This window comes from Bufo gargarizans, chromosome 1 (assembly GCF_014858855.1).
Source record: "Bufo gargarizans isolate SCDJY-AF-19 chromosome 1, ASM1485885v1, whole genome shotgun sequence".
Taxonomy (NCBI): Eukaryota; Metazoa; Chordata; class Amphibia; order Anura; family Bufonidae; genus Bufo; species Bufo gargarizans.
Genome location: NC_058080.1, coordinates 169,485,805 through 169,557,893, shown reverse-complemented (window position 1 = coordinate 169,557,893; position 72,089 = coordinate 169,485,805). Strand labels below are relative to the sequence as shown.

At 43.3% G+C, this 72,089-nt stretch overlaps 1 protein-coding gene and 1 long non-coding RNA gene across 3 annotated transcripts; one reads left to right on the top strand and one right to left on the bottom strand.

The window, feature by feature from the left end:
- The first annotated feature begins 34,463 nt into the window (after positions 1-34,463).
- LOC122941280 lies at positions 34,464-39,582 on the top strand. The gene is made up of 4 exons (XR_006390436.1): positions 34,464-34,522; positions 35,086-35,156; positions 37,786-37,830; positions 39,404-39,582. It is a non-coding gene; the product is annotated as an uncharacterized LOC122941280 (long non-coding RNA).
- Positions 34,719-39,379, bottom strand: LOC122941152. Of its 2 annotated transcripts, none has more exons than XM_044298304.1 (2): positions 38,903-39,379; positions 34,719-35,453 (listed from the first exon to the last, which is right to left on the bottom strand). In XM_044298304.1, exons 1-2 carry the CDS (start codon positions 39,321-39,323, stop codon positions 34,888-34,890), a joined length of 987 nt encoding a protein of 328 aa, XP_044154239.1. In that variant the 5' UTR covers positions 39,324-39,379; the 3' UTR covers positions 34,719-34,887. The 2 variants fall into 2 exon arrangements, with proteins under 2 accessions (XP_044154239.1, XP_044154158.1); XM_044298223.1 differs by lacking the exon at positions 38,903-39,379 and adding an exon at positions 36,940-38,195.
- Positions 39,583-72,089: the final 32,507 nt, after the last annotated feature.

Here is a 72,089-nt window from a genome sequence, read left to right as displayed (position 1 = left end):
CCATTCGGCAGAGGGATGATTTCTGGCTTTCCACCTTGTTGGACCCACGCTACTGGTCCAAAATGGACTTTTTTGTACACCCGCTGAGAGGGAGGACAAACTAAACGACTATAGAGACATCATATGTAGTCAGTTGGCCGCTGCCTATCTGCGCCATCATCCATCCTCTCGCAGGTCTGACCGCGGGGGCCCTCTGCGCTCACTTTCCAATGCCATGGCTGCTGTGAAGGGGTGGGGTTGCAGGAGCAGTACCAGCTCCATAAGCAGCAGCCTGAGTCTAGACTCGCTGATAAGCAGCTTTATTCACCCGCCTAGTGAAGAAACTACTCACCAGCAGCTAGATATACAGAAGAACCTGAACCAGCAGGAGGTGGCATATTTGGAGTGCACCCTGCCAGCCGTCATTTAAGATCCGCTGGACTACCGGACCGCCAAACTGGATTTGTGGCCGCAACTGGCCGAGTTTGCCCTGGAAAAGCTGTCCTGCCCAGCAAGTAGTGTAGCATCAGAGCGGGTGTTTAGTGTGGTGGGGGCCATAGTTACCCCAAGGAGAACTCACCTGTCCACTCTAAATGTGGAGAGACTGAACTTTGCCAAGATGAATCAGGTGTGGATCAGCCAGGATTTCAACCCACCAATTCCTGATGCATCAGACTAGATCATCTATGGTGCCACACAACAACCCTTTGACAAAAGAGACCGGTTTCTTCTGGCTACCTACCTCAGCTACTATGCTGATGCTGCCACACATCTGATGCCAAGTGCTCTTTCTTACACCCACCATCGTCAGCGGTTACTGTTGTTGACACCCACCTCCACACTCTGTCACTGGGTTACTCTGTGGTCTCCTGATGCTGCTGCTACCTCCACAAAATGTCACTTTGCCACTCTCTGGTCTCCTATTGCTGCTGTTACCTCCACAATATGTCACCTTGCCACTCTGTGGTGTCCTGATGCTGCTGCTACCTCAACACTGTCACCTTCCCACTCTGTGGCCTCGTCATGCTGATGCTGCCACCTCCACACTGTCACCTAGCCACTCTGTAGCCTCCTGATGCTGCCACCACCCCCACACTATGTCACCTTGCCACTCTGTGGTCTCCAGATGCTGCCACCATCTCCAAACTATGTCACCTTGTTATGTTATGTTATGTTATGTTACTAAGTCCTTATATAGCACTCTAGAGGAACTCAATCCGATCGAAGCGCTTGTCGACAGCTATATTGGTGGGCCCCTCGTCATCCTACACAAAAAGCCAGGTCTTAACCAACCTCCTGAATTCCAGGTAATCTGATGTTGTTCTTGCCACTCTGTGGCCTCCTGATGCTGCTGTCACCTTACCACTATGTCATAGGGCCACTCTGTGGACTTCTCATGCTGTTCCTACCCTCCCACTTCCTCCCACGCATGACTGGGCCACTATTTAGCCTTTTTGGCTTGGCTGACATCCTCATTTATTTGACCCTTCTTTTGATCTGTCAGAAGGAAGGAAAAATTAGACGCACAGCAGATCCTCTCTTTGTAGCAGCTGTAAGGCCTGTATGGTCCCATCAGAATTGGCTTATGATTTGGTAGCCAAATGCAGGAGTGGGTACAAAACACAGAAGACATGCAAATATTCAGTTCACGTGTCATCTGGGGAGTTTCTCATATAGTAAGGGGTAGGCAACTTTCCTATTGGTTGCTAGGGATGTTGCTAAGCTCAATCAAAGATATTGCAGCCTTCTCATTGGCCCACAAGCAAGAAGCAGTAAGGCATTGTGGGGGGTTAGCTCTTCTCCGGGTGTCATTCATACAAGTATATTCGCCAGACACCAAGTTTAAGGTCAAAACATCGCTTTATTTGGCACCTCAGCAAAACAAAAATAAATCATACGAAATAAACACCTGTCTGGCTGGGCTCTAACTAAACATAACATACCCTGACTCACCTAAAGCACTGTTCATATATGATCATAACATGCGGCTTTCCCAGCCCAATGTCCATCAGCCTCCTGGCTGTACAGAGCACCGTTAACACACGGTCTCAAGTCCAGTACCTTTATGGGGGAGTGTGGCCCAGTAGTCCTCCAGACTCCAGCCTTGTGACAATTCACATGTTTTCCACCCGGGGATGCTATTCCCCTGACCCACATCCTGCAATGGAAAATACATGTCATCATCATATATTTCACCTGTCATCACCTTTTCATTATGCCTTTCCGCAAACTTGGCACAATCGCTTTGCACCTTATCAGCACCATTGTTTTCAATAGGCAGTATTTTTTCCCCAAGGCGGTCAATGTGCAGCTTCCTTAGACCTTCATTTAAACGGGCAAGTATAGGTTCTGCAGGAGTTTCGTCACTATCTGCAGAAGTGTCTACCTTACCCCACAACAACGAAACAATATCACAGCCCAACATCACATCATATATTAACATATTTGTAACATCAGATCTACAAGACCCAGTTTTCACTGGAGACTCCCCCTCAGTGAGAACCACCTGCACTTGCTCAGGCTCTCTTTCAGGTGCCTGGTTCACATTATCGGTCACACCACTTTCATCTATCTTGCACCCAAGCTCACTAACCATAGAACCCTGTGGAGACTGCTTATCTGTACCTAGTACATGTGGTACCCCTTCTAGCATTGCCTCTTTTCCTGTATGTTTATCACAGGGGGTTCCTTCAGCTGTGTACCTTCACCATCAATCAACATCCCTACTACATATACAATTAAACCAGCAGGGGTATTTTTTTTCCTGATCACGGCCTTCAAAGGAAAAGGGGTGTCATCCTTATCACCTAGGTTACATAACTTCACATTTTCAATGCAGATAACTTGGCACCATTGGTTCTAGTCGTCACCATAGTCTCACGTCCAGTGGGAACTATCTGACAGTCCTTTTTAATCACATGTCTGTCCAGCATATTTATCATTATACCAATCTTAGTATTCAGCATCGTGCTACCTGGACTAGCATCGGGTCTCTAACTTTCACAACCCCTAGCCTAGCCTTGGTCACGGGCATTTTGGGCAACACAATACCCTTCTCCCGCGAGGGAGCAACCGAGACAGGCTTACCCACCTGTTCCAACACTGCGGTTTCCACATACACATCCCCTTGCCACAGTTCCTTGCCTCTAGGACTTACCACCTACAGGTAGCAACTGTCGTCGGCGTACTGTCCCGGGGTCTGCCAGCCCAATAAATACAGGAACGTTCTTACCGCATGATGTCGCGGATTCTGCAGTCTCTGGAGATGAAGATATTCCAAGATCACCTCTACCAAGATTTCCAGCCTTCTCTGGGTTCCTGGTACCACAACCACCGGCAGACTCCTCACTGCAACCGTTGCTACCGGAAACCACATGGCTTGGAGTCCGGACCTCTCCTGGATGGTCACTCCCGACGCACCCTTTAGGAGCTTGTACACCATCACAGGAAACACAGACACTCCTGAGAGCTGCACCACACTCCACCTCTTTATCTTCCCGACGGTTGCTCTTGGCAATGGCATATAGTTACTTTTCCTCTGGTACTCCACTCTCAGCCCAGTTCAGAGCAGCCTCTCCAAGTACCGCACTCGGCTTCCTCAACATGGAATTAGTTTCCCGCACCAGCTGCGCTATTACTTCCTTTGTGGCCTTGGTTGTACACCGGTCACCATTTTGACCCCAAAAAATTCCACAGGTCAGTCTCATTTACTCGGCTACTGCCCTTTAAATCCTGCACCGTTTGCACCACAAGAAAAAAAAGTCAAGATTATCACCAGCAGGCTCTTGTGTGCAGTCGTTGCTCTCAGCAACCACTTTGCCTCTTTTCAGCCGGGACTCTTGCCCGCATCCTACACCAATTGTGGGGGGTTAGCTCTTCTCCGGGGGTCATTCACACAAGTATCTTCGCCAGACACCAAGTTTAAGGTCCAAACATCGCTTTTATTTGGCACCTCAGCAAAACAAACATAAATCATACAAAATAAACACCTGCTCGGCTGGGCTCTAACTAAACATAACATACCCTGACTCAATTAAAGCACCATTCACACATGGTCATAATATACGGCTTTCTCAGCCCAATGTCCATCAGCCTCCTGGCTGTACAGAGCACCGTTCACACATGGTCCCAAGTCCAGTACCTTTATGGGGGAGTGTGGCCCAGTAGTCCTCCTGACTCCGGCCTTGTGACCCTTGCGCCCAGGCGTCACGGCGTCCCCCAATGTTTCGGCTAGCACTTAGCCCCGTGGTCCCTCAGCCAGCCCGACCGAGACCACTCTTCCAGAGCCTCCAGCAGGACTCTGTTGCACAAACAATCTCCTTCCCCTAGACCAGGGATGGGCAAACTGAGGCTCTCCAGCTGTTGTAAAACTACAACTCCCAGTATGCCCACTCTGCCTACAGCTATCAGCCTACAGCAGGGCATGATGGGAATTGTAGTTTTACAACAGCTTGAGAGCCGCAGTTTGCCCATTACTTCCCTAGACTGACACCCTGGGAGGTGCTTTATGCCAGCCCCAGCACCTCCAGCTGGTCTCACCTGTGGTGGAATAGGGGTGTGGACCGCACTATCCGCCCCTTCCTTACCTCTCATCTCTGTGAGATCTGTCACTATCTCACAAAATCTATGTGGAATCAGCTGACGACGGTGTAAAAGGAGTGTGCTTCTTCTTGGCGCTAACATCGACCTGTAAGGCTGAGTTCATACTTGAGTTATTTGGTCAGTTTTGGCCCTGTGACTGCCCTGATAAGTGAAGTGTGCAGTGACTCTAAGAGCGACGCCTGTCACCTGCGTGTTATACTGACTCACAGTATTATTTCACTACCACAGCAGACTCCCTATGCGTGTTCCTGCAAGACACAGTGTTCTACACCACTATAAAGGCTCTCTGCAGCCAGGAAATAGCATTTTTTTTTTTTACAAAATTCATCGCAAATATATTCGTATCAAAACAAAATTTGGTGAACCGGCGAATCGAATTTTTTAAAAATTGGCTCATCTCGAACAGCAATCACTCTAAGGTACCCAGTGGGACCACATGAAGAGGACCTGTCACCACTCCTGACCTGTTTGTTTAAGGCTAAATGCACATGATCATGATTGCGTGCAGATTTTTAACACGGAATTGCATGTAGAAGATCCGCATCGTAGATCATGGACATTGTATTCTATGAGAATTTGAAATCCTCATGTACATGATGCAGATTTTTTATGTGTGGATTTTTACCTGTGGTGCAGATATTAAAAGGCACAGCATGTTAATTTATTTTATTTTTCTTCACCGGATTTTCTCCATTGACTCGAATGGGGAGAGAAAAATCTGCATGAGAAAAATCCACAGCAAATCTGCACCAAATCCGCATGTAAATCTGCCCCAGTTGATGCGGATTCCCCGCACGAATTGCCATGCGAACAACTGCAGATTTCAGTACAGATTCTCCACACATAAATCCTGAGCGTGTGCATTTACCCTTACAGTTAATTCCGATGAGCGTGTCCAGTGTGGAAAACATGCTCCCCGTGTAAGCGAAATTTCCCTTTATGGACACTGCTCCTTTCACCTGATGGCATGGCATTATAATGATTTATAATGCTGTGTGTCTCTGCCTGACCTTGCATCCACTAATTTATAGTGACATCATTCTGTCAGTATATTTCAGTAGAGCAAGGCTAGACAGAGACACACGGCATTATAAATCATTATAATGCCATGCCATCAGGTGAAAGGAGCAATGTCCATAACAGTAAATCATGCTCCCACATAGAGCATGTTTTCCACACTGGACACGTTTGTCTGTAATTACCCTTAGTTAAAACGTGTATTCTTTGTGAAAAAGCAATACTGAAGCACTCTCCATTATGCCTTTCCTCTGTTATTCCTCCTAGACAGTTATGAATGAATTGGCAGCTTGGTGCAACCAATTGAGATTGTACCCGACACCCTCTAACACTGCTCAATCAGTGCTGAAAGTATCACACAGTGTAGGGACACACACACCTTTAAAAAATGGGAATAATCACACCCAGTTTTCAATTTATTCAAAATCTTTCAGTAGGAATAACAAAGGAACAGCACAACATAGTCATAACTGATTCCAGAATTGTTATTTTTATAGAGTGTTCAAGAGAGATAATGGGTCCTTAACACAATGATGGTTTTTGCAAACTACGTGCATTGCACATCCTTAGTGTGGTGACTTTTCTATGTCCATGAATGGGAAGCAGAGTTCACAATGCAAAGCTTAGAGAATAATAAGGCATGGCTAAAAGAACATTTAGGACACTTCTCTAACTGAAGATTTTGATGAAGTGTTACCTGACTGTTACAGGATGATCCACTGAGTTACATACTGTAACTTGATCATCTCAGAAAGGACACTTTTAAATAGGATGTTTGATATGTCCTAATACTGTCCGTCCCATATGGATGTCATAGAGGGGTCCCCTGATCTGTCAGATTTGATCCGCTGCAGGGGAAATGCCTGGCTGGCCAATGCTTTCATTGGCAAAATCATCTTTTCTCTGTGAGATATCCTCTAAATATCCCAGGGTTCATCCAGAACTAAAAACTAATCATTTTTGGCCATGTAGATAGCCAATGTCCTGAAAGTCTCTTTCCAAACCCCGCACCTTTTTTGAGATGAACAAATTGACGAATCATGTCTTACAAAAGCTTTCAAGTATCTGTAGCAATACTTTGGCTACATCTGACCAGGCTTGGCCTGCCCGGGACACACAATCAGACTATGGGACTGGACTTTGAAGCAAGGAGCTTCCTACGAGCATTCCTCCTCTTTCTTTTTGGTCCCTTTCCCTTTAATGTTGCCGTCCTCAAAGGCCTCACATCTTCTGTCCTTCACGTTCTATATTATTTCGTAGACTATCTGTTCATTTTTCATTGCAAATCTCTTTTTCATTCTTCTGTTTCTTTTCTAGTATTTAGATGGTGTGCATAACCATCCTGATAATAGAGTCAAAAGCTATGACCCAGTCACTACCTGCAATTTTCACTTTTTCAGAATCTTAATTTTGCATGATGCAATTCAGCAAAGCAGCATCTGTCTCCTGCCTTCTGGGGGAAGAAAATGACAACCCCTTTCAGGATCATAAAAATAGAGTTCAGAGAGTCTATCATTCCTTTGTAGCCACCCCCGCCACTGTGACGGGGAGGGGGGAAGGTTGAGAGTGCTTCTATGATTATGGTGGAGCACGCTGGATTATCTGCACCAGCTTAAAGGGAAAATTGCGCAGGTTGAGTTTAACCAGAGCGGGTCCAATTGCTATTATTCTACCTGATAATGTATCAAAGAATTATATGAATGGAGAATTCTAACAGATACGTGAAAACTGAGGAATATTGTGCAGATAAAAATGTCTGAATGGCTGATACGGTTAACAATGTGAAAAGATTTGGAATTTACAGTTTTAAGCATAATTAAAGGAAAGACAAGGTTATTTATTTGCTGTCAACTTTTGTGTTTCCATGGTAACAGGGGGAGAAGAATCCATTCTGCTCACAAAGTACGTCTGGTTGCTCTTTTCTCTTGTATTGCTTTGCTCTGACAGCTCTGGGAACGGGCAGGTGAAGCAGACAGATTTGTATATTATAAGGTCAGATATGTTACCTGTTTACATTTTCGAGACTACAACGAAAAGAAAGTGACAGAAACAAAGTTATTAACTAGTCCTTATATCTTCTGATCCGCAGCCACTGATCGGTTGCTCGTTTCGATAGCTGTGTTGCCATGGAAACTATGCCTGACAACTTTTGCCTCTTAAATGTCGTTGCCTATTCCTAAAAACCAGTCAAGATCTGTCAAGTGGATGTGTGCAAAAAAAAGTTTAAAGTGGACGGTTTTCCAGTTCTTTAAAATTGACGGTCTATTCTTTGGATAGGCCGTCGACATTAGACATGTTTGGGTCCGACACTCGGAAGTCCCGCTGATCAGCTGCATAAAGGGGCCGTGGTTCTCACCTACCTATTTACAGGCTCGGACTGACCCAAAGGAGAACAAGCGAATCCCCTGGTGGGCCCCTAGTGCCCCTGCACAAGTGGCACATGGCAGAGTACACTGACTGCACTACATACAAATATTCATTGTACAGCATCTCAGTCTCTCCTATGTGATAATATAGAAACAGCATAGATAATTTAACAAATTATCTACCCAGTTTATTTTAGATTCATCAGGTGGCTGAGATGACTTTAAAGCACAGTTTGGGTCATTTATCAAACTGGTGTAAAGTAGAACTGGCTTATTTTCCCATAGCAACCAATCAGATTCCACCTTTCATTTTTCACAGCTCATTTGGAAAATGATAGGTGGAATCTGATTGGTTGCTATGGGCAAGTAAGCCGGTACTGCTTTACACCAGTTTGATAAATGACGCCAAGTGTCTACAGGACAGAACGGTCTGAGGTACAATCTAGGCAAGGGACTACTACTGAAAAAAATGTGTTTGTCACAGTTTTAGGGATCTGCAAACAGGGCCAGGTAATATTTGCATGTAGCTGTACAGTGGGCCCCAAGAATTAATTTTCTTGGTAGGCCCTAGGCATCCCAGTCCGTCACAGCCTATTTAGGGATTTGTATACTCTGTACAGTATACTGCAGTTCCGTACCTTTTTCTGTGCGTAACCCATCAATAAAATGCATTATTACCCTTTAAATTTTAATTCAAATTTAATACGGCAACAAAGTAGTCTGGCAAGACCTCAAGCAAAACTCCAGATCCCTCCTGTAAATACTGTGTAATGTTTGTTTTATCACTAGTGTTCTAGCTACTTGTGGGTTAAAATCATTCTATTCTGGTACTGGAAAAATACCCCCATGTTTTGACTTCCTGGTAATATTGTACTGACATTATGCTGATAGACAATAGCCATAAAGCTGCACTATAACATACCTCACAACTTTAGAAAAGCCCAATGAGGGCTGTGGCAAGTTTTTTGTACACTAAGCCAGGCCTGATGCCTATGTATATATCCCCAATCCTGCCCAGTGGCCTTTTTGCCCTCACACTGTACTTATACCTAGGGATGAGCGAACCCGAACTGTATAGTTCGGGTTCGTACCGAATTTTGGGGTGTTTGTGACACGTCCCCGAACCCGAACATTTACGTAAAAGTCCGGGTTCGGGTTCGGTGTTCAGGGCTTTCTTGGCGCTTTTTGAAAGGCTGCAAAGCAGCCAATCAGCAAGCGTCATGCTACTTGCCCCAAGAGGCCATCACAGCCATGCCTACTATTGGCATGGCTGTGATTGGCCAGTGCAGCATGTGACCCAGCCTCTATTTAAGCTGAAGTCACGTAGCGCCGCACGTCACTCTGCTCTGATCAGTGTAGGGAGAGGATGCAGCTGCTGCTGTTAGGGCGAGATTAGGCAGGGATTTACTCATCAAAAACACTTGATGAAGTGATCGATCTACAGCTGTGAATCATTCAACTTCTGCTAGTTAATTGCTCATTGTTTTTAGGCTGTCCAGACCGTTTTTCTGTTACTCTTTTCTGGGGTGATCCGCGACCATTTTGTGTCTTGTGGTGCGCCAGCACAAGCTGCCACCAAGTCCATTTAACCATCAATAGTGTGTTTTTTTTTTTGCTATATCCTACATCAGGGGCTTGGCTGTGCTTGCTATTTTATTCAGGGGTGAAATACAATTGCCAAAATAGCAGTACCCTAAATCTGGTGTTTCAGCTGTGGCCAGCCAATTGTAATACTGTCTGCTGTCTGGCAAAGGATATATTTTGTTCTGGGTTGAAATTCAATTCCCAAATTAGCAATTCCCTAAATCAGTGGTTTCTGCAGGCGGCTCTATGCCTTGCAGTATGGTTGATCTCCTCAGCTCCCAAAAACACAGAGTTTCCACATCTCCACTATCACTCGGAGGAATATACCACACCCAGCTAAGCTGCTGGCTGGGTTTTTAAACGCAGGACAAAACCTGGCCTGGACGTGTGGAACAGCCACCCACCCTGTTCTTTTGCTGCTCCCTATAAAAAACCGGCCCGGATTGGCTTTACAGCCAAACTAAGTAAAACAGTGTCAGCGAGCACTAGCTGCCGCTGACACACAAAATTACCGGTTCCTATCTCACCGAGGCCAGGAACCTCGGTGACACGTACCTTCCGTCAATGACGGACCCGTGCGCCTTCCTACAGGGTGTACAGAACTATGAGTTCTTAGGGTAAGTGAGCATTCTCCAAGCCTTAGTGACTGAATATGGTCATGCTTCACTCTGACAATGTACATAACTAGACAGGTAACACACCCCAGCCATGCCTCAATAGGAAGAGTGCAGATCAAGCCGGGACCAGAACCCAGAGACCCCAGCAGAAAAAGGGTAAGAGATGTGGCACTGTGGTGTGATGTGACTGGCATGCATAGAGGGCAATATGGGCAAAATGTTCAAATCAATTATATTACAAAGTGGCATGTATTTACCAAAAAGGATATATGAAGCCGAGTTTTTAAATCCAGGAAAGCACCTTTAATGGAGCAAAACTAAAAATCAACTCCTGCTCAAGAAAATAAACAGCATGCAAGTATTACCAATGGAGAATTGGCTTCAATAGGGTGTGGTTGGCCTCACCTGGAATTTCACTCGGATGCTTGCTTATATAGCTTGATGTGACACAATGCAATGGTGATCAGAAAGAGGCAATTAAATATGGTTCCTGCTAATCCCCCGCACCCTTTCAGTGGCAAGTATGCCTAGTACCGAAGCCCTGAATAATATGAAACAGGCTGGTTTCTAGGAACAGGCAAGTCCATTTAAGAGATTATCAGGCATAGTTTCCATGGCACTGACTTATATTCCTCAGCTGTTCAGCTCAGAACTAGATTGGCACAAGCTGACAGTAAAGAACAGCCCTGCAACTTTGCTTTAATCAGACCATGCATTTCCCCATATACTGTGGAAGAAGCTCGATATATATATATCAGGGATCAGCAGCCTCCGACACTCCAGCTGTTGTGAAACTACAACTCCCAGCATGCTCCATTTACTTCTATGGGAGATCTGAGAACAGCCAAGCAAGTGTCAATGCTGGGAGTCATAATTTCACCACACCTGGAGTGCCGAAAGTTGCAGATCCCTGATATATATGAATACCCATTTTAGTAAACGGATTGTATTAATTCAATGTACCATGTAGTTAACAGCAAAAGCATTTTATTGCAAAAACTGCATTTTTTCTATTGTAAATTGATATTAGTGTGTTTGTAGAAGGGGAGGAACTGTTAATTGGGCCTCTGTCTTTAAATTACAGAAAAAAAAAACTTTTCTAGTAGCATTTGATAATCTGTGTACCAAACCTGTGACTTTTCATTTATAGGCCTCATAATAAAATATCTGGTAAATTGAAGAGGGTAAAACGAAACACCCATGCCTTGTCATCCGAGAGTCAGAATGTGGGTAGTTGTTTTATAACGTGAATTTAATGATTTGAGATTAAATAGGCTTATCAGGCTAAGTGATATAAATAGTGACTAAGCGTGATTAAATATAAGGTAAAACAGACAGATCACATACAGAATAAATAATAATCACATGGCCTGCAGAATACAATATGGGGGAAACTCCGTTCACCATGTGGTAGCACATGGCCGATACCCCCATGGCATTATTATTCAGGACAAAGAAGGTGAGATTGCGTACTGGATGGTTCACTACTCCTCTCAGTCACTGCAGGATGATCTGCAGGTCACCTCTAAGTCTGTAAATCACAGAAAAAATGCACCAAACGGATATGCCACTGACTATACTGGCTAGTCATACAAGCAGATATTAAAAGCTGAGACTTTTGCCAATATATTCCTGTCAGGAACATATCTGAGCCCATCATGCACCACGTCACGGTCTCTCAGTATGGCAAGGGTCCTACCACTATGCTAACTATGGTGTCAACACGGTCTGAAGGTGATGAAATCCAGCTCACAGCCAAGCTTCCACACAACCTCATAGCAGGACAGCTAATGCAATGTGAATAAAGCAAGACTGTAAGCCACACCCATATCAGACCGTGTGATGGAGGTTACCAGGTGCAAAAGTGCTTAAGTGCCAAGTACAGGCACATACACTGCATATCAAACAAAAAAAAAAAAAAAATATTGTGGCAAATATGGAGGAACTGCTCAAACCCCGAACACTGTAGCGTGTTTTACATTGGGGGAGCAGTCCCACCGCATGTGGACCGCAACAGACGACTATCCCCAGCAAAAAATGCATACAATGGAGGATGTCGGCGCGGTCCACATGCACCACTAAGGCATCCCATACACAACAAGGCATTGTGCGGACGAAAAAACAATCATATATCACAAAAACATTGCACCAAACGGATATACCACTGACTATACTGGCCAGTCATACAAGTAGATATTAAAAGCTGAGACTTTTGCCAATATATTCCTGTCAGGAAGATATCGGAGCCCTTCATGCACCACGTCACGGTCCTTAGCATGGCAAGGGGTCCTACCACTAAGCTACCTATGGTGTGAACAAGGTCTGAAGGTGATGTAATCCAGCTCACAGCCAAGCTTCCACACAACCGCATAGCAGGACAACTAATGCAATGTGAATAAAGCAAGACTGTAAGCCGCACCCATATTAGACCGTGTGATGGAGGCTACCAGGTGCAAAAGAATGTTTAAGTGCCAGGTAAAGGCACATTCAATACATATAAAACAAAATCACAGAAATATAGTGGCAAATATGGGGGGGGGATACGCTACAGTGTTTGGGGCTTGAGGAGTTCCCCCATATTTGCCACTATATTTCTGTGATTTTGTTTTATATGTATTGAATGTGCCTTTATATGTATTGAATGTGCTATGCGGTTGTGTGGAAGCTTGGCTGTGAGCTGGATTTCATTACCTTCAGACCGTGTTCACACCATAGCGTAGTGGTAGGACCCTTGCCCTGCTGAGAGACCGTGACGTGGTGCATTATGGTGCTCCGATGTGTTCCTGACAGGAATATATTGGCAAAAGTCTCAGCTTTTAATATCCGCTTGTATGACTAGCTAGTATAGTCAGTGGCATATCCGTTTGGTGCATTTTTTCTGTGATTTATATAATTATATTTTCATCCGCACAATGCTCCGTTTTGTGTAGGATGCCTTTGTGGTGCATGTGGACCGGGCCGGCATCCTCCATTGTAAGCATTTTTTGCTGGGGATGGTCGTTTGCTGCGGTCCACATGCGGTGGGACTGCTCCCCCAATGAGAAACACGCTACAGTGTTTGGGGCTTGAGCAGTTCCCCCATATTTGCCACTATATTTCTGTGATTTAGTTTCACCTCTAAGTCTGAAGTTGTAAATATCGGCACTTTGAGAATTTACGAATATTTAGAATATAGTGCTATATATTCGTATTTGCGAATAGTGTTGATCGCGAATATTCTAATCGCGAATATATTACATTGCCGATTTTCGCAATCAAGTAAATAATGCCTGGAGATCACGAATTCTCAAATTTGTGAAATTATTATGAATATTCGGCAAAAAATTTGCTAAATATCGCAAATTCGAATATTGCCTATGCTGCTCATCACTAGTGTGAATATCTTCTGTCTGGAAGTTTTTCTCCACTGTGCTGGAAAAAAATGTGTTGCCATGTGCAATATCTGCAGGATTAATATAAACCATGTGTGTTCAAACACAAATATAGGTACCATGGCTCTATTGCAGCGTGAAGCAGCATCACCAGATACTGTGGAAAAATAGAGTTGACCACAAGCTAGCGCAACAAAAGTGACCTCCTTCTCCTGGTTTCCTTTGTGGCATCCAGACCAAATCTACATGCAGTACAGTGTCTTTCTCATGCAAGATGCACACCACCATGGACAACTGGAGCAGCTGTTCCGGGCAGGGACAGTACATGTCTTTTACTGCCCACTGGGTCAATGTTATTGACGGCAGCTGTGAGGCAGCACCCTTGCAATGAGACCAGGTCATCGTTCCCACACCAGCGGCTTATCCGCCTTCACCATGTCCTCCTCCATGGACATCCTCCTATCCCTAACAAAAGAAGGTCAGAGCATAACTCCCACTCCCCTTTCCTCCTGTCATATGGGTAAAGTAACGTGCTGCCATGCGGTGTTAGAGCTGATCAGCCTGAAAGAAAATAGCCTCACAGCCTAGTGCCTACTGAACATGATTTGTAGTGCCCTGGAGCAAGGGTACTTTGGAGTCTGGACATTTTTGGACATTTTCCCCTAATGCTGCTATTCAAGGCCTTCAATTACCTACTATTGCACTTTGAAGGGTTAGTTTGCACTATGATTTACAGTGGGAAAAATAAGTATTTGATAGACAGACAGGCGATTTTACAAGTTTTCCCACCTGTAAAGAATGTAGAGATCTGCAATTTTCATTGTAGTTAGACTTCAACTGTGAGAGACAGAATTTTAAAGACAGAATTTTAAAATTCAGAAAATCGCATTGTATGATTTTCTAAATAATTAATTAGCATTTTATTGCATGAAATAAGTATTTGACACAATAAAAAATCTGAACTTAATATTTGATACAGAAACTTTTGCTTGCAATTACAGAGGTCAGATGTTTCCTGTATTTCTTAACCAAGTTTGCAAACACTGCAGCAAGGATTTCGGCCCACTCCTGCATTCAGATCTTCTCAGATCCTTCAGGTTTCAGGGTTTTCGCTGGGCTACATTGAGTTTCTGCTCCCCCCAAAGATTTTCGATTGAGTTCCATCCCGGAGACTGCCTAGGCCACTCCAGGACCTTGAAAAGTTTCTTACAGAGCCACTAATTAGTTGCCCTGGCTGTGTGTTTCGGGTCATTGTCATGCTGAAAGATCCAGCCACGACCCCTATTCAATGCTCTTACTGAGGGAACGAGGTAGTTGGACAAAATCTTGCGATACATGCCCCCATCCATCCTCCCTTCAATACGGTGCAGTCATCCTGTCCCCTTTGCAGAAAAGCACCCCCAAAGTATGATGTTTCCACTGCCATACTTCACGGTTGGGACGGTTTTCTTGGGGTTGTACTCATCCTTCTTCCTCCAAACATGGCGAGTGGAGTTTATACAAAAAAGTTCTATTTTGGTCTCGTCTGATCACATGACTTTCTCCCATGTCTCCTTTGGATCATCCAGAGGGTCATTGGCAAACTTTAAACGGGCCTGGACATGTGCTGGCGTGAGAAGACAGACCTTGCATGCCCTGCATGTTTTTAATACATCACGGCATAGTGTGTTACTAACGGTAGTCATTGAGGCTGTGGTCCCAGCTCTCTTCAGATCATTGACTAGGTCCTCCCGTGTAGTTCTTGGCTAATTCCTGACCTTTCTCAGAATCATCCTTACCCCACGAGGCGAGATCTTGCATGGAGTCTCAGACCAAGGAAGATTGACAGTCATCTTGTGTTTCTTCCATTTTATAATAATTGCGCCAACAGTTGTTGCCTTCTCACCAAGCTGCTTGCCTGTTGTCCTGTAGCCCATCCCAGCTTTGTGCAGGTCTATAGTTTTGTCCCTAGTGTCCTTAGACAGCTCTTTGGTCTTGGCCATGGTGGAGAGGTTGGAGTGTGATTTATTGAGTTTGTAGACAGGTGTCTTTTATACAGTTAACGATTTCAAACACGTACAATTAATACAGGTAATGAGTGCAGAGCAGGAGGGCTTCTTAAAGAAAAACTAACAGGTCTGTGAGAGCCAGAAGTCTTGCTGGTTGGTAATTGATCAAATATTTATTTCATGCAATAAAATGAAGATTAATTATTTAAAAATCATACAATTAAATTTTCATTTTTTTTATTTATTTTTAGATTCGGTCCCTCACAGTTGAAGTGTACCTACGATAAAAATGTAGGTACTTTGTAGGTGGGAAAACTTGCAAAATCGCCAGTGTATCAAATACTTATTTTCCCCACTGTATGCTGTGGTTTATACTTATTACATAGTTAATACAGTTGACAAAAGACATAAGTCCATCAAGTTCAACCAAGGGATAGGTGGGGACGCGAATCCCAGAAGAAAGTGAGACTCAGATATCTACACGTTTTCATTAGCATTAATGTAATTTACTTTCAAGAATTTATCTAAACCCTTTTTGAAACTGTCCACTGTTCCTGCTGTGACCACATCCTGAGGAAGTATATTCCACAGATTCACATTTCTTACAGTAAAGAAGTTTTCACACTTCTGGAGACTGATCTTTTTCTTCTCCAGTCGGAGGCAGTGCCCCCTTGTCTTTTGAGGGCATTTGACATGGACCAGTTTTTACCGTATTTTTTGTATGGCCCATTTATATATTTGTATAGGTCAATCATGTCCCCCCTTAGACGTCTCTTAAGACTAAATAAATTAAATTCTAAATTTCTTCATAACTAAGACCCTCCATGCCCCTTATCATTTTAGTCGCTCTCCTCTGTACTTTTTACTTTCTATGGACTGGTGACCAGAATTGAACTGCATATTCCAGATGAGGCCGCACCAACGCTTTGTAAAGTAGTAATGTTACATCCCTGCCCCGCGAGTTACATGCCTCGTTTAATGCATGACAATATACTGGTGGAGTTAGAAGCAGCTGATTGACATTGTATGCTGTTATATATTGTTGAACTGCATTTTATATGCTTATTTTAATATATCTTGTTCATTTGCACTGTTATAGCACTGTATTTGCACTGCACTGTGTTAATGGTTAATGCACAACTAGCTAATACTGAGAGACTTTGGGACTTTCCGGTCTGTTCACTGCAAAGCTAGTTTTGGAGGGGAAAAAAAAAATGACTGTGAACTTTTGACCATCTGGTTTGGCCCTATCAGACGGTTGTTTATGTCTGGAAACTGCTTAGGCCAAGTTTACAGTTCAGTTATTTGGTTAGTTATTTCCATCAGTTATTGTGAGCCAAAACCAGTATTGAACCTACAGAGATATAAGGAATAATGGACAGATTTGCACCTGTTCTGCGTTTTTTTACCAGCAACTGGTTTTGGCTCACAATAAATGATGGAAATAACTGACCAAATAACTTAAGTGTGAACTTGGCCTTTTCCAAGTCATTTCCATTTACTTGTATCGAGGCTAAATAAAAGTCTATGGCAGAGAAGAACTGCAACAATGTTTTTGTTAGACTGTGCGTCTCAAGATCAGCTAGAAACTGTATAAATGTCAGAGCCCCTAATTGTCTGCAGATAGGGACCAGTGTTTAGTAGTATAGACTGTGCCAGACTGCACAATTGACCACAAGAAGGCGCTGAGATGGGGATACCCTGCCCAAAGACCAGCCCTTTAGCTAGAGTATCAGCCTTCTGAGAGAGGGACAGCTATCGCAGGTCTTTTCTTAGCACAGAACATTCTTCTGCCAGGGAGGAGACTGGAGAAGCCAGCTCAGTGCATTGCCTCTATTGTTTTGCAGTTGAGTTAGGGCTCAAGCACACGACCGTATGTATTTTGCGGTCCGCAAAATGCAGATCCGCCAAAAATATGGATGACGTCCGTGTGCATTCCATATTTAGCAGAACGAAACAGCTGGCCCCTAATAGAACAGTACTATCCTTGTCCGTAATGAGGACAATAATAGGACAAGTTCTATTTTTTTGCGGAAAAGAATTACAGGCATACAGAAATGGAATGTACACGGAGTAACTTTCATTTTTTTTTTTTGCGGACCCATTGAAATGAATGTTTCCGTATACGGTCACTGAACTGAACGGACACGGAAAGAAAATACGTTCGTGTGCATGAGGCCTAACCCTGACTATCTGGATTTATTTACCATTGGGGTGCACTACACCTTACCATCTCATCCAGAGAGCAGCAACACGTGGTGACACCTCTATGGTGTCAGGTGGATCCTGCGTTATGCTAGTGTCACCTCAAACCCGGTCACTGCAGATGGAGCATTATTTTCATGTGCCGTTGTGATTTGTTGTTAAAAGCACTTGTCTTTCTATGCACTGTGTAAACCTAATAGTGATGCATGGGCTATATAGGGTTAATACTGGCAGACTGTTTAGGTTGCCAGGGTGATAGACCGGTCCGGTCCCTGGTTATTTGAGTAGTCTAGTCTGAGATGAACTACAGTAAGGACATGTGTGAGAGTTCCTGAGACCAGGCCCAAGTTTAGAGAACATCTGTCTATAAGAGTGTGGACAAAGGATTAACTCTACTATCAGAGTACCCCTGAAGGAAAGAGAACATACTTTATAGAAGGCCCAAAACTAGAGATAAGCAAATTTTTCAAAAATTCGATGCGCCGGTTCGCCTAATTTTTAGTGAAGAAATTCATGGCGAATTACATTAAAAAACGCTATTTCCTGGCTGCAGAGAGCCTCTCTAGTGATGTAGAAAACTGTGCCTTGCAGTAACACGCATAGGGAGTCTGCTTTGGTAGTGAAATAATATTGTGAGTCCATATGACATGCAGATGACAGGCGTCACACTTAGAATCACTGCATACTTCACTTATTTGGGCAGTCAAAGGGCAAAACTGACCAAATAACTGAAGTATCAACTCATCCTTACAGGGCGATGTTAGTGTAAAGAAGATGTCTACAGAACCTGTTCTATTAAACGCGTATACAAATGGAGCCCCCAGGACAGAGTGGAGAATGTGTCAGCAGTGAGTTTGTGTTGACGTCACTGATTAATTTGCCTTTCCTCTGACCCGTCAGAACAATAACCCACAAAAAGCGGATCCTGTCTGTGGAGCATACGTCTTCACTCGGTCAACATTTGCTCAATAATCCATCAGTATTGCTAATGCCAAAAAAACATCAGGAGTGGATCTAAAACAGAGATGACATGCGAATGGAATATTTGCATGTCTTCTGTGTTTTGTACCCACTCCTGCTTTTGGCTGCCAAATCATAAGCCAATTCTGATAGGATCATACAGGCCTTACAGCTGCTACACAGACAGGATCCATTTTGTGTCTCATTTTTCCTTGCTTCTGACAGATCAGAAGAAAGGTCAAATAAATAATGTCAGGCAAAATAGTGGCCCAGTCATGAAGTGGGGAGGGTGGGAGCAGCATGAGAAGTCCACAGAGTGGACCTATGACATATTGATGAGGTGGGAGCAGTATGAGGAGACCACAGAGTGGCCCAATGACAGAGTATGGAGGTGGCAGCAACAGCAGCAGCATCAGGAGGATACCCCAGAGTGGCAAGGTGATATAGTGTGGAGATGGCAGCAGCAGCAGGAGGATACAACAGAGTGGCAAGGTGACATAATGTGGAAATGGCAGCAGCAGCATCATCAGACCACAGAGTGGCAAGCTGACATAATGTGGAGATGGCAGCAGCAGGAGCATACCACAGAGTGGCAAGGTGACATAGTGTGGATATGGCAGCAGCAGCATCATCAGACCACAGAGTGGCAAGGTGACATAATGTGGAAATAGCAGCAGCAGCATCATCAGACCACAGAGTGGCAATGTGACATAATGTGGATATGGCAGCAGCAGGAGGATACCACACAGTGGCAAGGTTACATAGTGTGGAGATGGCAGCAGCAGCTGCATCAGGAGACCACAAAGTGACCCGTGACAGAGTGGGGCGGTGAGTGGCAATACCAGTACCCGCTGAGGAAGGTGGCTGAAAGAAGGAGCACTTGACATCAGATGTGTGGCAGCATCAGAGTAGTAGCTGAGGCAGGTAGTCAGTAGAAATTGGTCTCTTTTATCAGTGTTGGTGTGGCACCATGGATGATCTAGTTTGATGCATCAGGAATTGGTGGGTGGAAATCCTGGCTGATCGACGCCTGATTCATGTTGACAAAGGTCGGTCTCTCCACATTTTGGGTGGACAGGCGAGTTCTCCTTGGTGTAACTATGGCCCCCCCAGCGCACTAAACACCCGCTCTGATGCCAACTCTTAGTTGGGGCCACAAATCCAGTTCGGCTGTTGCTGATGGAGCTGGTACTGCTTCTGCCACCCCACCCATCCCCAGCAGCCATGGCAGTGAAACGTGAGTGCAGAGGGCTCCCCCAGTCAGACCTGCGAGAGGATGGATGATGGCGCAGATAGGCAGCAGCCAACTAACTACATATGATGTCTCTGTAGTAGTTCAGTTTGTCCTCCCTCTCGGGGGGTGTACAAAAGGTCCCCATTCTGGACTGGAAGTAAGGGTCCAACCAGGTGGAGAGCCAGAAGTCATCCCTCTGCCGAATGGTAACAATTCAGCTGTCACTACGCAAGCAAATGAGCATGCATCGGGCAATTTGTGCAAGTGAGTCGGAGGGACTCCCTGCCTCCATCTCCACTGCATACTGCCACGGTGTGTCCGGGTCCTCTGTCTCATCTTCCTCATCGCCCTGTAGCTCCTCTGGCTGCTCCTGCTCCTCCTGTCCTTGCAGCTGAGTAGAAAAACCGCCCATTTATCTTCACATTGCCTGTGCTCCAATGTCCTCCTCCCCCTCTTCCAGTTCAGCCCCCACAGGGCTCATGTGGCCGTAAGATCTGGGCGCCACGTCTCCTGTCCCTTGACCAGCCATTGTTACCAGTATTTGTTCCAGGACATGAAGCAGTGGAATGATGTCGTTAAGCCCATAGTCCTGGCGATTGACAAATAACGTGGCGTCCTCAAAGGGCCTGAGCAAATGATAGGTGTCACACGTGAGCTGCCACTGGCTGACATCGAAGTTACACATGGGAGTACTCCTATCCACTTGCATCGTCAATAAATCATCGATGGCCTTTCTCTGTTCATATAGTCGGTGCAACATATGGAGGGTGGAATTCCAACGGGTGGAAACGTCGCATATCAGCCTATGTTGGGGGATGCCGTTCTGCCGCTGAAGCTCAAGGAGGGTGTGCTTTGCTGTGTACTAGTGGCTGAAGTGCATGCAAAGTTTCCTGGACATTTTTAGGATGTCTTCCAGATGGGCGGAAGACTTCAGGAACCGCTTGACAACCAGATTGAACATGTGTGCCATGCAGGGAGCATGGCTCAGCCGTCCATGGCGCAGCACCGACATTATGTTCTTGCCATTGTCGGTCACCATGGTTCCGATTTTCATTTGTCGTGGAGAAAGCCAAGATTTGATTTCTTGATGAATCACTGAGCAGTTCCTCCCCTGTGTGATGTCACCGGGAGCTCAAGCCTCTCGCTGCGACTCCTGCTGTCATGCCCCCTTACTCTGCTGTGACCTCTGCTTGCGCCAGAAACATTTAGGTCTCTGCCACTCCTCTGTGCATGGCCTGGCACTTCTCTGTCTGACATTCTTGTAGTTGAACTAAACAAATTAAATGGAAATTAAAACCACCCTAAAAGTGATGAATATATTTTTATTTTTGTACTGAAATAGGCCACTAAACCCTTTGAACACAATTAACTGCAGAAGTGAACTGAGAATATAATTTTCTGGTTGGACTGAAATACGCCAGTATACGCTTTGACCAGAAAAAAATTTAAGAGTGAAGTGCGTATTTATTTTTCTTGTAGTACTGAATTACACCCCTATATGCTTTCACCAGAAATAACTGCAGTGCGTATATATTTTCCATTTTTTTTTCTGTAATACTCCCCTATACGCTTTTAACAGAAATAACTGCAGAAGTGAACTGGGAATATATTTTTCTTGTTGGACTGAAATAGTACCCTATACGCTTTCACAAGAAATAACTGCAATAGTGCAGTGTGTATACAGGTCCTTCTAAAAAAATTAGCATATTGTGATATTGTGATAAAGTTCATTTTTTTCTGTAATGTACTGATAAACATTAGACTTTCATATATTTTAGATTCATTACACACCAACTGAAGTAGTTCAAGCCTTTTATTGTTTTAATATTGATGATTTTGGCATACAGCTCATGAAAACCCAAAATTCCTATCTAAAAAAATGAGCATATCATGAAAAGGTTCTCTAAACGAGCTATTAACCTAATCATCTGAATCAACTAATTAACTCTAAACACCTGCAAAAGATTCCTGAGGCTTTTAAAAACTCCCAGCCTGGTTCATTACTCAAAACCGCAATCATGGGTAAGACTGCCGACCTGACTGCTGTCCAGAAGGCCATCATTGACACCCTCAAGCAAGAGGGTAAGACACCGAAAGAAATTTCTGAACGAATAGGCTGTTCCCAGAGTGCTGTATCAAGGCACCTCAGTGGGAAGTCTGTGGGAAGGAAAAAGTGTGGCAGAAAACGCTGCACAACGAGAAGAGGTGACCGGACCCTGAGGAAGATTGTGGAGACGGACCGATTCCAGACCTTGGGGGACCTGCAGAAGCAGTGGACTGAGTCTGGAGTAGAAACATCCAGAGCCACCGTGTACAGGCGTGTGCAGGAAATGGGCTACAGGTGCCGCATTCCCCAGGTCAAGCCACTTTTGAACCAGAAACAGCGGCAGAAGCGCCTGGGCTACAGAGAAGCAGCACTGGACTGTTGCTCAGTGGTCCAAAGTGCTTTTTTCGGATGAAAGCAAATTTTGCATGTCATTCGGAAATCAAGGTGCAAGAGTCTGGAGGAAGACTGGGGAGAGGGAAATGCCAAAATGCCTGAAGTCGAGTGTCAAGTACCCACAGTCAGTGATGGTCTGGGGTGCCATGTCAGCTGCTGGTGTTGGTCCACTGTGTTTTATCAAGGGCAGGGTCAATGCAGCTAGCTATCAGGAGATTTTGGAGCACTTCATGCTTCCATCTGCTGAAAAGCTTTATGGAGATAAAGATTTCATTTTTCAGCACGACCTGGCACCTGCTCACAGTGCCAAAACCACTGGTAAATGGTTTACTGACCATGGTATTACTGTGCTCAATTGGCCTGCCAACTCTCCTGACCTGAACCCCATAGAGAATCTGTGGGATATTGGGAAGAGAAAGTTGAGAGACGCAAGACCCAACACTCTGGATGAGCTTAAGGCCGCTATCGAAGCATCCTGGGCCTCCATAACACCTCAGCAGTGCCACAGGCTGATTGCCTCCATGCCACGCCGCATTGAAGCAGTCATTTCTGCAAAAGGATTCCCGACCAAGTATTGAGTGCATAACTGAACATAATTATTTGAAGGTTGACTTTTTTTGTATTAAAAACACTTTTCTTTTATTGGTCGGATGAAATATGCAAATTTTTTTAGATAGGAAATTTGGGTTTTTATGAGCTGTATGCCAAAATCATCAATATTAAAACAATAAAAGGCTTGAACTACTTCAGTTGGTGTGTAATGAATTTAAAATATATGAAAGTCTAATGTTTATCAGTACATTACAGAAAATAATGAACTTTATCACAATATGCAATTTTTTTTAGAAGGACCTGTACATTTATTTTTTTACTGAAATATGCTTTCACCAGAAATAACCGCAGAAGTGAAATGTGTGTATATATTTTTTTGTAGTACTAATATAAGATACTAAAGATACTAAGATATAAGCCACCAATGGCTTTTCAACATAGCACTTGCAGCCCAATAACAAAAAGCTGGAATGACAGAGCTGTCTAATGACTATTTGGATCCCCAAATAATCTTTCCCTGCACTTGTAAATTGCTTTCCTATCAATGTCATAGCGCTTTCTGACGTCTCTTCCTGCACTAAGATGCTGTGAAATGATTCTTCCTATCCTTTGCCTGCACTTTAAAATAGTTTTTTCTGTCTTTTTTTCCACAATCAGGTTTTTCCAATTGCTGTCCCTAGCGCCTTTACACGTCTGTCCCTGCACTCAGAACGCTGGAAAATGGCAGATTCTAAAATGGCTGCCGTATTTATAGGGCTGTGACATCACAGGGCTGGCTGGCTCCTGATTGCCTGCATGCAGGCGTGTCAATCTGGGTGATCCCGTCTTCTTAGAGTTCCTTGCCCCATGTCCTCAGTCCTCACACGTGTAGCTGCCATTTTAGGAAAAATGTGATTCTTTACCACGAAGCGCAAGGAAATTCGCATTCGTTGCAAATCTAATTTTTCCTGAAATTCTAAACAAATTCCACTTCGTCAGCTTTGATTCGCTCATCTCTACCCAGAACCATGAAGGTCATGCAAGATATCATCACTAAGGTACTGCTTATTTATGACAAAAGACTTTACTGCTGTGGAAAGGGTTCATTGCCTCTTGCACCTACCACACTTTGAGATGGATTGGCCATGCGAATCTTAAATCTGTATTCCTCAGCTTTGGAATTGCAGAAAGGGTTAACAAAACAGAATAGCACAGCTATGGTTACTTGGAGAGACTGAAAAGTAGAGAAAGAGACAGGGAGTACTACCACTACCATCATTGTCTCTGCCTACACACTGCTAATGGGAGAAAGGCTACACTGTGATATACTTTGGAACTGTGCCTTTTGCTGTTATATATACTACTACTCCCATCATCGATTTAGTAAAGAAAGACTTTATCCAACAGGCCTGATTATTGACTACATCATCAATCTGCCGGTCCTGCATCTGCACTCCTGCACTTCCCATCATGGGAACTCCAACTACCACCAGGGTGTTCCCCGAGGGAAGAAAGGGTGTGTTTTCCCGTCACTGCATGGCCCTAGGGACCTCCAGGGTGGAGCTAGCCACCGTAAACTGAGTACTACTTCCACCACCTTAGCTAATACCAGCCCCTTCCTGCTCGCCTCCACTCCAGGTCACTGCACATGCAGCAGTTCTGTGTACAGTCGTGGCCAAAAGTTTTGAGAATTACATAAATATTGGAAATTGGAAAAGTTGCTGCTTAAGTTTTTATAATAGCAATTTGCATATACTCCAGAATGTTATGAAGAGTGATCAGATGAATTGCATAGTCCTTCTTTGCCATGAAAATTAACTTAATCCCCCCAAAAACTTTCCACTGCATTTCATTGCTGTCATTAAAGGACCTGCTGAAATCATTTCAGTAATCGTCTTGTTAACTCAGGTGAGAATGTTCACGAGCACAAGGCTGGAGATCATTATGTCAGGCTGATTGGGTTAAAATGGCAGACTTGACCTGTTAAAAGGAGGGTGATGCTTAAAATCATTGTTCTTCCATTGTTAACCATGGTGACCTGCAAAGAAACGCGTGCAGCCATTATTGCGTTGTATAAAAATGGCTTCACAGGCAAGGATATTGTGGGTACTAAGATTGCACCTCAATCAACAATTTATAGGATCATCAAGAACTTCAAGGAAAGAGGTTCAATTCTTGTTAAGAAGGCTTCAGGGCGTCCAAGAAAGTCCAGCAAGCGCCAGGATCGTCTCCTAAAGAGGATTCAGCTGCGGGATCGGAGGGCCACCAGTGCAGAGCTTGCTCAGGAATGGCAGCAGGCAGGTGTGAGCGCAATTGCACGCACAGTGAGGCGAAAACTTTTGGAAGATGGCCTGGTGTCAAGAAGGGCAGCAAAGAAGCCACTTCTCTCCAAAAAAAACATCAGGGACAGATTGATCTTCTGCAGAAAATATGGTGGATGGACTGCTGAGGACTAGAGATGTCGCGAACATCAAATTTTCCCTTCGCGAACGGCGAACGCAAATTTTCGCGATTGTGCGAACCGGGCGAACCGCAATAGACTTTAATAGGAAGGCGAATTTGAAAACCCACAGGGACTCTTTGTGGCCACAATAGTGATGGAAAAGTTGTTTCAAGGGGACTAACACCTGGATTGTGGCATGCAGGAGGGGGACCCATGGCAAAACTCCCATGGAAAATTACGCAGTTGACGCAGAGTGTGGTAAGTTGAAATCGCAATGCGATTTATAGAACTTGAATTAATCGCTTTGTGATTTCAACTTTCTCAAATCGAACAGTACATTCTAGCATGGAGTTGTTCCCATGGTGATGGGGACGCTCCATGAGCACGGAAGTCGGCAGAAGTTCTAAGTTGAAATCGCAATGCGATTTATAGAACTTGAATTAATCGCATTGCAAATTCAACTTAGAGCTGCTGGATTCCTAATGGTTGTATTGCTAGAATATAACGAAGATTGAGAATATAGTGCTATATTCGTTATATTTGTCAATTCTAGCAATACAACCATTAGGAACTCAGATCTAAGTTGAACTCGCAATGCGATTAACATAACCTGTATTAATCGCATTGCGATTACAACTTTGAGACACTGCAGCTTCAGAATTAATCTAAGATGGATGCTGTCCTTGCTTTTTGATAGGCGGTGGGAGGGTCTGGGAGGGAGGGTATGCTGATTGGCTGGAATGTGTCTGCTGACTGTGAGGTACAGGGTCAAAGTTTGCTCAATGATGACGTATAGGAGGCGGACCGAACATCGCATATGTTCGCCCGCCAAGGCGAACGCGAACATGCGATATTCGCCAGGAACTGTTCGCCGGCGAATAGTTCGGGACATTTCTACTGAGGACTGGGGCAAAGTCATATTCTCCGATGAAGCCTCTTTCCGATTGTTTGGGACATCAGGAAAAAGGCTTGTCCGGAGAAGAAAAGGTGAGCGCTACCATCAGTCCTGTGTCATGCCAACAGTAAAGCATCCTGAGACCATTCATGTGTGGTGTTGCTTCTCATCCAAGGGAGTGGGCTCACTCACAATTTTGCCCAAAAACATAGCCATGAATAAAGAATGGTACCAAAACACCCTCTAACAGCAACTTCTTCCAACAACAGTTTGGTGAAGAACAATGCATTTTCCAGCACGATGGAGCACCGTGCCATAAGGCAAAAGTGATAACTAAGTGGCTCGGGGACCAAAACGTTGACATTTTGGGTCCATGGCCTGGAAACTCCCCAGATCTTAATCCTATTGAGAACTTGTGGTCAATCCTCAAGAGGCGGGTGGACAAACAAAAACCCACTAATTCTGACAAACTCCAAGAAGTGATTGTGAAAGAATGGGTTGCTATCAGTCAGGAATTGGCATGCCCAGTCGAATTGCAGAGGTCCTGAAAAAGAAGGGCCAACACTGCAAATACTGACTCTTTGCATAAATGTCATGTAATTGTCGATAAAAGCCTTTGAAACGTATGAAGTGCGTGTAATTATATTTCACTACATCACAGAAACAACTGAAACAAAGATCTAAATGCAGTTTAGCAGCAAACTTTGTGAAAACTAATATTTGTGTCAATCTCAAAACTTTTGGCCACGACTGTATATTTAATATGGTCTTGCAGCGTCGTGTGTGTATAATGTGCATGCTGCAGAACTGTGTATGTGTATGATGTGCATACTGCATAGATGTGTGTGTATAATGTACGCTGTGCATAGCTATACTGTATGTGTCAGGGGCATACACAGACCTAGTACGGCCCCATAGGAAAACTTAGTATGGGCCCCCCGTCCCACCCAGATTTGCAGTACGTGCGCGACAATCACTCTGAGGCAATACAAAGTGCAATGCCCAAGATTTCTGGTGAATTTATGTCGCTTTTTTTTTTTTTATTAAGAGGAAGAAATTTTAGTTAAAAAAAAAGTTGCCCTCTGCCCACTATATCCGACTATGCTAGAAAAAGTGGAATAGGTGCTTCATAAATATGGCGCATGTTCTGTGCACCATATTTCTCGATATAGTTATACCAGACAAATGGCAAAAATACATTGATAGATCTGTTTTTATTCTATTGCAAATCTCACTGCCTGCAGCCACCCATAAGGGAATTGGAGCTCAGTGCACAGAAATTTTTAGTTACCATTTACTGGAGTGGAAGCTGAAGTAACCTCTTTGCATTAAGATCCCCATAGTGTTTTCTTGTCTGAAAAATAATGTTATACCTGAGCCCCCTTCCCCTTAGGCCCCTTAGCAGTTGCATGGTCTGCCTCCATTGAAGGTACAGCACTGGAAGCTGCACGTCTGACTCTTGCAACTGGACCTCTTCCTGGTATGCACTGCTCCAGCTACTATTGAAGACACATTCACCTCCGAGATAAGCTGCTTGGTGATGTCATGGTGATGCAAGATGAAGGCAGAGGAGAAGGCTTGCCTAAAAGCTGTCTTCCAATTGTCACTCTCACAAATGTAGATTAGGTTATAGGCACCTTGGAGATCTAATTTGGTTGATAGCCCCATGTTCGAAATCAATGGCAGGAAATATTTGTTTATGATGGCAGATGAATCCACTCTCCAGGTTCTCCTTTATGTAATCAGATATGGTATTAGTCTCTTGAAGGAACAGTGGATGTACACGACCACATGGAGGAGTGGTGCCAGGAAATAGGTTGATGGGGAAGTCACCTGACGTATTAGTCAGGAGAGTTTCAGCCTCCTTACATCCCCATTTGATGGATGTAGTCTTTGGAGGTTATGAGGAATTGAAGGCCTCAGAACTGGATAAACTATAACCAGACAGAGTGTCACTGAGACACTCCTAATCGATGATAAGGTAGAGTCTTAGCCAAGGTAACTCCAGCCATAATAGACTGATAGATTTGAGGAGCACATAGGAATCTACTTATGCAGGGCCTCCACCTGGAGATCCATGTGCACAGTACAGGATAGGTTCAGGGAAAGGTTCTTCATTGACTGAGGACAAAGCCAAGGACTTCTCCTGAGGTACAGTTGGTATGCGTATCCTGTAACTAAGGCCTCTTGCAGAAAGTTGCCATCAGAATCAGAGCCGAGAAAGACCTGTTCAGAAAAAACGATGTTAACGCAGTTTTGTAGAAAGCTTGTCTTCGTCTAAGGTCATCTCTCCGATCAAGCCTAGACACTGGAGTTTCCCAGCTTGAGAAGACTATGGTGATCAGACAGAGGTCAGGACAGGTGGCACAGGGTAAACAAGCAGAGGTCACAACAATGCTATAGCACAACTCTGCAGGACAAGTTAAGAACCTTTTGCCTGGGCACCTTCCCATAGTAAGACACCCTATACACTCACCTAAAGAATTATTAGGAACACCATACTAATACGGTGTTGGACCCCCTTTTGCCTTCAGAACTGCCTTAATTCTACGTGGCATTGATTCAACAAGGTGCTGATAGCATTCTTTAGAAATGTTGGCCCATATTGATGGGATAGCATCTTGCAGTTGATGGAGATTTGAGGGATGCACATCCAGGGCAGGAAGCTCCCGGTCCACCACATTCCAAAGATGCTCTATTGGGTTGAGATCTGGTGACTGTGGAGGCCACTTTAGTACAGTGAACTCATTGTCATGTTCAAGAAACCAATTTGAAATGATTCAAGCTTTGTGACATGGTGCATTATCCTGCTGGAAGTAGCCATCAGAGGATGGGTACATGGTGGTTATGAAGGGATGGACATGGTCAGAAACAATGCTCAGGTAGCCTGTGGCATTTAAACAATGGCCAATTGGCACTAAGGGGCCTAAAGTGTGCACAGAAAACATCCCCCACACCATTACACCACCAGCCTGCACAGTGGTAACAAGGCATGATGGATACATGTTCTCATTCTCTTTACGCCAAATTCGGACTCCTCCATTTGAATGTCTCAACAGAAATCGAGACTCATCAGACCAGGCAACATTTTTCCAGTCTTCAACAGTCCAATTTTGGTGAGCTCGTGCAAATTGTAGCCTCTTTTTCCTATTTGCAGTGGAGATGAGTGGTACCCGGTGGGGTCTTCTGCTGTTGTAGCCCACCTTTCTTTCCCATTCTGACATTCAGTTTGGAGTTCAGGAGATTGTCTTGACCAGGACCACAACCCTACATGCATTTAAGCAACTGCAATGTGATTGGTTGACTAGATAATCGCATTCATGAGAAATAGAACAGGTGTTCCTAATAATTCTTTAGGTGAGTGTATATAATAGCTGGGAAAAAGCGCACACGTCCTAAGGGACCAAGCACCAAGACAGTGACAGCCACGAGAGGCCTGCAGTGTGGAGCAGAGGGGATGAGCACTTTGGTGCCTTGGGTCATCTAGGTGGGGTTAATTATGTATGGGGCAATTAGCAGAAATGGGTATAGGGTGCAATTACTTTTGCATTTAGCAAATGTGAAGGGAAATCTATGGCAAAACTTACCAATTTTCTCATGCTCTGCGCTGGATACTTGTTCAATTCTCTTTGGAAACTACTCATTTGCAATATCATCTCATGCCATATCTTTAAGGACATTGCTGTGGCATACATCACACGGATGGCTTCCATGTGCTGTGCATATTTTTCACTAACCCATATACTTAAAAGGGTGAGATCAATCTACAAATATGGACAGGGATAGAATCTCGCCTTAGTATTGTAGAATGAGCACACAGATACACAAAGTATAGGTATGTGTGCATGCATGGCCCCACAGAAATGAATTGGTCAGTGTTAACTGAAAAATTATGACAGATATCAAGTTTTCAAGACTGCTTAGGTCTCTTCACCAGGCATAGTTTAACACAAGATCTGAAGAGTCACATATTTATACCTGATAGGACAAAGGAATAGAGATATAAATAAGGCATGTGATGTCAATCAGAACAATGCACCTTGTGTAATACACTAGTGAAAAATGAAAAAAGAACACCTAGAAGGAGTTAAGATAAAAAGCCTATTTTACAATATGGCAATGCTGGAGGGTGCTACATGCAGTGAGCAAAGTTCCAAGATCCTTACTTTATATACAGATGCTCCGCAGACAGTTTTTTGTCTGGCATCACAGTTGTTTTTTGTCAGCAGTGTTTATCTTCTCAATCTCTCTTACAGGACTGTTGATTGGGTGTTGTTGAAGTGTTCACTATGCCTGCTAGATGAAGGTGTGCACAAATTGTGCAATTAACAGACTCTGTAAATGGCCAAATAGTGGGGCTTTGAGAAGCTGGATGGTTCATTTGTCAAATCTCAGAAATAGTTGGATGAAAAGTTTTTGTAGTGGATTGGTGGTGTCAACCGAGGTCAGAGGAAGGCACTCACACAAGTAGAGAGGGTTCTAGATGGTCAAGACAGGCAGATACATGCCAAGATTGGCATACAGTATAAGAAGAGATGCAGTTTCTCAAAGAACAGCCAGAGCATCACAAATTAATTCTGCAGTAGCTCCTGCACTGACCACCCAGATCATAGGAAACTGTCTCCTTGAAGCAGGACTGAATTTATGCACTCCACTAGCTTGTTTGCCATTGACCTCTCATCATTACCATTAGCACCTGCATGAGCACCACAAGAGAACCCATTGGAGGCATGAATGACAAACAATAGAGTTCAATGATGAAAGCAGGATCTGCCTTGGTACTAATGATGATCACATTAGAGTTTGCATGATGGCTGGAGAGCACCCACTGCCATTATACAGAGTGAAGAGACACACAGGACCGAAATCCAGATGTCATGGTGTGTGGCACCAGTAGCTAGCATGTAGTAGGAGGTATGTATCCATAGAGGAAATTTTAGCAACCTTTAGTATGTCCAAGGCATTGTGGAACCAGCCCTCCTGTCTTTTTTTTTTTATCGGGAGGTGTAGCGTTCCAACAAGTTAAGATACCACACACACTGCCCACACTACACAGCCCTTCACGGTCTCCAGAAGCTTCTCTGCCAGATTGATTACCAAATCTCTCCCCGATCGAGAATGTCTGGGACTGGATGGGGTAAAGGATTTCCTATGCACAAAAGCCAATGACCACCTTGGCTGAACTAAGTTGAAATTGCTTGGAATGACATACCACAGTAGAATATCCAGCATCTGTATGACCATTTCCATGCCAGAGTGGCAGCCTGTATCATAGAAAGTGGAGATGCCATCGAGCATTAATGTGACCCTGCCTCAAAATATACCTTGCTGCAGAACCCAAGATAAGAGGTGCACCACGTTGGTTGTGTGATCACTGACCAAGAATAACTAGAAGTTCATACTTTGTCAATCTCACCTCAATCACATTAATTTTTGCTGGTATTCATTTTTCATTTTGCACTAGATTATTATATAATCTAACTTGCCTTTTGTCTATTAGTACTTGCAACTCCCGCTTCTATTGCCCAGGGGTTTGTAGGCAATTTCCACTTGGCTTGTTACTACACAACTACATACTGTACATCTTAAACAATGTAACTCCATATCAACAAACAGTAAACCAAAATGCTTCTACCTGGGAAATTGGCTTATATGGATTTGTCTGTCATTTAAAGAAAACTGCAGACATAATGCGGAACATATGCTCTACATACTGTACACATAATGGTTGTGAATCCTTAGGGTATGTCCACATGGGACTGCAATGCTGCAGATTTGCCATTAAGGATTTTTGTGCAGCAGATCTGCAGTGTTGTACAGTACCAGCAAACCGATTGGGTTTTATATGGGTTATTCACCCCTGGGGACCTTTTTCTGCAGACCCCATGGCATGACCAGACATGCGGTAGAAATAATACTTACCTGATCCCTGCTGCTGGCTTCTGTCTCCCTTGTTCCCCTGGCTCTGCTACTAACAGCTCTTGGGTCTCCCCGTGTCTAAGTCCGGTTTGCACGTGGCCACTGCATTCAATGACTGTCCGACTGGCCCCACCTGTGACATGTCGCTCATGTATCACACAACCCAGTGACATGATGCATGGGTGAAACATCAGCACTGCAGCCAGTAATTGGCTGCAGTGGCCAAGTGACCCTCATCAAACAGGTTGTTGACATGAGAAGAACTAGGAGCTCCAGGGGAGCAAGGGAGCTGGAACCCAGCTGTGGGGATCAGGTAAGTATGATTACCACCGCAGGTCCAGCCACACTGGGAGGTGTGCAGAAAAGGTTCTCGGGGGTGAACAACATAGCAATTCTCATCCACACACTGCAGAAAACAATTTGCAGCAGAAATGACCTGTGGTTCAGATTTTGACTCTACAGCATGTCAATTTATGCTGTGGAATTTCATTGTGGATTTCATCCTTTGCAATGAAAACAGTGACATCTGCATCTGATCTGCAACAAACTGTGAAACTGAAATGCACCATTTGGTACTTTTTCTGCTGTGTATTTCCAGCAGAAATGCTGCAGAAAATCTGGAGCATTTCAGTCATGCATCGACATACCCTAAGGGCTGTTTCACACAAGCGTGTGCAGTCCGGAAATTATGCTCCGTGTGTGAGTGTGATCCTCCGTTCTGGACACTGCCCATCTTGCAGGAGCGCATGGCATTATAATGATTTATAATGCTGTGTGCCTCTGCATGACCTTATTGCTGCAGGATACTGACATAAAGCTGTCACATTGATTCTGTAGCAAAAAGGTCATGCAGAGGCACATGGCATTATAAATCAGTATAATGCCGTGGGCTTCTGCAAGATGAGCAGTGTCCAGAACAGAGGATCACGCTCACACAGGGAGCATTATTTCTGGACTGCACACTGATGCAGTGTTATGCAAGCAGGTGTGGACCCACTGTGACACTGACCGGCTATACCCACTTATAGTAGCTAAGTAACTACCTGGTCTTCACTATAGCCTCTCATGGTGAGTATAGGCTTGGGCCGTTAGGGTAGTCACCAGGTGCCACTCCAGAGCAGACCCAGAGCCAGTGGCAGCTGACCAGGGGGTCAGAGATCCTGGTGCAAAGCACTGCGGGGAGAGACGTAGTCAGGGCAGGCAGCAATTAAGCAAAGTCTGTAATCAAAGTCCAAGGTCAGAGGCAGACAGCGAACAAGCAAAATCCGTAAAATCGAGAAGCAGGGTACACAGAAAACAGAAGATTGCTCAGGTACCTTCCTGCAACCCAGCCATAGGCTGGCAAGATAGAGGGCATGTGCATGCTGCCATTACAAGGGAGGAGAGTCATGCCCATGCACGCCCAAACAAACAGTACAGGACTCAAGCAGGAAGTAAGCTCTGGCACACAGCATAGATACAACAGTTTTAAGCTACCTGCTGCCCATGCTTTTCAGCACGGTGCACGACAGCAGGTAGGAATGAGGGAGCCCGGCGCCCGTGTCCGCATGTAGGACCAGCAAGGTTCAATCAGTGGTTCTGCGGTTGCGTTCAGTGTATGCATTTTTTCCACGTGGATTGTATCCAGATTGCATGCGCTTTTACTTGTGTGAAGAAAAACTGAAAAATAACAATCTACATCTTCTAGCAATCATCAGTAAAAATGCATTGCATCCGGATTATATGCGGATCCCACCTGTTTTTCACGCCATCCCTATTTACTCTATGGAGCGAAGAACGCACATTATAGAAGATGCTGAGATTTTTCCTGAACTCAGAGATGATGGGTGATAAAAAACTCTCATGTACACAGACACACTGAAATAAATGGGTCAACCAAAAAAAAAAAAAAAACTATCATAAACACTACTGCTCAATTGCAAGAAATAACTATATATTTATCGAATAGAATGATGTCATACGCTCCAATTCACAAAATAGAATAAATCATCACTCAAAATAGAATTTAAGCAAATATCTTTATTTATTTAGTTGGGTAATTAAAGGCCGCAATGCTTATTACTTAACCAATTAATTATAATCTGGTTAATCCAATTTATTCTCAAATATAAATAAGTAAATATTTAAACCAATAAACCATATAACACTCAGTCCACTCAGAGAGTGACTTAACCCCCGTCAATAAGCAAAGCGACAAAATAAATAGGGAAGGGAGGGAGGGACTTGAAAAATACTTACGTGAATGAGCCAAAATCGTTATTTTCTGTTCTTTTATAGGTTCTCAAACTGGCAGTTAAAGTGATCTCCAATCAAATTTGAAGATATCAGCGCAAGCACCCACAGCATCTGGGTTAACCCATTCTTCACATAGGTAAGTAAATAATATAATCAACATATTAACTGTAATGTTAGGTGCCATGTCATCATGGCTCACCACACTGAATTTATCAGTATGGTTCGCTCCATGATGTCATACGCTCCAATTCACAAAATAGAATAAATCATCACTCAAAATAGAATTTAAGCAAATATCTTTATTTATTTAGTTGGGTAATTAAAGGCCGCAATGCTTATTACTTAACCAATTAATTATAATCTGGTTAATCCAATTTATTCTCAAATATAAATAAGTAAATATTTAAACCAATAAACCATATAACACTCAGTCCACTCAGAGAGTGACTTAACCCCACAACGCCACATAAAAACAAGTGGCCCAATAAACATTGCAAGCCTTTAATAAAAACCATTATCAATTATGTTCTGCAAATCTGAAATGAATATATCACATCCAATATCAGAAAGCTGATCATCCTTTTCTTGGTAAAGTCCTCTAACGAATCCTTCTAATTCAACATGTCTGTAATTGCCATGACCAATTTCCTTCAAATAAATCTCCATTTTTTTATTAATTCTTTTCCTAATTGTTTCCAGAAAGGATAACTCAGAATTGAACCAAGAAAATTTTGGGATGATGTCAGAAAATACGAGTACAACACCATCAAGTAAGTAGCATATTTTACATAACAATTCTTTTAATTCATAAATTAACAAATGCGTTTTGATTTTTCCCAAATCAAACGAGCCAATATGTAAAATAAACAGGTCAGGTTTCGACATTTTTGAATATATAAGGCTGACATTCTTGAAGATATCAGAAATTTTAAGGTCAGCAAAGGAAAACCAGTTTATGGAAAATTCTGCTGAATAACCTAAATTAACAGTAGAATGTCTAAAAGCAGATCTTCTCTCAGCCAATTGAATCAGTTCATCCCCAAAAATCCATACAACTTTTGAAGGTCCTAAAATCAATAAACAACAAGGTTAGGCCGAATATAACATTTATAGCAATTGGACCTCCATCTACCAATACGTTTAATAACAGAACTATCTAAACCCAATTGCTCTGCAAAGGTTGCAGCACCTATACGAAATGAATGTGCTGAAAGTTTATAATTTACGTAACCTAAATCATTGAGACATTTATGAAATACAAAATTGAATTGAAATTTAGACAAATGGGAACCATCAGAGTGGTTAAATAAAGCATTGGAGTCAGGTTTCCTTACCTGAAACCATCTAGTAATATTATCAACTGGACAAATAGATTTAATCGGATAACTCCTCAAACACAACCAAACTCCTTTACTAAATTGGTCAGTCTTGGATTTTTTGATATAAATCTTTAGAATATCACTATTCAAAATTATGTCTGTCATCAATAATGGGGGATTTGAGATTTTATTGTCTGCAGCAATCTCGCTTAATCTTAGAGCAGCAAAGAAAGCTATAGAAAATGCTGCAGAAAATAAATTGGTTTCATATTCCGAAGAACAAACTAATACTAAATTACATATGACCTTTTGTAACAATTCAATAGATAAAGGGCTGGTCTTAACATTGGGGACTGACTTTCTTTTGATACCTTTAATCATTTGTTTAATGATAAAATTATTCAGAATAGAGCTTTCGCCTTTTAATTTAAAGAAAAAAGAAATGCCCGATAATTTTTTAGAAATAGAATCGGCTTGTAAACCGTTGTTGTAAAGATATATAATAAATTTGATAAAATTCCCTAAATTAAAATCAATGTAAGAAATTTTTTGAGATATGCAGAAAAGCTTCCAATCCAACCATGCGGCAGAATATGCTGCCCATGTATTCTTGGCTAATGAACCAAAAATAAGTTCATTAGTTAATCCTCTGATATCTCCCAAAGATGAGTTGGACAAGGAATTCCCATTCGGGAAGCTCGAGGTGTCATTAAGAAGAATTCCTTGAAGCGCTGTCGGGACAAATAATCAGCAATATAATTAGTTTTCCCAGAAATAAATCTAGCTTTTATCCAAATGTTAAATTTTAGACATTGAAAAACTATCTTACGCAATAATGAAGAAACTAACGGAGACTTTGAAGTTAAACAGTTTATGGAAAAAACTACTCCCATATTGTCCGACCTTAGCAGAATTCTCTTATTCTGAAACTCTGAGGACCAAATTGTTAGAGAAACTAGAACTGGAAATAATTCTAGAAAAACCAAATTTTTTGAGTACTTGTTATTAGTAATCCAATTTAAAGGCCAACGTTCGGCAGACCAAAAGTTGTCAAAATAAGCACCATATCCAATAGCACCAGACGCATCTGTATAAAGAGACAAGGTGTCTGAGCCAACAAACTCTTCCTGCCAAATGGTGTGACCGTTAAATTCACATAAAAATTGCAACCAAACTGAAATGTCATCCTTTAGTTGTTTGGTGATGCGAATATGGGATCGAGGTGAGGACTTACCTGATGTGGCAGCATACAATCTTTTAGAAAAGACCCTTCCCATGGGAATCACACGAGAAATAAAATTAAGAGAACCTAAAAGAGACTGAAGTTGTTTAAGCGTAATTTTTTCTTTTCCGGATATGCGAGTTAATTGTTGAACAGTATTCTGGATTTTTTCCATTGGTATGCTAAATTCCATTGTTACTGTATTTATATCTATGCCCAAAAACTTGAGATTCGTAGTAGGATAGACAGTTTTATCTACAGCTAATGGAATGCAGAAATATTTAGCTATACCAATGAATCTATTCAGAAGATTCATACAATCATCCGAATCTTCACGACCTATAAATAAAAAGTCATCGAGATAATGTAGTAAAAATCCACTACCTGAGTGAATATCCATAACCCAGTGTAGAAAAGTTGAAAACGCCTCAAAATAAAAGCAAGATAGGGTGAATCCCATGGGAAGGGCCATATCATAAAAGAATTTATCGAGAAAATAAAAACCCAAAGAATTATAACCGATGGGGTTTATAGGTAGTAGTCTGAAAGCAGATTTAATGTCAGCTTTGGCAAGAAGAGAATTGCGGCCTGCTTTTTGTAAAAAAGACAAAGCTTGATCAAATGAGGAGTATTTCACACTGGCTTTATTTTTTTCCATCTCATCGTTTAAGGAACTGAATTTAGGATAAGATAAATTGTGAATAAGACGAAAAGAATTTGGTTCTTTTTTAGGAACTAAAGCTAAAGGAGATATACGAAAATTCAAGAAGGGGGGAGAATCAAAGGGACCAGCAATCCTACCTGCCAAAATTTCAGATTCAATTTTTTCTTTAACAATGTCAATATTTTGTTTTACAGATAACGCATTTTCAACTAGAATGCAACCTGGACCCACAAATTCAGGTATGAAAAACCCATTGGTAAAACTGTCAATTAATAAATTAGCCATCTGAATGTTTGGGTAATGACCTAGCCACTGAATTATTCTTGGCAAATTCAGCGGAGTCACCTTGTTTAAACGATTGAATTTCCTTGTTAGAAATTGGGAAGTGAATACCTTGTTTTTTAAAACATTTTGAGGCTGAATGAGAACCGGCACAGAAAGAACACTCGTGTCGGTATTTGCAATTATGTTGCCATCTGCAATGCGACTCGTTAAATGCGAAACAGATACCTTTTTTGACGTTAATGAAATTGGGTTGACGAAAAAGATTGTTTTTGTTAGGGAGCATTAAATTCAACCAAAGCCCGACATCTTTACTACCCCAATTTAGATTCAGATATACTGCAAGTTTCTGACGAAAGGATTCGTCATACAGACACCAACCCAATCCGCCAAAATTTCTATATGCCTCCAAAATAGTATCTACATGGTAAAATAAACCAGTACAAAGACTAGGAAATTTTTCACCCAAAACTGCTGCGTATATATTAAATGCTTGCAGCCAGTTAAAAAAGGATTTCTGGTGTAATTTTCTCTTTTCTTCAGAATCTGATTTTTTGTCTTTCAATAATTCACTTTTTAAATTCTCACTAGATGAAGGAAGAAGAGAAAAAATTTCAACATATTCTTTTCTCCAAATTTTTTCTTTCACGCTCAAGGGTAAATGAAACCCTAATGGAGAAATTTGACACGCCAGAACTTCTTTAACAGATGTCTCTTTTATACCTGAGTTAAATTCAAGCTCAGGAATTACTGCCATTTCAGGGTTAATATTGGACATTTTAGGTACATTAGTGAACGGTTGAATGGTTGAATTAGCAGCAGTCAGACTATTAAGGGTATTAACTTGACTGACATCTGCTAATCCAGACCAAACATTTTTTGGTGATTCATCCTTTTTAGATAGGTAAAGTAAAAATTCATCAAACAACTGAATCTTCAATTTAGAAGAATCAATGTCAAGTGAATTAATCTCTTGATTAATAGTGCCCTGCGGTTTGCAGTCACTTAAAAAGTTATAATTCAGCTCACCAGAAGCAGATGATGTAGGAGGATGATCAACTGTTGAAGCAGGTGATGGCTCCTGAGTGACAGTTGAATGCTGTTGAAAATGACGCCGTTGAATTTTCCTGCTGGCTCGGCTTGAAGATAAGTTGGTTTTCTTGGTCTTAGAAGGAGGCGCATATTGTGAAGGGGAATATGCCCTCTTGTCTCTCCGCTGACGTTTTTTAATCGGCGAGCGGGTCTCAGGTTTTTCGCGCATGCGCACAAAATTATCGCAGGGAGGATCGATCAGTTCGGCGCTCGCGCCAGGTACTGCGCAGCAGACGGGATTAGAAGATAAAAGAAGCTCTTCTTGCTGGTCCGGTCCTTGCTGTAAGCACTTCCTCAGCCATTCTTCTCCCCCTTGGCTTTCTGCTCTGAAAATAAGTTGTTTCAACAGATCTTCCATGACACAGATGAACGCAGGTCTGTCTCTTGAAAAATACTTACGTGAATGAGCCAAAATCGTTATTTTCTGTTCTTTTATAGGTTCTCAAACTGGCAGTTAAAGTGATCTCCAATCAAATTTGAAGATATCAGCGCAAGCACCCACAGCATCTGGGTTAACCCATTCTTCACATAGGTAAGTAAATAATATAATCAACATATTAACTGTAATGTTAGGTGCCATGTCATCATGGCTCACCACACTGAATTTATCAGTATGGTTCGCTCCAAAATATATTAAAAGCTCCGGCTGTAACATCCTAACAAATACAAATACCTCAAAGGATATTTAAAAACATAACACCAATAATAAGCGGTGGGGGAGGGGGGGTGGCGCCAGAAGAAAAACAAGTGTTCCATATTTAAGCCAAAGTGGATAAAGAAATTATAAGCACCACATTAAAGCTAAAACATGTACTGAATCTCTCAAAAACAGTCTTGTGCTTAAAAAATGAATATATAAATTTTATATACTGACCTGAATTCCTGCAGCGTACACCTCGTAGCTGGATTCCACATTCATCTGAAATTTGTAAGCCAAAAGCCCAAGAGAGGAAACACTGTTAGTGTAGGTCCTGTCTCATAGAAGCCACCTATTCTTGATCAAAAATATGCGCAAAGAGCTTCTAATTTTCATATAGTAAGTATAGCAGTAATGAAGTTCACATGTATTCATGTTTTTAATGTTTGCATTTAGTCCTTTTTTGGTTTAGCACATTGAGTTCCTTGAGCTCCATAACACCCCCCCCCCCCCATATGCCTTTAGGTTCAAATCATATTCCTCAACGTATTCCAATCTTTCAGTAAGGGTTTCCTGATCCTAAAAATGTTGATTTTATTTTTTTCATGTATTATGCCAATACGACTATACTATGCTTATAAGCAATGTTTTTTTTCTGCTTCCTGTGATTTGCTTTGTAATTTTAATGATCTATGTGGCATCTAGAAGTTGCCTTGGTAACCTGACATTGCAGAGGGCTCTTGGGGAACATCACTTATCTGGCTGGGCATTAAGTATTCCACTTGTTCATATCTCTGTAAATACAATGCGCATTTCATTCAGGAAGCAGCCATGGAAAGAATATCCCATTGATAAGCGAAACACATAAACAATTAATAATCATCACAGCTCAATTTAACTAGATCAGGGCTTACAGCCGAGGAGACTGAACAGTAATAGTCAGAGCTGCGCTCCTCTTCCCAGCACTTCATTTCATCTCCTGTGTGTCTCTTGATATTCTCTATTACTAGCTTACATCATAAACACTTTACTCAACTGTCAATAGCTGTTTGTAATCCCAAAGTCACAGACATGTAAACTCGAGGACAAGCAGATTTATTGGGACTCTTTCTACTTAAAGTGGTCAATTAGGTTCTCATGTTATTTTAGATCAGTTTACCTGACAGGTTTATTGACTGTAAATACCACAAATTAAAGGTCATACTGTAGATGCTTTAAAGGCTATGGGCATGAATATATTTATTTGAATATTTTTTTTATTATTCAATTGTATTTATTTTGGGTAAAAACATTTTTCCAACTGGTCTTTTTTTTAAATTGTTGTCTTCTGCAGTCTGCATCTTTTAACATACGTATGTTGCAGGCCTCTGTGTCTTCTTCACAGTGAAATCCATCTGACAGCTCAGTCTATAGCCCTTAATCTTTGAACTCCTGAGAGCTCATAAACACCCAACAAATCAAAGAAGAAAAAGCAGCCAGCATTCTCTGTGAAAATATGGAAGCTTCTTTTTTTATGAGTTTTCTTTTCTGTAGTCATTGTGCATCATTAATGAGATTGTCCCATGAAGACAATCCTTGATCATATGGCTGTTATGAAGTGTATATGGATCCGCTGTTCCCTTGAACAGACTTGGCTTGGGGCTACTCCTAAGGGTGTTATCTAAGTGCCACCCCCTCATTTTCACCCTTTAACCCCTGTAAAAGTATATGGACTTTGCTGCAGGGAAAGCACCAGGCCGCTACCATTTTGAGTAGTCTATGTTCTACTAAGTGACTACTGAACCACGAGGGTCAAGAAAGAATCAGGCAAAACTGTAGTCGGGGACAGGCCAAGGTCAAGGTAGGTAGAGTTTGTGTGATCCAATAAACAATCCTAGGTCAGGATGGGCACCTCAGGGTCAGAATGGAGATGAGGCAGAGGTCAGGTTAGGCAGCGAAGGGTCATCCATAAAACAGGCAGAAGTCAGTACATGGGCAAATGAAAGTAGAACAGCACACCTTTGTAAGAAACTAGCAGACTAGAACCTATTGCACAGGTACCTTCCCACAGAGGATTGTGCTTTAAGTAACCCAAGGTGGCCAGACATTGGGTGGTGAAGACTAATCTAGCCTATTTGGGCATAATAAATGCAATTTAGAAGAATATCTTGGTTGAAAGCTGAATGGACCTCTCCCTAAAAGCAACTCCAGTTCTGGCAGATGCAGCTCATACATGTATTACATGTTTGGTCATGAATTTGAATGGGCACAATGTAGGCATGAAACTTTTAACAAACTAATCTGCTTTATTGTATACCCTGGGGCACATGCCCTCTTTTTGGTCAAAGAGTTGAAATAATACTTAAAAAAAAACTTAATGGTTTTACTTGGTTGGGTATTTTTATATTTTTATATATACATTTTATACAATTTGTACTATTTTTACATAGTCTGTCAGTTTCTTTATTACTTTTGCACACTCTCTCTTTTATTTCTTCTTGCATTGAATTAGTATTCAAGAATGATTTTAAATGTCATTTGAAGTATTGGTCTACTTACTTCTCCAGAGATATGTAGAACATTGGCTTTTTCAATAACCTACTGGCAAAGGCTTATTAATAAGAGATACATGTTATTCATGAGTAGAGAAGCAGAGTTTATTTTTATTTTATACTTCTCTAAATGTAAAAAAGTCACTTTGAATCCAGAGGAAAAAAAGCAGGCTGGTTTGAGAGCTGCATTTATACAAGCAGCCAAATAACGCGAGTTTGTGAGTGTCCGCGTGTTTGAGTTCAAGTGTGTGTTTGTATTAAGTGTGTGACTTTTGATTACGTTACTTGAGATTCATGGACTTTAGGAGGGGACTGCAGTAAGTTAGATTCTTATCACTGCACTATATTGTAATTTTACATTTTCTTGCATAATCCCCATTTAGTATGTGTTTCATTATTGACAGCACAGTCCAGTGCACATCTTGTCTAATGTATGCAGTCCTGGAACAGCCGTTTGAGGGTGCATATATTTGTTAAAAATTTCAGCAAATTGCCCGTTTGGAATCGCACATCGAGTATCTAAACTGTTGATTTTCAACACTGAGAAGCGTTGACAATTTAGAAAAGATTTTGCTGCTCCCTGAGCAAGCACTCTATGGGGTAGATGTGGGGGAGGGTGGTAGCGAGGAGGCTGAGGAAAGTGAGGTAGCTAGCTGGATAACAGTTAGAAAGCAGGGTAGAGGGAAGAGTGCCAGGGATGCTAGCCCTGATCTGACACACCCCAACAAGTTTGCACGGTTGGCAGATGACGGGGATGTCGGTTCAGGGAGAGCACAGCTGCAGCCAGACACTTCCTCTGCCAGTCAGGGGAATGTCAGCTCCAGTAAGCAGGGGACCAGGAGAGCAGGACAGGCCAGACAGGTGTCTGTAGTGGGAGACTCAATTATTAGGGGTATAGATAGGGCGATCTGTCACAAAGTCAAACATCGCGAATCGGGTTGACAGCCCTGGGAGGGGCTGGAGAAGATCCAGTGGTCATGGTCCGTATCGGAACCAATGACGCAGTTAGAGGTAGGTGGAGCGTCCTTAAAAATGATTTTAGGGATTTAGGTCAAAAGCTTAGAACAAGGACCTCAAAGGTAGTATTTTCCTAAATACTACCTGTACCACGAGCCACACAAGAAAGGCAGAGGGAGATTAGGGAGGTTAACAAGTGGCTCAACAACTGGTGTAGGAAGGAGGGGTTTGGGTTCCTGGAGAACTAGGCCGACTTCTCTGTTGGCTACAGGTTCTATCGTAGGGAGGGGCTGCACCTCAATAGGGAAGGGACAGCTGTGTTGGGGGAGAAGATGGCTAGAAGGTTGGAGGAGTGTTTAAACTAGGGACTGGGGGAGGGTAATTACGTTATAGGATGGGAAGATAGTGCAGATAGAGACCGGGGGCAAGGTAGTGGGACTGGGAGAGGAATGTAAGGAGGGACTATAACAGTTCAGAAGGAAAAGTGTAGGGTAAAAAATATACATAAACCTCTTAAATGTATGTATACTAATGCCATAAGCCTGACTAATAAAACTGGTGAACTGGAATTAGTGATTGTGAGAGGTACATACCTTATGGGAATAAAAGGTTAAGGAACAAGAAAAAAACTATGTGGATAAATAGAACTGTAAAGAAAGCAATAAATGACCAAAAGAAAGCATTTAAATCAGTAAAACAGGAGGGTAGCGAGGAAGCACTGAAAAACTATAAGTAAAAAAATAGAATATGTAAAAAACAAATAAAATCAGCCAAACTAGAGACCAAGAGATGAATTGCCAAAGAGAGCAAAACTAACCCTAAAATGTTCTTCAATTATATAAATGTTAAAAAGTATACATTTTAAGGTGTATAACAGCGACTGCTGTGCGACGCTGTCCCACTGCTTACTGCCGTGGCTCTGGGCGCTGTGCTATCTGGTGATCGGTGGCCAGTGCCTCCCACTTACCACTGCAGTCCAGGACACTCTGTTTGTGATGTTGCTTCTGAGTATTCCGTTCCACAGATTCCATTCAGCCCTGGACACAGCATAAGCTAGGCTGCTTTCATGTGTCACTGCTCTGGGCGGTATGCATCACTCCCTGCTCCGTGACTGGGTTGGGCCAGATGACCTTGTTGAGCAATCCTGGCTCTCCTACACGTACTTAAAGGGCTCAGCCCTTCTCCCAGACGCCAGAGTGTCAAGGTCCTAGTTTGTTGCAAAATAGCTTGATTATCACTTGTGTTCCTGACCTGTATCTCGTCCTTGGATTCTGCTTCATATGACCTCTGCCTACTTGCTTATTCTCTCCCGTTGCCGACCCGGACTGACTTGTACCTGTGCCGCCTGCCCTGACCTTCTGCCTGCCTGACCACGCCTCTGCCTCATCCCTCGGATCCTGCTTTGTTGCTCCTGACAATGACCCTGCCTGCCTACCACACTTGTACTGTTAGTACCTTTCCAGGTACCTCCTAGTCTGCCTGGACCAGGTGTCACTGACTGGTTTATGCTCCAGAGAAGCCCCTGGCAACTACCAACGGTCAAGCCTGTCCTCACCATCAGATGCTCTATAGAAATCCAGGTAGTTGCTTAGTCACACCCCTCTGGAGTATTGCTAGTCAGTGGCACAGAGGGTTCACATCCTCTGCTCCGTGACAAGGTGTCGGCCCTATACAGAGTAATCAGGGGGCAGTTGCAGAGAGCGATGAGGAGAAAGAAAACCAATAAAAAGAAAAATTCTCAACTGTATTCACTGAAGAAGAAAAAATGTCAGATGAAATGCAGAATGTAAAAGTTAATTCCCTATTAGAAGTGCCCTGTCTGACCCAGGAAGAACTACAGCGGCATCTTAAAAACATTAAAATAGACAAATCGCCAGGACCAGATGGCATACATGATATGGCGGATGCAGAAGATGCGCCCGCCCGATCTGCTGCAGGGGTCTGGCAGTCACTGATAGCCGGACACCTGCTGCATACGCAGCATCGGTGAAATCACCGATGCCGGCGCATTAACCCTTAATGTGCTGCAGTCAGCGCTGACCGCGGCACGTGCAATGTGTGGAGGGAGGGAGAGAGCAGCCATCGGGTCCCCGCGCTACTGTGACGGGGACCTTATGGCATGGAAGGAAGCCCAATGCCTTCCTAAGGCATCGTAGCTGCCTTCTGTGAGAGCCTGTGAGATCCAACGATCAAAAAGACATATGCACCCCACAATAGTACCCATTAAACCGTCATCTTATACTGAAAAAATTAGCCCCTACATAATTCAGTCACCCAAAAAATATAATTATGTAAAACTGAAACAAACAACCAAAAAGTAGTCGTATTTGGCATTGTCGCATCCGTAACAACCTGCTTTATAAAAATACCACATGATCTAACCTGTCACATGAATGTTTTAAATAACAAAAAATAAAAACAGTGCCAAAACAGCTATTCTTTGTTACCCTGCCTCATAAAAAGTGTAATATAGAGCAACCAAAAATCATATGTACCCCAAGAAAAGTTCCAACAAAACTGCCACCCTATCCCGTAGTTTCCAAAATGGGGTCACTTTTTTGGAGTTTCTGCTCTACGGGTGCATCGGGGGGCTTCAAATGGCATTCCTTTCCTTCTGCGCCCTGCCATGTGCCCATAGAGCAGTTTACAACAACATATGGGGTGTTTCTGTAAACTACAGAATCAGGGCAATAAATATTAAGTTTTGTTTTGCTGTTTCCCCTTGCTTTGTTAGCGGAAAAAAATGGATTAAAATTGAAAATCTGCCAAAAAAGTGAAATTCTGAAATTTCATCTCCATTTTCCATTAATTCTTGTGCAACACCTAAAGGGTTAACAACGTTTTTTAAAATAATTTTTGAATACCTTTAGGGGTGTAGTTTCTAAAATGAGGTCACTTTTTGGGAGTTTCTACTCTAGGGGTGCATCAGGGGGTTTTCAAATGTGACATGGCAGCTTAAAATTATCCCAGTGAAATCTGCCTTCCAGAAACCATATGTCGTTCCTTTTCTTCTGCGCCCTGCCATGTGTCCATACAGCAGTTTACAACCACATATGGGGTGTTTCTGTAAACTACAGAATCGGAGCAATAAATATTGAGTTTTAGGAATGCAGTGTTAGGGTGGCTCACCCCCTATGACTCTGGATAGGTGCTTAAACCTTAAGATTGAATCACCCTATTCAATACATACACAATGGATACAATGGACTACATAGGCAAGCACTCAGAACATCATGGGACAGGCACAATATTTAATACTAATAACATAAAATAGACATAAAAAAATAACAATAAAATATGCAGTGATAAAACAGTTGATCAACAGTAAAATGAGGTATAAAATCGCTAAGGAATAGGTGCAAGGCAAGTTCCAGTCGGAATGGATATACCAATAAATGTTCTTATTAATGCATCTGATGTTACCACTGAAATGGTGGCAGTCTATTGCTTGTACACGTTAAAAATGGAAATGTAATTGGGTGGCTCCACAAGATAGGTGAGATGGATGGGTGCTACTATCAAATGATCCCCCCTGTCAGTAATGGTGTTGAATGTTCAAATTTGAAATAGGCACAACCAGATATTTGGGTCACTTGGAAAATACAATAATTTTATTAAACATACGATAACATAGGAATATAAAAGAAATATACTAAAAAACATACACGTAAAAACCTATTGGCTTTTGGCCACAGGACAGTAAAACAAGGAGATAAGTATTATAAAATCACCAAGCAAATAATGTGCAATGACAAAACAGTGGTCACATAAAAATATATGGAAAACTGTGGACTCCTATCTATAAATGACGAATCAAGATTGGATCTGATACAATTGTCTCTCCAGGAATAATACAATGAGTTGGTTGTGTGCTGTGCATTCTAACACTGACGTCACTCAGTGTTTTCCCCAAGATTTTTATTAAGTGGGGATATTAGATATATTATTGCTCGTCCACTTTAAATTAACCCCCGATCTCTACAGATTATTCTTTCGGAGTATCGGCATAACAGGGTACTCACGGTTGATGTAACCAAACTGCGGATAGAGATGCACGCTGTGTGGCGTCCCATCTGTATTCAGCGTGACTGTGGTTCTTTGTGCAGTAAGTCTCGTGAGTTATCACAGGATTTTAGAGTGTTCACCCTGTTGAACTTGCCGGCTTTTAATCCTGGGGTCTGTGAATCGGTGGACAGCTGTTCCTTGTACCTAATCAAGCTTGTAAGCACGATTTTGTGGGTAAAGTTCTGTGTATTATTTCAGTTGCGCAAATCTGTAGTCGTTGCTTCGGAAAATTCTTGGGCACTTCAAAGATACGTCACTAAAACCAAATGCTTTTCGGAGTGTATATAATTTCTCACTCCTTCTTCAGTGGTAGCTCTACCACTGAAGAAGGAGTGAGAAATTATATACACTACGAAACGCGTTAAGTTTAAAATCACATGGCCATGCTTAGATTAGTTATAGAATCTTTCAGAGCATCGGTATACAGCATCAGATGCGTTTCGAGGTCTTGCTGACCTCTTCCTCAGTGGTTATACTCCATACGCTCAGACTCCACTATTTATACTCTACTCAGTGATAAGTAAATCCTGGAGAACAGGAGAACAGTGGGCCAGATAGTCGTAGATAAGTCCTAGAATAGCTGATTTCGAAAAGGCAAATTCGATCTAATGCATTCCTGGATTTACTCATTTCTAGACAGGATAGAAAATATGTCGGCAGCACCTTCCAGAAACCAACGTCCAAAAACAGTTTCATACTTTTTTTCTAGTTGCCACCTGCCGAGCTGGCTAATAAATATTCCAGTCGGGCAATTCCGCTGGATTAAAAGAAACTGTACTGATGACTAGGGATGAGCGAACTCGAACTGTATAGTTCGGGTTCGTACCGAATTTTGGGGTGTCCGTGACACGGACCCGAACCCGGACATTTTCGTAAAAGTCCGGGTTCGGGTTCGGTGTTCGTCGCTTTCTTCGCGCTTTTGTGACGCTTTCTTGGCGCTTTTTGAAAGGCTGCTAAGCAGCCAATCAACAAGCGTCATACTACTTGCCCCAAGAGGCCATCACAGCCATGCCTACTATTGGCATGGCTGTGATTGGCCAGAGCACCATGTGACCCAGCCTCTATTTAAGCTGGAGTCACATAGCGCCGCCCGTCACTCTGCTCTGATTAGCGTAGGGAGAGGTTGCGGCTGCGACAGTAGGGCGAGATTAGGCAGATTAACTCCTCCAAAGGACTTGATTATTGATCGATCTGCAGCTGTGGGTCATTGAGCTGCTGATACTCAAATGCTCACTGTTTTTAGGCTGCCCAGACCGTTTGTCAGTCACTTTTTTCTGGGGTGATCGGCGGCCATTTTGTGTCTTGTGGTGCGCCAGCACAAGCTGCGACCAAGTGCATTTAACCCTCAATGGTGTGGTTGTTTTTTGGCTAAAGCCTACATCAGGGTGAAGCTGTCACACCAAGTGCATTTAACCAGCAATAGTCTGTTTATTGTTTGGCCATATACTACATCAGGGGCAAGCTGCGCCTGTCACCAAGTTCATTTAACCCTCAATGGTGTGGTTGTTTTTTGGCTAAATCCTACATCAGGGTGAAGCTGTCACACCAAGTGCATTTAACCAGCAATAGTCTGTTTATTTTTTGGCCATATACTACATCAGGGGCAAGCTGCGCCTGTCACCAAGTGCATTTAACCCTCAATGGTGTGGTTGTTTTTTGGCTAAAGCCTACATCAGGGTGAAGCTGTCACACCAAGTGCATTTAACCAGCAATAGTCTGTTTATTTTTTGGCCATATACTACATCAGGGGCAAGCTGCGCCCGTCACCAAGTGCATTTAACCCTCAGTAGTGTGGACAATGTTGAATAAGCCACTCCAGAGGGATTCCAATCAATTTTCTTTATTACACCTTGTGTAGCAACGTTTCAACCTGATGGTCTTTGTCAAGCTCCCATTACACAAATGACACAGTGAACATTAAATACAGTCCCCTGGCTCCGCATTGGTTACTGCTGAGCCCTACCCTTTAACCCCCTCATTACTTTTTACAAACATTTACATATTTCCCACTCCATAATCCCTAATAACATACTTTCATCCTCTGCTCCCTTGTTTCACCATGCTGCAGGAGACGCCGTCCCGTCCTCCTCATTACAGGTGCATATCGATGTTCTCACATTACACCACGAGGCTTCCGCGTCTCTGTGTATGATCTGCGCATGCGCGAAGTCACTTCCGCCCTTCTCTGCGCATTTTCATCAGATTATGCCCTACTTCCTGGTCATGCCATCCCGTCGCTCCGATGACGTGATCACATGATCATACTCCGTTCTATTCAATCTAAATGCCATCAAGTGCCAAGGCCCAGTGTTACTGTATATTTCGACACAGTTACGCAAAATTACTGATGAGGCCCCTAATTAGACGATGCGGGTTGTCTAGTATCCACCACACACTAATCGACATTTTGTCAGGCCATTGATTATGCCATTCTAATACATTACCTATCTTATGGAGGCTGTTACTATCTGGGCCACCGATACATTCATTTAATTTCTATTATATCGCCCAATCTTCAGAGTGAATATCATGGTATTTTATTCAGAGGCTAAGAAGCCAGTTTTTTTAATACATATGTATATATGAATATATCTAAACTCCTGTTTGCGCCCATATCTCCATTTTTATGATGATAGTTCATCTAAAGAATTTCTCTTCTTTTGTCTTAGATTCTGCTTGGACATACATGCTGTGGGAGAACCGTCTTTTTATCTTCTTGACGCCTCTTGAGTGAAAGACCCATGGTTGATAGGTTAAAAGGGGAACCAGCCATATAGACCCTTCAATGACGATGTGGGGTTGTCAAGGTTTGCACCATATATAATATAATCTTAGAGTGATATACATAGTAAATGGAGACTGCTGCTAAAAGGGTCCACTCGTGCGATAATTCGCATAGCTTGAGAACTTCTCTCTAATAAGTAATTAAGTGAAATGGTACTGGAGGTAAATCTAGAAGTAACAGGTTTTTGCCATAAAAAATTTTTTTTAGGGAGACTATGAGGGAGTGTGGGCGACTCCGCCAAAGGATGGGTAGCCTTACATTCCCCCGTTTAAACTCCCCCATGGAATGAATGATAGTATGAGACTGGATGGGTTAGCGTGCTGAGGGTCAATCACCCCATGAACGCTTACCCTATATACCAGTCACTGGACGAATGGTGGCAAACCTATATGTATAGCCTCTGAATAAAATACCATGATATTCACTCTGAAGATTGGGCGATATAATAGAAATTAAATGAATGTATCGGTGGCCCAGATAGTAACAGCCTCCATAAGATAGGTAATGTATTAGAATGGCATAATCAATGGCCTGACAAAATGTCGATTAGTGTGTGGTGGATACTAGACAACCCGCATCGTCTAATTAGGGGCCTCATCAGTAATTTTGCGTAACTGTGTCGAAATATACAGTAACACTGGGCCTTGGCACTTGATGGCATTTAGATTGAATAGAACGGAGTATGATCATGTGATCACGTCATCGGAGCGACGGGATCGCATGACCAGGAAGTAGGGCATAATCTGATGAAAATGCGCAGAGAAGGGCGGAAGTGACTTTGCGCATGCGCAGATCATACACAGAGACGCGGAAGCCTCGTGGTGTAATGTGAGAACATCGATATGCACCTGTAATGAGGAGGACGGGACGGCGTCTCCTGCAGCATGGTGAAACAAGGGAGCAGAGGATGAAAGTATGTTATTAGGGATTATGGAGTGGGAAATATGTAAATGTTTGTAAAAAGTAATGAGGGGGTTAAAGGGTAGGGCTCAGCAGTAACCAATGCGGAGCCAGGGGACTGTATTTAATGTTCACTGTGTCATTTGTGTAATGGGAGCTTGACAAAGACCATCAGGTTGAAACGTTGCTACACAAGGTGTAATAAAGAAAATTGATTGGAATCCCTCTGGAGTGCCGTGGCTTATTCAACATTGTCTATTACGGAAATCCTAGGACCAGGATCTAATACTACAGGCACCACCACATACTGGATTTGCTACAACAACAGTGAGTAGTGCTGGCCTATTTTCTATCCTCAGTAGTGTGGTTGGTCAAGCTGTCACACCAAGTGCATTTAACCAGCAATAGTCTGTTCATTTTTTGGCCATATACTACATCAGGGGCAAGCTGCGCCTGTCACAAAGTGCATTTAACCCTCAGTAGTGTGGTTGGTCAAGCTGTCACACCAAGTGCATTTAACCAGCAATAGTGTGGTTATTTTTTGGCCATATCCCAGTCTAATTCTGTCAGTAAATCTATACCTGTCACCCAGCGCCTAAATACTAGGCCTCAAATTTATATCCCGCTAAATCTGTCCTTACTGCTGTACTGTTCTGGCTGGGCAAGTTATTTAGTGTCCGTCAAAGCACATTTTTTGTTCTGGGTTGAAATACAATTCCCAATTTAGCAATTACCTAATTTAGTGGTTTCTGCTGTATCAGAGCTATTTGAAATCTATCCCTAAAAGGGTATATAATATTCAAGGTGCACATAGGGTCATTCAGAATAACTTCACACACACGCTACTGTGCATTTCCAAGTCTAATTCTGTCAGTAAATCTATACCTGTCACCCAGCGCCTAAATACTAGGCCTCAAATTTATATCCCGCTAAATCTGTCGTTACTGCTGTACTGTTGTGGCTGGGCAAGTTATTTAGTGTCCGTCAAAGCACATTTTTTGTTCTGGGTTGAAATACAATTCCCAATTTAGCAATTTCCTAATTTAGTGGTTTCTGCTGTATCAGAGCTATTTGAAATCTATCCCTAAAAGGGTATATAATATTCAAGGTGCACATAGGGTCATTCTGAATAACTTCACACACACGCTACTGTGCATTTCCAAGTCTAATTCTGTCAGTAAATCTATACCTGTCACCCAGCGCCTAAATACTAGGCCTCAAATTTATATCCCGCTAAATCTGTCTTTACTGCTGTACTGTTGTGGCTGGGCAAGTTATTTAGTGTCCGTCAAAGCACATTTTTTGTTCTGGGTTGAAATACAATTCCCAATTTAGCAATTTCCTAATTTAGTGGTTTCTGCTGTATCAGAGCTATTTGAAATCTATCCCTAAAAGGGTATATAATATTCAAGGTGCACATAGGGTCATTCAGAATAACTTCACACACACACGCTACTGTGCATTTCCAAGTCTAATTCTGTCAGTAAATCTATACCTGTCACCCAGCGCCTAAATACTAGGCCTCAAATTTATATCCCGCTAAATCTGTCGTTACTGCTGTACTGTTGTGGCTGGGCAAGTTATTTAGTGTCCGTCAAAGCACATTTTTTGTTTTGGTTGAAATACAATTCCCAATTTAGCAATTTCCTAATTTAGTGGTTTCTGCTGTATCAGAGCTATTTGAAATCTATCCCTAAAAGGGTATATAATATTCAAGGTGCACATAGGGTCATTCAGAATAACTTCACACACACGCTACTGTGCATTTCCAAGTCTAATTCTGTCAGTAAATCTATACCTGTCACCCAGCGCCTAAATACTAGGCCTCAAATTTATATCCCGCCAAATCTGTCGTTACTGCTGTACTGTTGTGGCTGGGCAAGTTATTTAGTGTCCGTCAAAGCACATTTTTTGTTCTGGGTTGAAATACAATTCCCAATTTAGCAATTTCCTAATTTAGTGGTTTCTGCTGTATCAGAGCTATTTGAAATCTATCCCTAAAAGGGTATATAATATTCAAGGTGCACATAGGGTCATTCAGAATAACTTCACACACACGCTACTGTGCATTTCCAAGTCTAATTCTGTCAGTAAACCCATACCTGTCACCCAGCGCCTAAATACTAGGCCTCAAATTTATATTCAGCTGAATTTGAATACAATACATTGGGCCAAATAATATTTTTGTTGTTGTGGTGAACGATAATAATGAGGAAAACATCTAGTAAGGGACGCGGACGTGGACATGGTCGTGGTGGTGTTAGTGGACCCTCTGGTGCTGGGAGAGGACGTGGCCGTTCTGCCAAATCCACAAGTCCTAGTGTACCAACTACCTCAGGTCCCAGTAGCCGCCAGAATTTACAGCGATATATGGTGGGGCCCAATGCCGTTCTAAGGATGGTAAGGCCTGAGCAGGTACAGGCATTAGTCAATTGGGTGGCCGACAGTGGATCCAGCACGTTCACATTATCTCCCACCCAGTCTTCTGCAGAAAGCGCACAGATGGCGCCTGAAAACCAACCCCATCAGTCTGTCACATCACCCCCATGCATACCAGGGAAACTGTCTCAGCCTCAAGTTATGCAGCAGTCTCTTATGCTGTTTGAAGACTCCGCTGGCAGGGTTTCCCAAGGGCATCCACCTAGCCCTTCCCCAGCGGTGAAAGACATAGAATGCACTGACGCACAACCACTTATGTTTCCTGATGATGAGGACATGGGAATACCACCTCAGCATGTCTCTGATGATGACGAAACACAGGTGCCAACTGCTGCGTCTTTCTGCAGTGTGCAGACTGAACAGGAGGTCAGGGATCAAGACTGGGTGGAAGACGATGCAGGGGACGATGAGGTCCTAGACCCCACATGGAATGAAGGTCGTGCCACTGACTTTCACAGTTCGGAGGAAGAGGCAGTGGTGAGACCGAGCCAACAGCGTAGCAAAAGAGGGAGCAGTGGGCAAAAGCAGAACACCCGCCGCCAAGAGACTCCGCCTGCTACTGACCGCCGCCATCTTGGACCGAGCACCCCAAAGGCAGCTTCAAGGAGTTCCCTGGCATGGCACTTCTTCAAACAATGTGCTGACGACAAGACCCGAGTGGTTTGCACGCTGTGCCATCAGAGCCTGAAGCGAGGCATTAACGTTCTGAACCTTAGCACAACCTGCATGACCAGGCACCTGCATGCAAAGCATGAACTGCAGTGGAGTAAACACCTTAAAAACAAGGAAGTCGCTCAGGCTCCTCCTGCTACCTCTTCTGCTGCTGCCGCCTTGGCCTCTTCTTCTGCTGCCGCCTTGGCCTCTTCCTCCGCCTCTGGAGGAACGTTGGCACCTGCCGCCCAGCAAACAGGGGATGTACCACCAACACCACCACCACCTCCGTCACCAAGCGTCTCAACCATGTCACACGGCAGCGTTCAGCTCTCCATCTCACAAACATTTGAGAGAAAGCGTAAATTCCCACCTAGCCCTATCCCTGGCCCTGAATGCCAGCATTTCTAAACTACTGGCCTATGAAATGCTGTCATTTAGGCTGGTGGACACAGACAGCTTCAAACAGCTCATGTCGCTTGCTGTCCCACAGTATGTTGTTCCCAGCCGCCACTACTTCTCCAAGAGAGCCGTGCCTTCCCTGCACAACCAAGTATCCGATAAAATCAAGTGTGCACTGCGCAACGCCATCTGTAGCAAGGTCCACCTAACCACAGATACGTGGACCAGTAAGCACGGCCAGGGACGCTATATCTCCCTAACTGCACACTGGGTAAATGTAGTGGCAGCTGGGCCCCAGGCGGAGAGTCCTTCCGCCGCCAAGGATCGCAGGGCAACATTCTTTGCCTCCTGTTGCCACGTCCTCCTTCTCGGCTTCCTCCTCCTCTTCTTCCACCTGCTCATCCAGTCAGCCACACACCTTCACCACCAACTTCAGCACAGCCCGGGGTAAACGTCAGCAGGCCATTCTGAAACTCATATGTTTGGGGGACAGGCCCCACACCGCACAGGAGTTGTGGCGGGGTATAGAACAACAGACCGACGAGTGGTTGCTGCCGGTGAGCCTCAAGCCCGGCCTGGTGGTGTGCGATAATGGGCGAAATCTCGTTGCAGCTCTGGGGCTAGCCGGTTTGACGCACATCCCTTGCCTGGCGCATGTGCTGAATTTGGTGGTGCAGAAGTTCATTCACAACTACCCCGACATGTCAGAGCTGCTGCATAAAGTGCGGGCCGTCTGTTCGCGCTTCCGGCGTTCACATCCTGCCGCTGCTCGCCTGTCTGCGCTACAGCGTAACTTCGGCCTTCCCGCTCACCGCCTCATATGCGGCGTGCCCACCAGGTGGAACTCCACCTTGCACATGCTGGACAGACTGTGCGAGCAGCAGCAGGCCATAGTGGAGTTTCAGCTGCAGCACGCACGGGTCAGTCGCACTGCGGAACAGCACCACTTCACCACCAATGACTGGGCCTCCATGCGAGACCTGTGTGCCCTGTTGCGCTGTTTCGAGTACTCCACCAACATGGCCAGTGGCGATGACGCCATTATCAGCGTTACAATACCACTTCTATGTCTCCTTGAGAAAACACTTAGGGCGATGATGGAAGAGGAGGTGGCCCAGGAGGAAGAGGAGGAGGAGGAAGAGGGGTCATTTTTAGCACTTTCAGGCCAGTCTCTTCGAAGTGACTCAGAGGGAGGTTTTTTGCAACAGCAGAGGCCAGGTACAAATGTGGCCAGCCAGGGCCCACTACTGGAGGACGAGGAGGACGAGGATGAGGAGGAGGTGGAGGATGAGGATGAAGCATGGTCACAGCGGGGTGGCACCCAACGCAGCTCGGGCCCATCACTGGTGCGTGGCTGGGGGGAAAGGCAGGACGATGACGATACGCCTCCCACAGAGGACAGCTTGCCCTTACCCCTGGGCAGCCTGGCACACATGAGCGACTACATGCTGCAGTGCCTGCGCAACGACAGCAGAGTTGCCCACATTTTAACGTGTGCGGACTACTAGGTTTCCACCCTGCTGGATCCACGCTACAAAGACAATGTGCCCACCTTACTTCCTGCACTGGAGCGTGATAGGAAGATGCGCGAGTACAAGCGCACGTTGGTAGACGCGCTACTTAGAGCATTCCCAAATGTCACAGGGGAACAAGTGGAAGCCCAAGGCCAAGGCAGAGGAGGAGCAAGAGGTCGCCAAGGCAGCTGTGTCACGGCCAGCTCCTCTGAGGGCAGGGTTAGCATGGCAGAGATGTGGAAAGGTTTTGTCAACACGCCACAGCTAACTGCACCACCACCTGATACGCAACGTGTTAGCAGGAGGCAACATTTCACTAACATGGTGGAACAGTACGTGTGCACACCCCTCCACGTACTGACTGATGGTTCGGCCCCATTCAACTTCTGGGTCTCTAAATTGTCCACGTGGCCAGAGCTAGCCTTTTATGCCTTGGAGGTGCTGGCCTGCCCGGCGGCCAGCGTTTTGTCTGAACGTGTATTCAGCACGGCAGGGGGCGTCATTACAGACAAACGCAGCCGCCTGTCTACAGCCAATGTGGACAAGCTGACGTTCATAAAAATGAACCAGGCATGGATCCCACAGGACCTGTCCGTCCCTTGTCCAGATTAGACATTAACTACCTCCCCTTAACCATATATTATTGTACTCCAGGGCACTTCCTCATTCAATCCTATTTTTATTTTCATTTTACCATTATATTGCGAGGCTACCCAAAGTTGAATGAACCTCTCCTCTGTCTGGGTGCCGGGGCCTAAATATATGCCAATGGACTGTTCCAATGTTGGGTGACGTGAAGCCTGATTCTCTGCTATGACATGCAGACTAATTCTCTGCTGACATGAAGCCAGATCCTCTGTTACGGGACCTCTCTCCTTTGCCTGGGTGCTGGGCCTAAATATCTGACAATGGACTGTTGCAGTGGTGGCTGACGTGAAGCCTGATTTTCTGCTATGACATGCAGACTAATTCTCTGCTGACATGAAGCCAGATCCTCTGTTACGGGACATCTCTCCTCTGCCTGGGTGCTGGGCCTAAATTTATGAAAATGGACTGTTGCATTGGTGGCTGACGTGAAGCCTGATTCTCTGCTATGATATGAAGACTGATTCTCTGCTGACATGAAGCCAGATTGTCTGTTACGGGACCTCTCTCCTCTGCCTGGGTGCTGGGCCTAAATATCTGACAATGGACTGTTGCATTGGTGGCTGACGTGAAGCCTGATTTTCTGCTATGATATGAAGACTGATTCTCTGCTGACATGAAGCCAGATTGTCTGTTATGGGACCTCTCTCCTCTGCCTGGGTGCTGGGCCTAAATATCTGACAATGGACTGTTGCATTGGTGGCTGACGTGAAGCCTGATTCTCTGCTATGATATGAAGACTGATTCTCTGCTGACATGAAGCCAGATTGTCTGTTACGGGACCTCTCTCCTCTGCCTGGGTGCTGGGCCTAAATTTATGAAAATGGTCTGTTGCAGTGGTGGGTGACGTGAAGCCTGATTCTCTGCTATGACATGAAGACTGATTCTCTGCTGACATGAAGCCAGATTGTCTGTTACGGGACCTCTCTCCTCTGCCTGGGTGCTGGGCCTAAATATCTGACAATGGACTGTTGCATTGGTGGCTGACGTGAACCTGATTCTCTGCTATGACATGAAGACTGATTCTCTGCTGACATGAAGCCAGATTCTCTGTTACGGGACCTCTCTCCTCTGCCTGGGTGCCGGGGCCTAAATATCTGAGAATGGACTGTTCCAGTGGTGGGTGACGTGAAGCCAGATTCTCTGCTATGGGACCTCTCTCCAATTGATTTTGGTTAATTTTTATTTATTTAATTTTTATTTTAATTCATTTCCCTATCCACATTTGTTTGCAGGGGATTTACCTACAGGTTGCTGCCTTTTGCAGCCCTCTAGCCCTTTCCTGGGCTGTTTTACAGCCTTTTTAGTGCCGAAAAGTTCGGGACCCCATTGATTTCAATGGGGTTCGGGACGAAGTTCGGATCGGGTTCGGATCCCGAACCCGAACATTTTCGGGAAGTTCGGCCGAACTTCTCGAACCCGAACATCCAGGTGTCCGCTCAACTCTACTGATGACAGCAAGTTTAAAGAGGAGGCCATAAAAATGAAAGATCAATTTATTAACAAGGAATATCCTGAAGAAATAGTTAATAGTGCATTGGACCGGGTTAAGAGAATCTGAACATATGACCAAGATAAAAAATGGATTCGACAAACATTCTTTGTCAAGACATTTTAGGGAATTCCATAATAAAGACCCTACCAAACTGACATTTGCGGCACTGGAGAAGGTGGATGGACACTGGAGGGGTGGTGATCATATTCATCGAATGTCTAGGATTGAATCTAGACAAATCTATGAGTTCGGGAGTTTGCTTCCAGCAGGTCTCAATGCTGAACTAGAGATCTTTGGCTTCTTGTGAGGGGGGATGGGTGCCGGCCTCTGATGGAAGACCACAGTGTTGGTATTTTAGTGACACTGCGGTCCCCTCGAAGGCAGGCCCCCATCCCAATACACCTGCAAGATCCTTAAATCGATTGTTTATCGATTGTTTATTGAGTCACCTAAATATCGATTTTATTGAGTCACCTAAATAATGTTTTTCCATCCCCACATGCACACCTTTTTTATGTATATACATATTCCTTTTTAATAATCATGTATTTTTAATATTATTTATTTGTAACATAGTAACATAGTACATAAGGCCGAGACATAGTACATAAAAAGACATTTGTCCATCCAGTTCGGCCTGTCATCCTGCAAGTTGATCCAGAGGAAGGCAAAAAAAAAAACTGTGAGGTAGAAGCCAATTTTCCCCACTTTAGGGGAATGAAAAATTCCTTCCTGACTCCAATCAGGCAATCAGAATAACTCCCTGGATCAACGACCCATCTCTAGTAGCTATAGTCTGTAATATTACACTCCAGAAATACATCCAGGCCCCTCTTGAATTCCTTTATTGTACTCGCCATCACCACCTCCTCAGGCAGAGAGTTCCATAGTCTCACTGCTCTTACCGTAAAGAATCCTCTTCTATGTTTGTGTACAGTCGTGGCCAAAAGTTTTGAGAATTATATAAATATTGGAAATTGGAAAAGTTGCTGCTTAAGTTTTTATAATAGCAATTTGCATATACTCCAGAATGTTATGAAGAGTGATCAGATGAATTGCATAGTCCTTCTTTGCCATTAAAATTAACTTAATCCCCAAAAAAACTTTCAACTGCATTTCATTGCTGTCATTAAAGGACCTGCTGAGATCATTTCAGTAATAGTCTTGTTAACTCAGGTGAGAATGTTGACGAGCACAAGGCTGGAGATCATTATGTCAGGCTGATTGGGTTAAAATGGCAGACTTGACCTGTTAAAAGGAGGGTGATGTTTGAAATCATTGTTCTTCCATTGTTAACCATGGTGACCTGCAAAGAAGCACGTGCAGCCATCATTGTGTTGCATAAAAATGGCTTCACAGGCAAGGATATTGTGGCTACTAAGATTGTACCTCAATCAACAATTTATAGGATCATCAAGAACTTCAAGGAAAGAGGTTCAATTCTTGTTAAGAAGGCTTCAGGGCGTCCAAGAAAGTCCAGCAAGCGCCAGGACCGTCTCCTAAAGAGGATTCAGCTGCGGGATCTAAGTGTCACCAGTGCAGAGCTTGCTCAGGAATGGCAGCAGGCAGGTGTGAGCACATCTGCACGCACAGTGAGGCGAAGACTTTTGGAAGATGGCCTAGTGTCAAGAAGGGCAGCAAAGAAGCCACTTCTCTCAAAAAAAAACATCAGGGACAGATTGATCTTCTGCAGAAAATATGGTGAATGGACTGCTGAGGACTGGGGCAAAGTCATATTCTCCGATGAAGCCTCTTTCCGATTGTTTGGGGCATCAGGAAAAAGGCTTGTCCGGAGAAGAAAAGGTGAGCGCTACCATCAGTCCTGTGTCATGCCAACAGTAAAGCATCCTGAGACCATTCATGTGTGGGGTTGCTTCTCATCCAAGGGAGTGGGCTCACTCACAATTTTGCCCAAAAACACTGCCATGAATAAAGAATGGTACCAAAACACCCTCCAACAGCAACTTCTTCCAACAATCCAACAACAGTTTGGTGAAGAACAATGCATTTTCCAGCACGATGGAGCACCGTGCCATAAGGCAAAAGTGATAACTAAGTGCCTCAGGGACATTTTAGGTCCATGGCCTGGAAATTCCCCAGATCTTAATCTCATTGAGAACTTGTGGTCAATCCTCAAGAGGCGTGTGGACAAACAAAAACCCACTAATTCTGACAAACTCCAAGAAGTGATTATGAAAGAATGGGTTGCTATCAGCCAGGAATTGGCCCAGAAGTTGATTGAGAGCATGCCCAGTTGAATTGCAGAGGTCCTGAAAAAGAAGGGCCAACACTGCAAATACTGACTCTTTGCATAAATGTAATGTGATTGTTGATAAAAGCCTTTGAAACGTATGAAGTGCGTGTAATTATATTTCACTACATCACAGAAACAACTGAAACAAAGATCTAAAAGCTGTTTAGCAGCAAACTTTGTGAAAACTAATATTTGTGTCATTCTCAAAACCTTTGGCCACAACTGTACAAACCTTCTTTCCTCCAGACGCAGAGGATGTCCCCTTGTCACAGTCGCAGTACTGGGGATAAATAGATGATGGGAGAGATCTCTGTACTGACCCCTGATATATTTATACATATTAGTTAGATCTCCCCCTTAGTCTTTTTTCTAAAGTGAATAACCCTAATTTTGATAATCTTTCAGGGTACTGTAGTTGCCCCATTCCAGTTATTACTTTAGTTGCCCTCCTATGGACCCTCTCCAGCTATGCTATGTCTGCCTTGTTTACAGGAGCCCAGAACTGTATACAATACTCCATGTGTGGTCTTACTAGCGATTTCTTATCACGGGCATCTATGCCCCTTTTGATGCAACCCATTATCTTATTGGCCTTGGCAGCAGCTGCCTGACACTGTTTTTTGCAGCTTAGTTTGCTATTTATTAAAATTCCTAGATCCTTTTCCATGTCAGTGTTACAGAGTGTTTTACCATTTAGTAAGTACGGGTGACTTGCATTATTCCTTCCCATGAGCATAACTTTACATTTGTCTGTGTTAAACCTCATCTGCCACTTCTCTGCCCAAGCCTCCAGTCCAGGCATCCTTAAACTGCTGCCCTCCAGCTGTTGTAAAACTACAACTCCCACAATACCCTGCTGTAGGCTGATACCTGTAGGCTGTTCGGGCATGCTGGGAATTGTAGTTTTGCAACAGCTGGAGGGCCACAATTTGAGGATGCCTGCTCCAATCTATCCAGATCGCTGTGTAGCAGTATACTGTCCTCTTCAGTGTTAATTACTTTACACAGTTTAGTGTCATCTGCGAAAATTGATACTTTACTATGCAAGCCTTCTACAAGATAATTAATAAATATATTGAAGAGAATAGGGCCCAATACTGATCCCTGAGGTACCTCACTAGTGCCAGTGACCCAATCTGAGTGTGTACCATTAATAACCACCCTCTGTTTTCTATAATTGAGCCTGTTACTTACCCACATACAGACGTTTTCTCCCAATCCGAGCATTCTAATTTAATATACTAACCTTTTATGTGGTACAGTGTCATTACATTGTTTATTTAACCCCTTCCCGACCGCAATCTGCATATATACGTGATAGCTGCACATACTCCGTGCAGCTACCATGTATATAAACGTTCTGGCAGCTCTTTAATCCAAGCGCTGCAAAGCGCTTGGATTAAAGCTTCTGCCCCTGCCTTGTATGCTGTCACGGACAGCATACAGTGCAGTAATGCCGGCAAGGGACCAATCAGAGTGGCCCCTTGCCGGCAATCGATCCGATTGGTTAGTCTGTACAGACTAACCAATCGGATCGCGGCAGTGAAAAAATGCTGATTTCAGGCTCTGATCTGCGCTCTGCAGATCAGAGCCTGAAATCACAGTGTCCTCGTGCCCCCCCGATCTGTGCAGCCCTCCCCCCGATCTGTGCAGCCCCTCATCTGTGCCCCCTCCATCTGTGCCCCATCTTGTATCCACAGTGCCCCCTCCTTGAGTCAGCCCCCTCCATTCCTTCTGCTGGCGTGACGCGTGACACCCTCCCTCCCCCCCCTTCCAGCGCTGCCCCCCGCTCGGTCTGCCCCCCTGCTGAGTTTGATGGCAGCGGCTCCATTCCTGAGCCGCCACCATCATCAGAGTTTCAAAGAAAAAGACCGGCACTTCGCAGATGTAGATCACAATGTAGATTTATTCAATCACTTATTCAAGTGGCATAGTGACGCCTTTCAGCACAAGTGTGCTTTCATCAGACTGCAATAAAACATCTTACACTCCAGCTATTTATACATAAATGAAACACTAAGGAACTGACATCATCAAAGGAGCTCCGCCTCCCTCATTAAATAAAAATTTGCATATCAAATAATCGCAATGAGAAATTCGCAATGAAAAATTTGCAATAGAAAATTCGCAATAGAAAATTCGCAAAAACATATCCACTCTATACTGGCGAAGATTTTCAGTCAAATAATCCATTCTTGCAGTGACTAATCACGCTGAAGACAAAAAGAAATATATTTATAGGATTGCATAAGGCCGAATGCCTTATAGGAAGCAGGACACATTGTACTCACGATTGAGGCCCCTGGGCTCCATTGTCTGAAGACGATGGATCCAGTAAGCCTCTCTTTTCAATAACAATTTATTTCTGTCACCCCTCGACGGGGTAATGATACACCTTCAATAATCTGACACCTCAACTGCGAGATGTTGTGTTTTTTATCATGAAAATGAAGGGGTATTGGGAGTAATAAATTCTGTTTGCGGATAGTAGATTTGTGTTTACTTAGTCTGTCCTTCATTCTCATCGAGGTTTCCCCCACATATAGTAATCCACATGGACATTTAAGAATGTAAACCACAAATCTACTATCACAGGTGAACGTGCCCCTTATTGGAATATTTTCACCTAAGTGAGGGTGGGAAAAACATGAACCCTTTATAACGCTGGAACAATTGACACAATTTAAACAAGGAAAAGTGCCCCGTCTGGGTGTAGATACAAAACTCTGTCCTCTTTCTATTTTATTGCTTCCCACGTCTGCCCGGACTATTTTATCCCTAATATTTTCTGCCGTTTATAGCATATCATGGGTGGCCTCTGGAACTCTCCTATCCGTGGATAGGACTTGGATAATATGTGCCAATGTTGATTAACAATAGTCCTAAGGCGCTGGGACCAGGGATGGTATTTAATCACTAAGGGGATCCTTGTTTCTTTCTTAGTTCTATCCAGTGGTGTAATCTCAGCTTTATTACGCTGTTTTTTTCTGGAACTTTTGAAAATAGTTCTTGAGCAAAATTATTTTTTGTTTCAAGATTCCTTTTACCAGCAGTGCCGTGGGACCGCGATGGGATCGAACGTCGCGCCGCCATACGCAAATACATATATGGCTTCTTTTGAGTGTCAATTTGTTTACTCTAGCCCTCTATATCATCAACATTGTATATTTTGGCGTCGATTCATCGACGATATTTTTTGCGTATGGCGGGGCGACGTCCGATCCCTTATGGAATTTACCACGTATTTAAATTTCATCTGGGATGAACTTAAATTCACTGTACACCATAGTTCTGATAAAATTTCCTTTTTGGATACCTGGGTGACAAAGAAGGTAAAATACAGACGGATTTATTTGCTGTCCTTTTCAAGTAGTCACCCAGCAACCATCAAGGAATCTATTCCATATTCCCAATACCAGAGGGTTAGACGGATCGTTAGTGATAGGGATATGTGTCAAATAAGATTAGACGATATGACCAATAAATTTAGAGAGCGAGGCTACCCCCCTGATCTATTGAAAATACAGCGTAATAAAGCTGAGATTACACCACTGGATAGAACTAAGAAAGAAACAAGGATCCCCTTAGTGATTAAATACCATCCCTGGCCATCCCTGGTCCCAGCACCTTAGGACTATTGTTAATCAACATTGGCACATATTATCCAAGTCCTATCCACGGATAGGAGAGTTCCAGAGGCCACCCATGATATGCTATAAACGGCAGAAAATATTAGGGATAAAATAGTCCGGGCAGACGTGGGAAGCAATAAAATAGAAAGAGGACAGAGTTTTGTATCTACACCTAGACGGGGCACTTTTCCTTGTTTAAATTGTGTCAATTGTTCCAGCGTTATAAAGGGTTCATGTTTTTCCCACCCTCACTTAGGTGAAAATATTCCAATAAGGGGCACGTTCACCTGTGATAGTAGATTTGTGGTTTACATTCTTAAATGTCCATGTGGATTACTATATGTGGGGGAAACCTCGATGAGAATGAAGGACAGACTAAGTAAACACAAATCTACTATCCGCAAACAGAATTTATTACTCCCAATACCCCTTCATTTTCATGATAAAAAACACAACATCTCGCAGTTGAGGTATCAGATTATTGAAGGTGTATCATTACCCCGTCGAGGGGGTGACAGAAATAAATTGTTATTGAAAAGAGAGGCTTACTGGATCCATCGTCTTCAGACAATGGAGCCCAGGGGCCTCAATCGTGAGTACAATGTGTCCTGCTTCCTATAAGGCATTCGGCCTTATGCAATACGATAAATATATTTCTTTTTGTCTTCAGCGTGATTAATCACTGCAAGAATGGATTATTTGACTGAAAATCTTCGCCAGTATAGAGTGGATATGTTTTTGCGAATTTTCTATTGCGAATTTTTCATTGCGAATTTCTCATTGCGATTATTTGATATGCGACTTTTTATTTAATGAGGGAGGCGGAGCTCCTTTGATGATGTCAGTTCCTTAGTGTTTCATTTATGAATAAATAGCTGGAGTGTAAGATGTTTTATTGCAGTCTGATGAAAGCACACTTGTGCTGAAACGCGTCACTATGCCACTTGAATATGTGACTGAATAAATCTACATTGTGATCTACATCTGCGAAGTGCCGGTCTTTTTCTTTGAAACGTTTGTCTGGACGCCATTCCACGGACACGTGCACCGCGAATCCAAAGAAGGTAGTGCCGCCCTGCTTCTTACTAGAAACCATCATCAGAGTGTCAGCTCTAAGTTCTGTAACCCCATAGATGCCGCGGCAGCGACATCCATGGGGTTAATACAGGGCATCTGAATGTATTACACTTTGCAATGCAAGAGCATTGCAAAGTATAGTACAGCCCCGCTGGATCTTCAAGATCCAAGAGGGACTTGATAAAAAAAAAATGTGAAAAAAAAATAAGTAAAAATAAATAAAAATGTAAAATTAAAAAAATAAATTGCCTTTTCCTATAAAAAATGAAAAATAAAAGAACTACACATATTAGGTATCACCGCGTCCATAACGACCGTTTCTATAAAGATATCACATGATAGACCCCGTCCGATAAACACCATAAAAAAAAAAGACTGTGTAAAAAAAGCCATTTTTGTCACCTTACATCACAAAAAGTGCAACAGCAAGCGATCAAAAAGGTGTATGACCCCCAAAATAGTACCAATCAAACCGTCACCTCGTCCCGCAAAAAATGATACCCTATTTATGACAATCGCCCAAAAAATAAAAAAGCTATGGCTCTCAGACAATGCTATTATTGTGTAAAACTTAAATAAATAAGAAAAAGTATACATATTAGGTATTGCCACGTCCGTAACAATCTTTTCTATAAAACTAACTCCTAACTCCTCAGATGAACGCTGTAAAAATAAATAAATGAAAACTCTTCCAAAACAGCCAATTTTTGGGTCACCTTGCCCCATAAAGTGTAATAATGAATGATCAAAAAATTCTATGTACCCAAAAATGGTACCAATAAAAACCACAACACATTCTGCAAAAAACGAGCCCCTGCACAAGACAATCGGCAGAAAAATAAAAAACATATGGCGTTCAGAAAACCAATCCAGCACAATCTGCCTTCCAAAAACCGTATGGCATTCCTTTCCTTCTGCGCCCTGCCATGTGCCCGTACAGCAGTTTACGACCACATGTGGGGTGTTTATGTAAACCGCGGAATCAAGGTAATAAATATAGAGTTTTGTTTGGCTGTTAACCCTCAATGTATTAAAGAAAAAAAAATTTTTATTATAAAATGGAAAATCTGCCCAAAAAGTTAAATTTTGAAATTTCATCTCCATTTTTCTTTAATGTGGAAAGCCTAAAGGGTTAACAAAGTTTGTAAAATCAGTTTTGAGTAGCTTGAGGGGTGTAGTTTCTACAATGGGTTCATTTATGGGGGTTTCCACTATGTAAGCCCCACAAAGTGACTTCAGACCTGAACTGGTCCTTAAAAAGTGGGTTTTGGAAATTTTCTTAAAAATTGTAAGAATTGCTTCTAAACTTCTAAGCCTTCTAACGTCCTAAAAAAAATAAAATGACATTTCCAAAATGATGCCAACATAAAGTAGACATATGGGGAATGTTAAGTAATAAATATTTTATTAGGTATGACTTTCTGTTTTAGAAGCAGAGAAATAGAAATTTGGAAAATTGAGAATTTTTCCAAATTTTTTATAAATTTGGGATTTTTTGATAAATAAAGGTGAAATATATTGACTCAAATATATGACTATCATGAAGTACAATGTGTCACGAGAAAACAATCTCAGAATGGCGTGGATAAGTAAAAGTGTTCCAAAGCTATTACCACATAAAGTGACACATGTCAGATTTGTAAATTTTGACCTGGACACTGGGGCATCAATGACCCTTGTTCATGAAAGGGTTAATGTGGATATTTTTAAGGAATGAGAATGAATTTTTAACTTTAGGTTCATTAGAAAGAATTATAATTCCAATAAAGCAGCTTTGGTGAAAAAAACGCATCTGTTGAAAAAAATCGCATTAAAAAAACGCATTAAAATCGCATTAGATCGAATTTGCCTTTTCAAAATCCGCTATTCTAGGACTTATCTACGACTATCTGGCCCACTTTGAGATCTTTTCTCCAGGATTTACCTATCACTAAGTAGAAAAAAACTATCAATTAACTGGTATTCTTAGATATCAGATTCAGGTACCCTATAATTGCGTCACATAAACCAAGAAAAGAGTGGGTAATCTTTAAAATGTTACTTTTATTAGTATATATCTATAAAAAGCCCATATGTGAAATTAAATGAACGGGATAGAAATACCCCGATTTGGGTAGGTTTGTGGTTATCTAGGGAGGGGAAATTATAGTGGGGAAAAGGGGCTGCTGGGTCTCTGCCCCTATTGCACACCCTAATGAAATGATCCCTATCCAATCCTCCGCGCACCTCCTATGCCGTCCCTATGTCCTTCCCTAAACAGTGCAATCACTGCCCAGCTTCGTCCTGAAGGGGGAGGAAAGAGGAGACCCTAAATCACAAAGTCAACTACCCCAATATTTGTGTACCCAGGTCCCTGGGACACACTCTATACAAAGCTTGGATTAGAAAACCTTGCGTCCTGCATAACCAGGCACTTAGGTGTCACAAGTCATGTATACACCCAATTTCAATGGTATATGATCGATGCCAGAATCTATGCTTCCAAGACACCATATGACAGCCAGACGCGTTTCTCTGGTCTCACCAGGTCATCAGGGGCCTTGACATTGATGTCAGCAACAAAAAAATGGACTGTACCTACGAAGGAGGGGGTCAATACAAGCATCTCAACAGGATACACAGAAATCAATAGCGAAAACTGTCATGGTATAAATATCACTTCATAGCCTCCCAATGTATTGGCAGTATACCAATAAGCCACAACTACATAGGGTGGCTTGAACAAAAATCCAACTTATCTTTGGGAGAGACAGTCAGTGGACATGTTCCCAAGATAGCAGGCCTCGCACCGTACTTCCTGCTAGCCTGGTGGCTGGATCCCGCGTATGGCAGTACCGCTCCGACAGCCGGCACAGCCGAAATATTTAAAGCTGCCCGCACTGTCCGGAGACCACCCATCGTTCCGATCACATGATCCATCGCGTGACCGCAACGTCAAGGTCACGCCGGATACCATGTGATCGCAGGTCCTGCGACCACATTGCATCGGAATGCATTACATGGGGAGGCGATCAGGTAGGGAGCGGGCAGGAGATGTTCCAACCCCGCCCACCTCTCCCACATACAGGGAACCCTGCGGAGATAATAGATATTAACCCCCGTGGGGATAGAGTGGCAGTTCATGTGCGGGGGTTAACTTAAAGGGCAATGTGCCCCCACACCTGTTATTAAGCTAGGATATCAAATCCATATATTGGGGCAACTATTCCTCACCAAGTGGTGCCCGGACAGTTGCCCAGAGTATTTAGATGCCAGTAGAGAGTTCAAAGGTTATGAACAAAATCATTCACATCATTCCCCATCCATCACATATGAATCTTACTGATGCATTTATTAGTCATGAAAAATTCAACAAAGAAAGGTATATCTCCACAGCAAGATAAGCCGATTGAAGTAGACCTCAATCGTGACCTACAGGGTTTCCGAGATAACAGAGTTTATACAACTTTGGAGGTACCTGTTAATCCTCATAAAAAGGTTGACTCGGACGTTTCTTCAAGTTATATTGAGGTCTCGGAAGGGGATATGGACGGAGGGAAGAGAAATAGAGGAAGAGGAAGGGGTAGGTTCAGAGGAAGGGGGGGGGGTGGGGCAGAGGGAGTCAAGATAGTGGTAGTCGGGGTTTTTTAGACCAAACAGTGCCCTATCTTCTGCGGCTACGAAAATCACCCCCGGGCACCAACACTCCTCAAAATCCTCCACACAGATCCTGAATTTGTCAAAAAGAACCCTATTGTCAGTAGAAACTTATATCCTCAGTAAAGGTCTCTCCTTTGTCCCAACACCGTCTTTTAACCTCTTTAATTGGGTGAAAGATCTTCACCTGTTCGCGAGGAAGCTCCGCTGGTCCAAACATTTTTCCCTGGTTGAAAAACGAGAGAGTAGGGAATTAGGTGTCTCTCAGCACCTTCTTTTCAGCTTGACTGATAGCAACCCACTAGATGGGAAAGGCCCCTTTACATTGTTAAGAAATAAAAGCACCAAGATGCCACCAGTGGGCGATCCTACTTGTGTGGATGTCTTTTTGCATCAGGTCCTCACAGATCTGGATCATTTGATGATACCTAGAAAGACATTTAATTGTACTAGAGAGGAACATCTGGCACTAAGGAATCTGGAAAATGATAAAGATCTGACGATCAAACCCACTGACAAGGGGGGCAATGTTGTGGTCCTAGACACCCCACAATATAAGGATATGTTTATGAGGCTGCTGTCTGATTCGGAAACATATGAGAGATTGAAGGAAAATCCGAGTAAACATTATCAATTACAACTTCATCAAATAATTAAAGAGGCGAAGGAACAAGGCCTCATCTCTCAGGATGAATTTGTATTCCTGGAATGTCGATATCCCATAGTAGCAACCTTCTACTCATTACCAAAAATCCACAAGGGAACGTCCCCCCTCAAAGGACGACCGATTGTTTCAGGAATCAACAGCCTCAACCAAAATGTGGGTGTGTATGTGAACTAGATATTGGCCCTCTTTGTTAAGGGATTACCGTCTTATACGAGGGATACCAGTGATCTATTGGCAAGGTTGGAGGGAGTAAAGTTGGAGGATGATTGCCTTCTAGCATCCATAGATGTGAAAGCCTTATACTCCTCCATTCCGCACAAGCTGGGCCTTAGGGCAGTAGAAGACTTTCTGACCACTAGGGGCTGCCAGTTTGCGAATCATAATGTGTTAGTTTTGAAGTTGTTACAATTCACGTTGACATCTAATTATTTTGTTTTTGACGGATCCTATCACCACCAGCTCAGGGGCACTCTGATGGGGAGCCCTTGTGCCCCATCGTATGCAAATTTGTTCCTGGGCTGGTGGGAGAGGGAGGTGGTGTTCACCGACCCCCCCCCCCCCAGCCCGCTCACCGAACCTGTGGTGATGTGGGCCAGATATATTAATGACATTTTCATTATCTGGTGGGGGTCGGTGAACACCTTCTCGCAACTGGTGGACATCCTCAATGCAAACAATCTGGGTCTGCGGTTCACATATGAGACATCTTCACAGTCCCTGCCGTTCCTGGACATTCATATTGATAGAGGACCTTAGGGGGATATTTGCACGGAGACGTTTAGAAAACCGACGGCCACTAACTCCCTCCTTGATTGGGGGAGTTACCATCCGGAGCCACTCAAATGAGGGATCCCTATGGGACAAAACCTCCGTATGAGGTGAAATTGTTCCACCATTTGGCAGTTCAAGGAACAGGCAGGGGATCGCCGTCAGAGGTTTCTTGCAAAAGGCTTTCCGGATCATGTGCTGAGAAAGGCGTACCAAAGAGCACTTACCTCTGATCGTACAAGTCTACTGCATCCGAGTGGATCTTGTAAAGAAAAAAATGTGATACGCCTGATTGGCACATATGATATGGGGGCGGAGGAGATCAAAAAAAAATTCTGATGAGACACTGGGGAACACTGCTGTTAGACTCAGACATAGCCAAAGTGGTGACCCCCAATCCTCAAGTTACTTATCGCAGAGGACACAATGTGCGGGATCATGTGGTGCATAGCCACTACTTAGGGTCAACTACAGCATCATCTACTTGGTTGAAACCACCTAGAGGTTCATACCACTGTGGTGGATGCATCGCATGCCCATACAGACAGGGTCACACATTTAAGAGCCATGTGACTAATAAAATGTATAACATCAAACAATTTGTGAATTGCCGTACAAGAGGGGTAATATATCGGGCGCAGTGTGGCTGCGGACTTGAATATGTGGGCAAGACAAGACGGGAGCTGCGCAGGAGAATAGGGGAACATTTGGGGGATCTACGTCAAGGGAGGGATACCCCCCTGGCGCATCATCAGCCCATGGGGGTGATTACTCACGGGTCCGGTTCATGGGCATTGAAGCTGTCTTACCCCCTTCTGGGGGGGGGGGATATTGGGATCAAAAGATCCTTCAAAGAGAAACTTGGTGGATTTTTGAACTAAAAAGTGTCCAGCCAAGAGGCTTAAATGAACAGCTTTCATTCGGCTGTTTTATTTTAAAAATATCCCCGAGTCTCCTGTGCGGCTCCCACTATAGGTCTAGTTCAATCGGACAATCTATTTCTTAACAATGTAATGGGGCCTTTCCCATCTAGTGGGTTGCTATCAGTCAAGCTGAAAAGAAGGCGCACGTCCTGCAAGATATCCTGAGAGACACCTAATTCCCTACTCTCTCGTTTTTCAACCAGGGAAAAAATTTTGGACCAGCGGAGCTTCCTTGCGAACAGGTGAAGATCTTTCACCCAATTAAACAGGTTAAAAGACGGTGTTGAGACAAAGAAGAGACCTTTACTGAGGATATCGGTTTCTACTGACGATAGGGTTCTTTTTGACAAGTTCAGGATCTGTGTGGAGGATTTTGAGGAGTGTTGGTGTCCGGGGTGATTTTTGTAGCCGCAGATGATAGGGCACTGTTTGGTCTAAAAAACACAGACTACCACTATCTTGACTCCCTCTGCCCCCCCCTTCCTTTGAACCTACCCATTCCTCTTCCTCTATTTCTCTTCCCTCCGTCCATATCCCCTTCCGAGACCTTAATATCACTTGAAGAAATGTCTGAGTCAACCTTTTTATGAGGATTAACAGTGTTGTGGAAATTTTATTATGCGGACATTTTATCTTAGGATGTGTGTGTGTTTTATAGATTGTCATCATGTCTCTCAGTGGTAATGGTAGATTATTGTATACATGTGTTTGTATGGGGTGTGTCCATTGTCTGCACAGCCACATTGGCTGCCCCTCCCTGTCCTTTGATATGTCATCACTTCCTGTATCCTTGTCTTGGGCCAGCCCCTTTTACACCTTTTGTTTTAGTCAATAAAGGACGCACTGGGCATGGAGGAGGAAGGAGTTGGTCAGGGGAATTGAATCAAGATGGTAGCATTTTTGTGGTTCTCTGGCTGCGGCTGATGGAGGATGGAGTTGCCTTTTCCTTACACTAACTATGATGCGGGCTGATTACAACTATTAATATTTTACCACAACAGATGGCGAGCCAGGTAGGAGATAAGGAGGAGATTTTTTTCCCCTGTTATCAGCAGAACTTAAAAGGAGACACAGTTTAATTTTCAAAAAGCAAAAAAGGCCGGCATAAGGTAATATCCTTTTCTTTACTCTCATTTTTGAGAAAGT

Bases quoted from the DNA above. Each gene is read 5' to 3' on its own strand.
- LOC122941152 (XM_044298223.1), bottom strand. From the start codon at position 37,876: ATGGCTAATTTATTAATTGACAGTTTTACCAATGGGTTTTTCATACCT. The intron at 35,454-36,939 runs GTAAGTCCTCAC...TATTGATTTTAG, and splicing joins ATTGTATGCTGCCACATCAG to GACCTTCAAAAGTTGTATGG.